Source organism: Dromiciops gliroides, chromosome 3, assembly GCF_019393635.1.
Source record: "Dromiciops gliroides isolate mDroGli1 chromosome 3, mDroGli1.pri, whole genome shotgun sequence".
Taxonomy (NCBI): Eukaryota; Metazoa; Chordata; class Mammalia; order Microbiotheria; family Microbiotheriidae; genus Dromiciops; species Dromiciops gliroides.
The window spans coordinates 539,339,616-539,411,704 of NC_057863.1; positions in this window are offsets into that span (position 1 = coordinate 539,339,616).

The following is a 72,089-nucleotide window of genomic DNA, read 5'->3' on the forward strand; positions in this document are numbered from 1 at the left end:
GAGGTGGTGGGGGTGGATGAGGAAATAAGCATTTAAGTACCTACTGTGTACTGAGCACTGTGCTAAGATTCTTACCGATTTGATCCTTGCAACAATCCCGAGAAAATTTACAGTAGCCCTCATTCTGACCATCTGAGAATGTAGCCTCTGTTTTTTTTGAAACATTGTCTTCAAAAATAATACTTTGTATTCTAATCATTGTTGTTGTTTGTCCTTTATTCTCAAAGAGGACCATGGCGTCAGGAGGTGTTGTCATGACTTATAGTAAATTGGATATAAGTGAGGGAAGGTTCTGCAGTCAACCAACCTTACTCTCTTCTCCAGAGCCATCTGGGTTCAGTGACAAGAGATACATCAGGACAATTAGAGACGGCCCTGGATGTTTAAGACAATCGGGTTTAAGTGACTTGCCCAGGGTCACACAGCTCTTAAATGTCTGAAGTCAAATTTGAACTCAGGTCCTCCGGATTTCAGGGCTGGTGCTCTATCCACTGCAGCACATAACAGCCCCATTCTAATAATAAAATCATATGTAGAACCATCAATTTAGTGCTGAAAGGATGGCCTTGGAGGCTGTCTAGTCTGACCCCTTCATTTTTTCAGAATAGGAAACTGAGGCCTACAGAAGTTGTGATTTGTAGAAGGTCATAGGCAAGTAAGGAGGCTTTTCAGCACATTGGAAAAGGTACTACCTTGGACATGTCACTTAATGACTGTTTTTTCCTCTGTAAAATGATGGGACATTGGACTAGGTGACCTTAAAGGTCTCTTCCACCACACTCCTGAGGAGGAGATCTGGGATTTAAACCCAGGTCCCTTAAGTCTAAATCTCACATTCTTTCCCCTCTACCATATTGCAGAACCTGGTTAATTCCTTAGCAACTGTGTGTGTGTGTGCCTGCTTTTCTTTCTTGGCCTTTGAAAACCACTTCCTCTGTAAGAGTGACTTTGATTGAAGTTTGTAGTTTTAAGGTTCAGCTGTTTTCTAGTTACTTGATATTAGAAAATGTAGCAATTTCTTCCCCTCCCTCCCTTCTATCCCTCACCTTAAAATGGAAAAGGTCCTGCCTCCAGCCCTCCTCCCCCACTCCCTTCCTATGCACTGTCATGACTCAGAAGTGGCCATGTAGCTGCATCTATTTATTCTCTTCCATTCTTTCCCAAACTCCCATTTGGGTGGAGGCCAGAAGTTGGGGGGTTGGTTGGAGAGAGGCAGTCAGCTGGAGAAGTCTCCTTCAAAGTTATGAGCATCTGAAGACAGGGGAGGCAGCTAACTGGAGCGTTAGCTCCTGTGACTGCTGCTGGCTTGTTATACATTATATCTATGTCCATGGGGGTGGGGGATGACTCGGGCTGTACGCAGCCATTTGTAACCCATCACCCAGCCCTGCTCGCTTATGAAAGAGCCTCTTGTATTGGGAAGAAGTGAGCTGAGGAGTCAGTCCAGGGGGAGCCTCCTGAGAAGGTAATTGCCAACTCCCAGGACCAGCCTCTATGAAATTTATAGCTCTGCTCAATAAAGGGATTGAGCTGCTCTTGGGGGAAGCTGGGGGGAGAGGGAGGGAGTGTGGGGGGGAAATGATTATTACTAGGGAAACTGGAGATATGGAGCCCAGGTAGAGTCAGCTGCAGAAGGAGCATCTGGTCCTAGGGAAATAGGCAGGGAGCTGTCCCTTCTTCCCCGGAAGTGAGTACCTCCCCCTGTTGCTCAGAGCCTGGGCACCTTAGTGGAACCACAGACTTATGAGAAGGTTCTGGACTCCTTTTGGTCAAAACTGAATTTAGGGTGGGGGCTTTGAGATGGCCTTGATTTGGAGTATGGGGGGGGGGCACGGCCTGCTCTCTCACACCAGGAATGGGAACTCTTCCTCAGACTAATTGCATTTCATAAATGATTCAAGCCAGACTCTCATCCCAGTCCCCTTCAGAAGTATTTTTTTTTGGTGTGTTATTGCTATTCTGAGAGGAAAGAGGGAACAACAGCAACTCAAAGATGTAATGAAAAAAAGATTGGCTTTAGAGAGCTGAGGAGGTCAGAGCTGTGGCCCTATTGCCTAATCTGGAATTTCCCTGTGGGGTAGATGAAAGGCTACAGTGCTAAGGGCAGAGCCCACCCTTGCTCTGGGAGCTCACCTGATTGATGCCAGCCCCTGGCCTCCACAACCCCACTTTGGTTTCCTTTGGAGAGGAGAGTGGAGGTTGTGGAGCTAGTGTCTGCAGCAAGATCAGATTGCACAGCATTGGAAGAAGCAGAAAGGAGGTGAGAGCCAATGTGGGAGGAGGGATCAAAGAGGGCAGGTGTATGGAGCTGAGCAGTTCCCAGGATTAAGACTATACTGGAAGAAGAGGTTTGGACTTGCCAGAGCCCAGAATGCTCCAGAGCAGTAAGGAACCTTCGGAGATAATCGGCTCCTGGCTTAGGCCAATTAAAAAAAAAGTGGACATTGGAAGTCAAAGATGGGTTAGTTGGTAATGGAGGTAAGGAAGTGGAGGGGAGGAACAGTGCTAGGCTACCAAAAACTTGATCCCTTTTGTGACTTACCATCGGCAGCATGTAGCTGTCCCCTGCCTCAGTGAGGCCCAAATTAATCACTTCTACCTCAAAATTAAAGAAGAAAAACTGGAAACAGGTTCCATTGATTCATGAGTTCCACTTGGAGCTGCTCCGAGAGCCTGGAGCCACCCAAGGGAAAATCGCTGGGTAGTGTTTGCTTGGAGTAAAGGCAGAAGGGGCCTCTGTGTCTGCAAGGGCTGTGGCCCAGAGCAGATTTGGGTGTTTTAAGGGGTATATTTGTTAAATTCCAGTCAATATCCAAGGGGCTCTGTGTTTACTCCATTAGGAAACCAGATAGAGCTAATCAATGTTAAAAGAACTCTAGTTAACTCCTGAGGGAAAGAGAATAGAAACAGCAGCATTTAAATCAATAGAAAAATTGCCCCCATCACACTCTGTCAGGGTGGCTGCCAGCAGCCCCCACCTTCTGAAACTCAAGGCTGTCCCAGGTAGCCTCCCTCTGTTTTGGAAGGAGAGCCCAACCTCATGTTCAGATGTTGGGCCCTGGCTTGTTCTGTGCTAGGGACAGAGTCCACCATTTCCTGGAAGTGGTCATTCATAAAGGCTCTCCTAAAAACTTTCTTTGACCTGGAGAGAGATTTAATCTAAGACTCTATGGGGAGTAGCACAGCTAACAAGTACAGTGGATCCCTCTCTGGGGAATGTTGACAGGTGAAGCTGGTAGAGCGGGACTGTGAGACACCACATCTCTCCCATCTCAGGCACATATACAGCCATTGACTCAGCTGGAATCTCGGCCCTCCTATTTTGTATGCATTCCGCACTGGGAATAGGGATACTGAACAATGAATACTTGGGATGGGGGCAGCTAGATGGCATAGTGGATAGAGCACTATCCCTGAAGTAGGGAGGACCTGAGTTCAAATTTCACCTTGGACACTTACTAGCTATGTAACCCTGGGTCAGTCACTTAACCCCAATTGTCTTAAAACATCCAGGGCCACCTCCAGTTGTCCTGATACACATCTCGCCACTGGACCCAGATGGCTCTGGAGGAGAGAGTGAAGTGGGTCACCTTACACAGCCCTCCCTCACTTAAATCCAATTCACTGCAAGTCATGGCATCACCTCTTGATGTCATGGTCCTCTTCTAGAACAAAGGGCCATCAACAACTGGTGGGGGGGAGCGATCCTTCTAGACTTCCCATAGGATTATATATGTCAGTTGTAATTTTTATGATATTATAGAATCACAGAGTTGGAAAGAACATCAGAGGCCATTGAGGCCAACCTATACCTGACCATGAATTCCCTCTACCAGGGTGATCTTAGTCAGTTAACAAGCATTTATAAGGGCTTAGGTGTCACAGTGGATAGAGTGCTGGGTCTGAAATCAGAAAAAAAATCTTCCTGAGTTCAAATCTGGCCTCAGACAGTTACCAGCTGTGTGACCCTGGGCAGGTCACTTCTCCCTGTTTGCCTGAGTTTCTTCATCTGTCAAATGAGCTGGAGAAGAAAATGGCAAACCACTCCAGTATCTTTGCCAAGAAAATCCCAAATGGGGTGATGAAAAGTCAGATTCAACTGAAATGACTAAAGCACAGCAACATGTCTAGCCAGGAATAGAAAGATAAGTAAATAAAATCAAAGATAATCCTTACTCTCAAGAAGCTTACATTCTAATGGAGAAGATAACACATAAAAAGAAGCTAAAAAGGGGTGCGAAGGAAGAAGGTATCCAGCATGGGGTCATGATGGAAAAAGTCCAAAGGAGTGAAACATAATAGGAAATAAGGAGATGGCTGGTCTGGGTGGCCTCTTTAATCAGAGGTTCTAGGAAGAACTCTCTACTCTGAAGACTGAAGAAGTTAATGAATTTCCCCATTTCTAGCCACTCTTGCCTTTGGAGAAGCTCAGTTCATGGGAATCCTCCCATTCTTCCTGAACAGAGACTTTGTGTTCATTAGCTTGATTTGTCTGATGCTCAGGGGATAGAGGCTGAATCTGGGCTTGGGGCAGGGACTGATCATTTCTCCTATATCCAAAGAGAACAAACACAGACTCAGTTTCTAGGGATAGATACTACCTTGTAACCAGTTTTTGCTCTATCTATCTATCTATCTATCTATCTATCTATCTATCTATCTATCTATCTATTATCTATCTATCTATCTATCTATCTATCTATCTATCTATCTATCTATCTATCTATCATCTATCTATCTATCTATCTATCTATCTATCTATCTATCTATCTATTATCTATCTATCTATCTATCTATCTATCTATCTATCTATCATCTATCTATCTATCTATCTATCTATCTATCTATCTATCTATCTATCTATCTATCTATCTATCTATTATCTATCTATCTATCTATCTATCTATCTATCTATCTATCTATCTATCTATCTAACTGTCTGTCTGTCTGTCTGTCTGTCTGTCTGTCTGTCTGTCTGTTGATTTATCTTTAGCATATGAAACACAGGATAGTATATTGGGTAGATAGAGAACAGGTCTCATAATTCGGATGACTTGAGTTCATGTCTGAAATGTAAAGGGCTAGAGGAGGAGGTTCAGTGCTCCTCCCCTCCCCCCCCCAGCAATTCTTTGGGACTCTAGGTTGCAGAGCAGGTATTGCTTTGCATTAGCTGATGTACTGGGAATTCCCAACACCAATGAAACCATAGGTCTGATAAAAATTAGCATAATTATTATTGATGTCTGTGGATAAGAACTTAGGGTGATACCACACAAGGAAAGCCTGCGAAGGATTTATGTGGGGTATCAAGTTTTCCTTTTTGGCACTTTCCTGATTTCTTCCTAACCTGCCCCCAAAGGAGAAGCCAAGTGAGAATTCCTTTTTAAACAGGAACTGGAGCCCAGTTTTTGCACCATGCCTTGTTGGATGGGGAGAACCAGTCTGAATGTACCGTGATATTGCAAGAATAGAATCACAGAGTGGCAGGGTTGGGAGGAACCTTAGAGATGGTCTAATCTAACCCCTTTGTTTTTCAGATGAGCAGAGCTTGGGGGTGGGGTGCTGGTGGAGTGACTTACCCAAGTAGCACAGCTAAGCAGGGCCAGAGCTAGGACCAGTTCTTGATTCTCAGGTTCCTCACTCCTGGTCCACAGATCTCTTCCTAACTCATGACGACCCTCTAATTTACCAATGTAAAGCCTCCCTCTGAAAAATTTAAAATGACAGTCAATTAAAAAAAATGCCACAAGTCTTTTTGCATCAATTTTTGTTATGATGAACCTAAGGGGAGCACCTAGGTGGGGGGTTGAAAATGGAGGCAGAAAGGGAGATACAGATTTGCTAGATGGAGAAATTAGGGAAAAGATTTTCTATTTCACTGAGATCCAGAGACACCCAATTTACGGAGCTGTCCTTGACCCATCCCACATCTTGCTGATTTCTGGGAGAGGAGGGGAGCTCTCCTACCTTGGCCCAGGAGGGCCAAAGTTGTCCTCCTGTAGCAGGCACGTCTGACACGTAGCTCTTGTCTTTGGCTTCCAGCCCAAACCTCTGCATCGGGGACAAGGAAGAAAACCAAGGAGGGCAAGCGGCTTCTGTGAGTCCCCTTCTGCATCTTGTTTCTGACAGAACACTCTTCATAAACCCCGGAACTGCCCATGCTCACCCTGGGTTGAGAGAAGTAATGTTGCTGAGAGGGAAAACAATTAGAAATACAATTAGTGTTATAAAAGCTGGTCATAAATATTTGAATGCTTGCTCTGGAGAGGAGGGACAAGATGACAGCTCACAATTCCTTGTATTGACAAAAGAGGAAACAGTCCATGAAACTGGTCATTTGCCTGGGTGTTTTTATCTATCAGATCCAAGAGTGGGAACAAGGGAAGCATGAATGATTGGATTAGCTGCCCAGCCTCCATGGGCTTTTGCTGCATCAGCAATATACAATTACTGCAACCCACAGGCACACATACGAGCACACACACAAATGGACATGCATGCACATCTCAGACGCACAGGAATATGTACACACATACATATTCCTACATATGTACACCAGATAGAATCATCAAATGTCAGACTTGGGAGGGGCCTTAGAAACTACTCAATCCAATTCCTACAGAGGAGAAAAATGGAGGTTTAGAGCTTACATAATTTGTCCGTTGTCAAAAAGCCAGTAAATGATGGAACTGCAATTTGAACCCTGGTCTCCAGCCAATTGGCCTCCTTTGTGTTGCCCACATAAGTGGTATTTCATCCCCCACCTAGTAATTCTTTGCATTGTCTGGCTCCCCCACCCCCTCAACTCCACCAGTTTGGGACAGTTTTTTTTTTTTAATTTTCTTGTGACTCGAGGGACCCCTGGCTCCCTTCAAAGGTCACTCCTTCAATGGACTTTTCTTAGCATTACCAGCCATCAGTGCCCACTCCCCATGACCCTGTATTTATTTTGTATCTGTACTACATGTACTTATCTATAATTCTATAATAGCAGAAAGTAAGCTTCTTTAGGATGGGGATTGACTCAATTTCATATGTGTATCCCCCATGCATGGTGTATTTTTCAGTCCTATCTGACTCTTTGTGACCCCATTTGAAGTTTTCTTGGTAAAGACACTGGGATGGTTTGCCATTTCCTTCTCCAGCTCATTTTACAGATGAGAAAACCGAGGCAAACAGGGTGAAGTAACTTTCCCAGGTTCACACAGATATGTTAAATGTCTGAAGCCAGGGTTGAACTCAGGAAGATAAGTTTCCCTGACTTCAGACCCAGCACTCTATCCACTGTACCACCTAGCTATCCCTCCATGCCTGGTGCATAGTAGACATCTATAAATGCTTGTTGATGGATAGACTGATTCTAAATCTAGCACTTTTCCCCACCCTACACTTTTATCAGTATGCATAGACACATACACATACATAGACACATAGATCAACACACAGATATGACCAAAGAAGACAACTTGCATTCAGACACACACACATCTGTATAACTGGCAGAAATGTCCACAGGTATAGTTCCACCTACCTGAGCCATCCTCATTGAGGACAAAATTAAAAGGAGGTAGCTGAATAGAGAGAAAAGAGCCTTTGATTTAGAACCAGAGGACCCGGGCTTGAATATGGCTTTGTTCTTTATTACCCATGTGACCCTGGGCAGGTGATTTAACATCTTTGCTCCTAAGTTTTCTCAACTGTCAAATAAGTACAAAGGTGCCCAAGGTCCCTTCTAGCTCTAAATCCAGTGAAATTAATTTCACTCATTGAGGGAAAGGCAGGGTTCCTGATTTTTCTGGTCCCCAAGGAGTCTCTGTCTCATCTAGTACCCACCTAAGGGACCCAGACTCTATGTAATGCCCATTCCTCTGTGACTAATGTCCTCGGTACTGGCATCATCACTTGTGTTCTGGGTCTTCCTTCCAAGAGCCCATTTGGTTGTTCCTTGGGTGGTCTTGGCTCCACAGAGTGATCAATGTAGTACAACCTGTTCAGTTGGCAGCTGCTGGACCCAAAGGCTCCCTGCCTGTCTATATGCTACTCCCTAGTACTCCAGTGTACCCTGGACCCCAGAAGTGAGGTCAATGTGGGCATTTGAAATGCCCAAGGGTATGCCAAGTACACTGACAGATCAGAGCATCCTGAAGGGGAGGTGGTCTGAGAAAGCTGTTGGCAATTCATGCCAAAGAACAAGTGGTGAGCCCTTTGCAGGGGGCGCTGTGCCAGTATGGCAGATGGGTATGAAAAGTAGAAGCCAAGGGACTGGGTATGTCCTCTAAACAGGCCTGTGTTCTGGAGGGCAGGATGCTTGCTCTCCTGTGGCAATTCAAGGCCAGCTTCATAGTCTGCCCTTATAGTTATGGTTAGGGAGGTATTCTTCTTCTTCTATTTTTTTTTAGGGAGGGGGGCTGTCCATTTTACAGCATAATGGAAGGGACATTGGCTTGGAATTGGCAAAGTGGGACTCCAGTGTTGATTTTGTCACTAAGCTACGTAACCTTTTGAAAATTGTGTCACCACTCTGAGCCTCAGCTTCTCCCGCTGTAAAATGGATAGAAGGTGTGCTAGATAATTTTTAAGGTTCTTAACGGTATCAAGATTCTGTGATTTTGATAATTTTCACCAGTGTACCTCTGTATTTAGAGTCTCAGCATCTTAAGTGTTAGAAAGGACCTATCAGTGGTCACCAGCAAATACATCTTCCTATCAGTGGAGGATTTGTTTTTGTTATAGGCTCAACCAGCCTCTTTTTGAATACCTAGAGTGATAGGGAAATCATTACTTTGTAGGACAGTCAAATCTCTTGGTTAACTTATTAGATAATTCTTTTTTTTTTTCTGTTGAGATACAATCTTTCTGAAACTTCTACTCCTTGGTCCCAGTTCTGTTCTCTAGAATACCCCTAAATAAAATGCTGTGTCCTTATATAAATATAGCAACATTTCAGTTTTTTTTTTAATTACAGAGAATCAATGTTAAGAGAGATCATCTAGTCCGGTCTGCACCTCCATAGGAATTCGTTTTTACAATATCTCTAAATGGTCATCCAGTCTCTGCTATGAGGCTTCCAGTGATGGGGAGCCAGGGGCATGCTTATTAATGTTTAGCAACAGGCTCTCTACCCCTCCCCCCAACCACACAACATACTTTTGAAGTTTAATCTGCATTATTGACATTTTAAAAAATCACTTTCTTAAGTCCAGATAATGAACAAAACAGTAAATCAAGTCCTGATTTGTAGCATTTGCTGGTTTCTGGGGTATAAATGCTCACACTGAGAATTTAACAATCAACTCTTACTAACTAGTCTGAGCTGGCTCCAGCATATTCCCATGGGAAACCAACTATTTCCCAAAGTAGCCTATTCCACTTTTGGACAACTCTAATTGTTGGGAAATGTTTTTCTTATATGGAATCGAAATCTGCCTCTGCAATTTTCACCTTTGTTCCTAGTTCTGTTCCCCCTGGCCAAGTAAAATAAATCTAATCCCTCTTCCACATGACAGCCCTTCGAATATATGAAAACAGATACTATATCTCCCCCATGTCTTGTCTTCTACAGGCTACATATCCTTGGCTTCTTTAATCACTTCTCATATTGCAGTTTTCATTCCCCATGTCAGCCTGGTAACCCTCCTCTGGACACTCTCCAACTCGACAGCATCCTTGGTTTGTCAATGGCACCTGGAACTGAATACATTTCATGTTGTGGTCCTACTAGAGCAGAGTCTAGTGGCCCTATGACCTACCCTCCTTCTTCTGCTGTTAATTTTGGACATTCTAATTGCATTTTTTGGCTTCTGTGTCATTGTCTCAATCTTAGAATTTTAGAATGGGGGGGGTGGAGCTGGGTGCTACAGTGGATAAAGCACTGGCCCTGAATTCAGGAGAACCTGAGTTCAAATCTGGCCTCAGATACTTAACACTTACTAGCTATGTAACCCTGGGCAAGTCACTTAACCCTCATTGTCCTGCAAAAAAAAAAAAAATTAGAATTAGAAGGGACCCTGGCATCCATTAAGTCAAACTCATAACTGAAAGGAATCCTCATTATAACGTACCTGATATGTGGCCATATAGGTTGAGTTTGGAGACCTCTAATGAGGGGGAACCCGCTGCCTACTGAGGCAGCCTATTCCACTTTTCTTGTTGTTGACTCATTTTTCAATCATATCCAACTCTTCATTACCCCATTTGGGGTTTTCTTGGCAAAGATACTGGAATGGTTTGCCATTTTCTTCTTCAGTTCATTTTACAAATGATGGAACTGAGGCAAACAGGGTTAGTGATTTGTCCAGGATTACGCATTTGGATATGTCTGAGACCACATTTGAACTCAGAAAGATGAGTCTTCCTGACTCCAGACCCAGCACTCTATATACTGCACCACCTAGCTGCCCCAATTCCACTTTTAGAAGTCTCTAAATAGAAGAATTTCCCCCATCACAATAAGCTCAAATTTTTCCTCTTTTCCTCATTATTACTGATTCTTCCCTCTGGGTCCAAATCAGACAGGAGAACTATTAGACTCACTATTCCCATCCAACCCACTCTCAGTATTCTCTTTCCCAGTGAAAACATTTCCAATTCCTTCAACCTATTTGACATATACTCAAGGTACTTCAATATTCTGGTTGCCAGGTTAGCCTTGAACCATTATCTCTTTGAGTTTGTCCATTTAACGATTTTGAACTAACTATATTTCCTTCTAATTTAGAACTCTTAGGTCTAGATGGCATAATTCAAGAAGGACATTGATTAAAAAAACAAAACAACACAACTCCCCCAATAGTACATTAATGTCTCTATTTTTCCACATCTCCTTCAGTATTTGTCATTTTCATTTTCTGTCACAATAGCCAAAATGATAAATATGAAGTGGTACCTGGGAGTTGTTTTAATTTGCATTTCTCTAATCAATAATGATATAGAACATTTTTGTTTGCTTTTTTAATCATAAAAGTATTTTATTAAAAATAATTTTAAAAGAAAAGTATTTTATTATTTTCCAGTTACATTTAGAGATAATTCTCAATATTTGTTTTTATAAGATTTCTAGTTTCAAACTTTCCTCCTTACCTCCCTTCCCTCCCCCTTCTCCAAGACAGCAAGCAATCTCATATAGGTTATATATGTATATAGAACATTTTTAACATAATTATAGATAGCTTTGATTTCTTCTGAAAAATTGCCTGTTCATATCCTTTGGCCGTTTATCAATTAGATAATGGCTCTTATTTTTTACAAATTTGACTCAGTTCCCTATATATTTGAAAAATAAGACCATTATGAGAGAAATTTACTACAGAATTTTTTATTTGACTTCATTGTCTATGGCACCTTTTTAGTAAAATTTAGTTACCCGGGGCAGCTAGGTGGCATAGTGGATAGAGCACTGGCCTTGGAGTCAAACCTGAGTTCAAATCCGGCCTCAGACACTTAACACTTACTAGCTGTGTGACCCTGGGCAAGTCACTTAACCCCAATTTCCTCACTAAAAAAAATATTTAGTTACCCTACTTATCTCTTTATATTGGGTTTATTTTGGTTTTTGCCTTGTCTGAGTTCATGATTGCCACCACTGTATTTTTTACCTCAGCTGAAGTATAATAGATTTTGCTCTAACCCCTTATTTTAACTCTGTGTGTAACTCTATTTCAAGTGTGTTTCTTGTAAACAATATATTTTTGGATTCTGATTTCTAACCCATTCTGCTATCCATTTCATCTTATAGGTGAGTCCATCCCATTTACTTTCACAGTTATGACTGCTGTGTATTTCTTTCCACCCTATTTTTCCTGCTTATCCTTCTCTCTCTATTTTCCTTTTACTCTATTCCTTTTTAAAGATCTGTTTGGCTTCTGTTCACTGCCTCATATATATATATATATATATATATATATATATATATATGATAAGATATATTTCTATACTCAACTCTGTGTGTGTGTGTGTGTGTGTGTGTATTCTTCCATCTTTGAAACAATTCTGGTGAGAGTGAGGTTCATGTTTTGCCCTCCACTCCCACCTGATTTCCCCCTTTACTGTAAAAACTCTTCCTTGTGCTCCCCTTTTATGTGAGAGAATTTCCCCCATTCTACCTCTCTCTTTCCTCTTCTCTCAGTCCATCCCTCTTTCTTACCCCTTCATTTTTTGAGATCTTCCCAACATAATCAATTCATACCCATACCCTCTGTTCATGTAGACTCATTCTACCTTCCCTAATAATGATAAAAATCTTAGGAGTTTTATCATCTTCACATTTAGGAACATAAACAATTTAATCATATTGAGTCTCTTATGATTTTACTTTCATGTTTACCTTTTGAATGCTTCTTTTTGAGTCTTGTGTTTGAATGTCAAATTTTCTATTTGGCCCTGGTCTTTTCATCATCTATTTCATTAAATACCCATTTCCCCCCTGAAAGATTATATTAAGTTTTGCTAGGTAGGTTGTTCTTGTAACCCTAGCTCCTTTGCCTTCCAGAATATCCTATTCTAAGCTCTCTGTTCCTTTAATGGGGAAGCTGCTAAATGCTGTGTGATCTTGACTGTGGCCTCATAATATTTGAATAATTTATTTCTGACAATTTGCAATATTTTGTAATTGATCTGGGAGTTCTAGAATTTGCTTATAATATTTTAGGATCTCTTTCAGGAGATGATCAGAGGATTCTTTTGATTTCTGTTTTACCCTCTGCATCTAAGATATCAGTGTAGTTTTTCTTTATAATTTCTTGAAATGTGATGTCTAGACTTTTTTTTATCATGACTTTCAGGTTTTCTTTTTTTTCTTTTCTTTTTTTTTAAAGTGAGGCAATTGGGGTTAAGTGACTTGCCCAGGGTTACACAGCTAGTTAAGTATTAAGTGTCTGAGGCCAGATTTGAACTCAGGTACTCCTGACTCCAGGGCCGGTGCTCTATCCACTGTGCCATCTAGCTGCCCTGACTTTCAGGTTTTCTAATACTTCTTAAGTTATCTTTCCTTGCTCTATTTTCCAGGTCAGTTTTTTCCAATTAAATATTTTACATTTTCTTCTATTTTTTCATCTTTTGACTTTGTTTTATTGTTTCTCAATATCTCATGGAGTCATTAGCTTCCACTTGCCCAAGTTTCATGTTGTTGACTTCTGAGTTTGTGTTTTGATCTTTCCTGTCAACATAGTAGCCTTTTATGGTTGTGATCTCTTTTTTGTTGTTATTTTTTCATTTTTCTAGCCTATTTTTTGACTTTGAACTTTATGTTTAAGTTGGACTCTGCTTACCTGGGTGTAGAGAAGTATTAGCCCAAACTTCAGACTCTTTGGTGCTGCTGTTTTCAGAGCTATTTATGGGGGTCTATAACTTTTTGGTACTTCCAAGGTGGTGTGATCTGGGGAGACATGTGGTCACTGTTCTCCTGGCCTGTACTCTAGTCTTTTTTTTTCTCTTTATTTTTGGTGAGGCAATGAGGGTTAAGTGTCTTGCCCAGGGTCACACAGCTAGGTAAGTGTCAAATGTCTAAGGACAGATTTGAACTCAGGTCCTCCTGAATCCAGTGCTGGTACTTTATCCACTGTGCCACCTAGCTGCCCCTATACGCTAGTCTTAACTTAGGAAGTGCCCTTGCTCCCCTGCAGCCATAAGCACACTTCTCTTGGCTCTGGAACTGTGACCAGGTCTTCTGTTCCCCTTTAGCCACAAGTCCTAGTGTACCTCTCTGCTCTAGAACCAGGACCATGGACCCTGCTCCCTTGTGACCTAACACAAGCCCTCTCTTCTGCCCTGGAAATGTGACTCAGAACTGCAAATGGGCAGTGAAGTTGCCAAATAGTACCAGGTTCTGCATCTAGTGAAAGCTATGTTCTCTGTAATCTCTTTCTGTTCAATTGTTTGACCCACCCCCTGCCCCATTACTGTCACTAGGCTGAGAGCTCCCAAAGCTGTGGCTGCTGTCACCATCACAACTGCCGCCCCCCCCCCCCCCGGCCACAACTAGTGTTGCTATAGTGTATGATTCAGGCCAATTTCTACCCCAGTGTTACAAACCTCTCCTGTCACCCTCCTACGTTATCTTGGGCTGGAAAAATGTCTTGCTTTTACTTTTTGTTGGTTATGCCACTCCAGAGTTCAATTTGGTGTATTATTTTAAAGTTGTTTGGAGGGGAATGTTGGAAGACTTTGGCTCCAACCTCACAATTAACTATGTTGGCTCTAACCCCACAATTCTTACTTGTGAAGTTGATTTTCCTACTTGGGTATAAGATTCTATATTTCTCCCTGTTATATTTCATTTTATTAGATTCAGTTCAACATTCTAGTCTGTCTAGTTCTTATTTGGACCCTGTCTCTGTCATCCAGTGTGTATTAGGAAGCTAATCTTCTTAACGTTGCATCATCTGCAAATTTGATGAGCCTTGATCTAAGTCACTGATAAAATATTAAGCATCACAGAGCCTTGGGGCACTCCACTGTAGACTGAGAACTTGCCAAGTTGGTCTTGAACCATTAATCACTGCTCTTTGAGTTTGGTTATTAAACAAGTTTCTGAATCCCTCTAACTGTTTCTATCTGCTGCTTTCCCCAATCTACTAGTGTAGTAACCCTGTCAAAAGAGCAAATATCAGGGCAGCTAGGTGGCACAGTGGATAGAGCACTGGCCCTGGATTCAGGAGGACCTGAGTTCAAATCCAGCCTCAGACACTTAACACTTACTAGCTGTGTGACCTTGGGCAAGTCACTTAACCCCAGTTGCCTCACCAAAAAAAAAAAAAAAAAGAGCAAATATCGCTAGTCTGACTTGACTTGTCCTTGATGCTTCCTTGGCTGATGTTCATTAACCACAACTTCAATCATCTTTTCTAGAAATTCTTCTTTATTCAAACTAATGAGCACTGGCCTATAGTTTGCAGATTCTATTCTCTTTCCTTTTCTTTTCTAGGCCTATGGCACCTCTCTTAGGTCCCATGATCTTTCAAATATCACATACAGTATCTTAGCAGCTATATCTGCTGGTTCTTTTGGTAACCATAAATGCATTGAATCTGGTCCATGTAAATTAAATTCATCAAGGACAAGTGAAGCATTCTCATACCATCTCCTTACTTATATGGAGTATTTACTCCTTCCCATTCTGAACTTGTACTGTTGATTTTTTTTTAATTCCTTTTTTTTTTTTTTTTAGTGAGGCAATTGGGATTAAGTGACTTGCCCAGGGTCACACAGCTAGTAAGTGTTAAGTGTCTGAGGCCGGATTTGAACTCAGGTCCTCCTGAATCCAGGGCTGGTGTTCTATCTACTGTGCCACCTAGCTGCCCCTACTATTGATTCTTTTGAACCAAAGAGAACTTTACATTCATTCATATTAAATTTCATTTTACTTGATTTGACCCTTTGTTCTAATCTAATTAGAACATTTTGCATCCTATCTTTATCATCTGGTCTGTTAGTTATCCCTCTCAACTGTTTAATCACAGATTCATAGGCTATAAAATGTGAAGGAACCTTGGAGATCAATTCCAACCCCCTTATTTTACAGAGGGGGAAACCGAGGCTTAGAAGTTCAGTAAGTTGCCTAAGGTCACATAGCTAGTGAGTAATGGAGGTGGCATTCAAATTCATGCATGTGCTCTGCTCCCAAATCCTATGCTTTTTACATTACAACATACTCATTCAAATTACAAATAAAACATGTGGAATAGAACAAGGCCAAATAGAGAGCCTACTGAAGTCTACTAGACCTCTCTCTGGGCTGACATTGATCCATTCAGTCTCCTGAACCTAATGGATTGTTGACCAGTCTACAGCTCTCTGTCATGTCCAAAATCTTATCGTGATGGGCTTTGTTAAATGGGCCTTGCTAAAATGTAGACATACTGTGTCTACAATATTCCCTTGGCCTATCGGTCTGCTAACCATTTCAAAAAAGAAAATGAGGACCGTTATCACATCATCCCTGCTTTTCTTCTCCAGGGGTAACTCTCCTCAGTACCTGAAACACTGCTTTGCATGACTTGTTTTTGCCAAACTGGCTACTACCTTCATGTAATTTTAAATTTTCAATTAAAAAAAAAGGTAATATATATAAAAGAGGCCTAATAGTATATAGTGGTTAGAAAGTAGGTTTTATAATTGGGAAGAACTGGGTTCCAGTCTTGTCTCCCACACATACTGGTTTTGTGACAATAGGTGAGTCATTTAACCTTTTCTAAAACTGTAAGATATTGATAAGTTGTTGATCCATTAAGGGAATTTCCCAAACTGATGAATTGCAGGTCTGGACCAGGGAATGTTATATGTCATGTTCCAGAAGTCTTAGTGCAGTTTTAAGCTATGAAGGCATAAAACTGAACTCTTGGGACAGGATGCATATATTTAAGACATTTTGCTGGGACTAAAGATAAGAATTCAGATGTGGTCTGACCAGAGTAGACTGTAGCTGGATTAATATTTTCTTTGATTTGGGCAATACATTTCTCTTAATGCACTCTAAGATTACGTTCTTATTTTTAGCAGCCTCACTACATCGTGGGCTTGTAGTAAAGCTGTAGTCAACCAGAATTGCAAGATCCTTTACACGTGAACTTCTGCTAAATATAACGCTCTATCTCATGCTTAAACAATTGAGTTTTTGAACCAAAAGCTAAGTCTTTTCATCCTTATCTTTTAAGATTTCATCTTGTTTTCAGGCCAGAATTTTAGTCTATCGAGATCTGTTTGAATCTTGATTTGGTCTTCCAGTATGTTTACCACTTTGCATGTTTCTCATTTGCATATTTGATGAGACTGTGAACCATGTATTCAACCCAGTCCATGATAAAAAAAAATGAACATTATAGGGCCAATGACAGAGCTTCACAGCACTCTACCAGAGACCTCCTGTGCTGATTTCAAGTCAATAATTAATATCCTTTATTTTCTTACTAATCAATATTTCTTAGAGCAAAGTACTTTCCTCCTCTGTTAGCTCCCTATAAAGTTGTTCCTCCCTGATTATTCTCCTCTGCTCCATCCTTTTCTTGTCCATATTTCTATCATTCTTTGGGTGTCATTTTAGTCTCTCCTTCCTATTCACATCTCCCAAGTATTTCCTAGGAATTTTGAAGCTCTAGAGCAGGTAGCAGTGCAGCTGCACATTTATAAACAATATTACGGATTAATTAAATTCAGCATGTGTCTTTGGAGCTCACTTGGGGAACTAAAAAGGCAGAAAACATGAGCTCTGTCCACAAGGAACTTATGACCTCTCTGGGACTCAGTTTCCCCACCTCTAGTGAGGGACTCGGACTAACTGATCTCCGAGGTAACAATCTGTGGTTCTGTGAATCTATGCTATTGAGAAAAATAAGACAGATAATACTGTAAATTGCTCTATGATTAAGTGCCTAGGTGAATGGCAGTAACAATAGCCACAAATTATCTTTCTGCTAGGTATCCCCAAAGTCTTACTATAGTTTAAAGCTTCAGTCATGCTTTGTGACAAGCAGTATGGTATCATGCAAGTCATTTTGGACTCAAAGTCAGGAGACCTTATTTTAAATCTTGACAGTTGTGGTCTGTGTGACCATGGGACAGTTGCATAAACTCTCTCAAAATGTGTTTCCTCATTTGTAAAATGGGAACCAGACCACTCACACCCCTTAAATCACAGGGGCGTTGTGAAGAAAGTGCTTTTTAAAGCACCTTGTAAATGCAAATCATTATTTCAAAGTACAGTTTGTACAAATGATAAGTTCTTGGCTAAATTCAAAGAAGTAGGAGACTTTCCTGTGGTGGACTGGTCTGGGAAGGCTTATAGAAGATCATAGAATCATCCATCTCAAGCTGGAAGGGACCTTTGGGTCATCTAAGCCAAGCCCCTAATTTTTACAGTTGAGGAAACTGTGGCTCAGAGAGGTTAGTGACAACTAGGACTTGAATCCAGGTCATGAGGAGGTAAAACTTGACTGTGAAGCATGGGTGGGCTTTGGCTAAGAGGAGAAAAGGATGTGTGTTAGTGCTTTGTTTTTGTTCAATTGTATCCAACTCTTCATGACCCCATTTGGGGTTTTCTTGGCAGATACTGGAGTGGTTTGCCATTTCCTTCTCTAGTTCATTTTACAGCTGAGGAAACTGAGGAAAACGGGGTTAAGTGACTTGCCCAGGGTCACACAGCCAGTAAGTGTCTGGGACCAGATTTGAACTTATGCAGAGGAGTCTTTATGATTTAAAAAAATTAAAATTCTGTGCTTCAATCTCCAAATCCAAGAAAAAAAAAAAGAACTGTGGAGTATAGATGCTGATTGAACCATACTATTTCTTTTGTTTTGGGTGCTGTTTTTTTTTTTCTATTTTGAGGTTTTGCATCACTGCTCTGATTTTTTTCTCTTGTAACAGGATTAATGCAGAAATAGGATTAATGTTATTATGTGTATATATATATGTATATGTATATAGATATATAGATATAACCTATATCAGATTACATGCTGTCTAGGGGAGGAGGGAGGGAGGGGAGGGAGGGAGAAAAATCTGAAATTGTAAAGCTTGTATAAACAAAAGTTGAGAACTATCTTTACATGTAACGTAACAAATAAAATACCTTATATGTAAAAAAAAAATATTCTGTGCTTCTGTGATGTTTTAGGGCCCCATCTCCACCTCATCCACCTCACTTCCCTGCTATTGACCTCCCCAAAGTACAAATGAGGGAATTGGGAGAGGTAGGGGTGCAAGAGGAGAAAAAGCATTTCTTTTATCACTTGGAAGAGGAAAACCAGAATAAAAGCTTCCTTTATTGGATGTGCCCTTCAGTGGGACTAAGCTATCCACAATGCCTTCTCTCTTTATTTTATAGCATGTTATTCACAGTTGGAGGGGACCTTGGAGTTCTTAGGTCTAAGCTCCTCAGTTTACATATGAGGAAACTGAGGCCCAGACTTGGGACTTACTCAAGGTCATTCATCCAGCCTGTTAATGATAAATCGATGATCCATTGTCTTTGGCTGAGCTAAGGAAAGGTTGAAGAGGGTGGAGAAGGAACTAGATGGGGAAGGAAGGCGGTGGTGGAGAGCTGGTTTGGAGTCTAGCCATCTTGCTCTCTTCTCTAGTCACTACAAGAACTGTAGACATAGCTTAGTAATGCTTTGGCTTGGGTCCCTCCAGCAGTGAGCATCTGTGCAGGGCTTTCCTGCTGACAGAAGCAACAGCTCTCCCCTTGTATTGAGGCTGGGAGAGGTGAGGGAGTGGGGAGATGGGGAGATGCAATCTAGGCTCTAGAGAAATGATGGCCAGTTGCCTGGCTTGAATGGTGGAGTCTCTGATCGATAGCCAGGTTTCATTGATCCCTTCCCTGGCTGTAATGAAGTGACAGAGGACCCTGCATGCCAAGGAGAAATACCTCTGATTCCCCCTACTCCCAGGCCCCTCATTAGTTCCCTGGATCTTCCTTCTGGTTCCTTGTTTCTGGTGTGTGTGTGTGTGTGTGTGTGTGTGTGTGTGTGTGTGTGTGTGTGTGTGTGTATGTTGGCAGGGTGGGTAGAGAATCAGGAATCAAGGCAAAACTCCAAGACTTTGAAGTCTGGACTCAATGAGGGGTCCAGATGTTCATGTTTCTACCTGAGACACCAGAAACCAGATTTGGTCGCCCAAGTCTGCACTAGGAAAAATGACAAATAAGAAATAAGGTAAACAACAACAACAACAACAAAACAAGACAAAATGAAACAAAACAACTTTTCTCCTTCATCCCTACTCATCCTCCATCCCACAAAGAAAAAAGAATTACAAGGGGCTTCTAAAGCTCCTCAGGATCCTTGAAGAGAAGATCATTTTATCCATATGCCTGCCTCTTTGCAACATTCCATCTAAGCTTTCTCAAGGAAGGAAATTCCTCTTTTCATTATGATCACCAGGCCCTTCTTTGTTTCAGTTTAACATTATAGCTCGAATTAGCTTAAATCTTAACCACTTTTACTTTCTATTCTATGAGTGTGGGGTGGAGAGGGGAGTGAAAAATACGGGAACTGAGACTATGCAGAAGGAAGTGAACTAAATTTTTAAAAATCTCAGCTGAGTTGAGGGTTGGGAAGATGCTCAGGCCTCCTTACATGGGCTACATATGCAATACTATGTAATGGAAAAAGTCAGAGGACTTAGGCAGAGTCCTAGCTCTATTTGTTCATAGCTGAGGCTACAGACTACCTGTATGAAGACTTGAGCAAGTCATGTAGTTTCTTTGAGCCTCAGTTTCTTTATTTGCATGAAATGGGTGTCGGTCTGAATGATCTCTAAGAATTCAATGAATAGAGCACTAGCACTTGAGGCTGGGAGGGCGTAAATTCAAATCTTACCTAATACACTTACTAGCTATATGACTCTGGGCAAGTCACTCAACCCTGATTGCCTCATATGTCCAGTACCATCTCCAGTCATCCTGATGTATATCTTGCCACTGGACCCAGATGGCTCTGGAGGAGAGAGTAAGGTTGGTGACCTTGCAGAGTCCTCCCTCAGTCAAATCCAATTCACTGCAAGTCATGACATCACCCAGATGTCATGGGACAAACAAAACAACAAAACAAGAATTCCCTATGATTCCTGCAGTACCTTCGACTTCATGGAGGGATATTAGATGCTGGTGAAATAACCCAAGCTACTTACCATATTGTCCGAGCTGAGGATAGGGTGAAAGCTTTGAATTTCAGTGAAAGGGGATAATGTTATACTGGAATGACCAACGCAGTCTATGGGACTAGTCTTTGAAGGCCCAGCCCAAGATGTGCCTTGTGAATAGAGCCTTCCTAGAACATTCTAGTCCACTCTGACCTTTCCCATTTCTAAATTCTTTGGTCCCGTGTACCAAAACTCAATTAGCTTTAGACAGCCTATTGCCTCTAATTGTCTGTACTGAAGGGAGGTAGTATGATGTTGGGGAAAGAACACAGAGCTGGGAGCTAAGAGACCTCGGTTTGGAGCTTTTCAGTCATTTTTCAGTCATGTCTGACTCTTTGTGACTCCATTTGGGGTTTTCTTGGCAAAGATGCTGGAGTGGTTTTGCCATTTCCGTCTCCAGATCATTTTACAGATGTCTAGGCTTTGTCGTTAACTTGGTATGTAACCTTGGGTAAAAGTAGCTAGGTGGTCTGGTGCAAAGCTTCTTCAACCGTGGGTTGAGAACCCATATGGAGTCACATAACTGAATGTGGGGGTCTTGAAAAATTTGGCAACAGTAAAAGGTTGTGTATACCTATTTTATATACCTATATACTCAAGAATGTGTAAAAATTTCTCAGGAGAAAAGGGGTCTCAAGTGGAAAAAGTTTAAGAAGCCCTGGTCTAATGGATAGAGAGCACCAGGCTTGGAGTCAGGAAGATCTGAGTTAAAATCCGGCCTCAGGTGAGTACCATTTATGTGACCATAGACAAGTCACTTAACCCGTTTTGCCTCAGTTTCCTCATCTGTAAAATGAACTGGAGAAAGAAATGGCAAAACACTCAAGTATCTTTGCCAAGAAAACCCCTGAAAGGGATCACGAGTCAGAAAAAAAACCCTGAAAAATAACCTTGGGTAAGTCACTTAAACTTCAGGAAGACCTGCATTCAAATCCTATCTTAGTCACTCCAGCTTTGCCACTGGGCAGGTCACTTTTACTGAGGTCCAGTGAGCTGTAAGATGATGATTTTAAGTTTGCAAAACTCTTTACATACATTATCTCACTTAATCCTAACAACCTTCCAAGATGTTGTGAAGTAGTTGTGAGGATTAAATTAGATAATGTATGTAAAGTGCTTTGCATATTTTAAATCATCATCATACAGCTCACTGGACCTTAGTTTCCTTACTGGTAAAACCAGAAGGTAGGATTAGGTGATCTCTAAGGTCCCTTACACTAGAAGCAATCTATGAGTCAATCCAGATGAACTGCCTGATGGGAGAGATGTTAAACCTTGGAAGAGACTATCACAAGCAGTATGAAATCTCCTTCCCTGGTGATATAAAAACACTTTTAAAACCTCCATCTGCCTGGGGGTAATTTTAGAGCAAATCTGCCTGGAGGCAGGGGGTTGGACAAGATGACCCCCCCCCCCCAATCCACTTTGGAATCTGCAAGACTCTCATTACCTGGATTGCCTCCTCACTAAATGTTGACATGCATGCACATACTTCCCCACCCTCAAGCATTCACGCATGCATGTGTACATGAAGCAAGGCTTATTTTGCTCATCTTCAGTTGGCAGCTGCTGTTCTGGGAGTCCTCTCTACCCAGCCCTTCCTCAGAAATGTATTAGACGGCACAGCATTCCCCTCATAAAAATACAATAAACAGCCCTGCTGGCGGCCAGCGGCGGGGTAATGACTCTAACCCAGTGGCATTCTTGGAAGGGCCTCTTCAGAAACGAAGCTGAGAAGACTTAACGGAAATCTTTGGGGTAATTAGGTTGCCAGAGTGCAGAAACCTCTTAAATCATTGAAAGTCTGAGAGGATCTGGTCTCTAAATCATATATCAGGCCCTTATTGGCTGCCCCCGCGTGCCTGGCGTGTCAGTCTCTTTCTTTCCTCTCCTTCCCACTGGTGGGATCAGGCATAAGTCACGTGATGCTTTCTCCCTCCCCAGCCCCCCAAATACGTATGCACATCCATAGAGAGCCAACCTGACCCACTTAAGGAAACGTTTTTGTTACTTGGGTGTTAGAGGGAGGCTGGAGTTCTCCATTAACAGAGTGAAATGAAAAACTAGGAAGATGGTCACTTCTCTGAGTTGGGGAATGGGAAGAGGTTTGGGTGGAGGCATCGATAGGATGACCTCTTGGAAGTTCCTTCTAACTTTGTGATTTCTAGTGAAAGTCACTTAAATGAAGGGGAAAAAAAAGTAAAAACAAACCTGCCCCCCTCCTTCCTGCTTCTCTCTTCCTCAGTCTTAGTTCCAACATCTGAGCCTACCTGAGAGAGTTAAAAGAGAGTAAATGATAAAGAAGAGGGGAGAATGGAAGGGAAAAACTAAAACCAGCTTGACTTGATGGGGCAGGGCCTAGCTCCAACTACCCCTTTCCTGGCTTTCAGGGAGGCCTCTGCCCAAAACATCAGACTCCAGCTAGTGTAGCATAGCTAGGTCAGGTTGCAGTTAAAGAGAATAAAAGCAATCAGGGGATTCTTAGGCCTCCGTGGCACGTAGCCCTTCAGGGCATTTAGGGAAAGTAGATTAAGAAATCTTTTTCCAGATAAGAGAGGCCTGTAAAGAGGCCAAAAGAAAGGGAAAAACACCCCCCTTTGATCACAGGGGATTGTAATTACTCAGATATTGATTGGGATAATAAGTTTGCAAAAACTCCAGAGGAGAAAGGATATTCCTCCAGGTGTTTTGCTTTTTGCAGGATTTTCTGAGCTCTCCAGTGAAAAGCGAAAAGGCTGTAATGGCAGCCTTGGCCTTGAGCCCCAGAAATAACATGGACTTTTATATGGGTGTTGAGGTTTGCGAAGGATTTCAGTCATTACCTCTTTGATGCTTTCAATAGCTCTGTGAAGTAGGTGCTGTTATTAGCCCCATTTTACAGATGAGGCTATTTTAATAACAAGAGCTACAGAACTCCTGAGCTTCTGCAAAGTACATTATGCATATTATCTTATTTGATCCTCATCCTCACAACAGTCAGGGGAAGTAGATGTTGTAATTGTTCATTTCTGTGTATTAATAGGTGAGAAAATTGATTCTGAGAGTGATTACATGACTTGTCTGGGATCAGATTTTGTATTTATCTAATTAAAAAAAATTATCTCTCCCCTAACCCCAACAGAAAGTAAACTCCTTGAAGACAGGGATTTTCCATTAGTTAAAATAAAGGTTTAGGGGCAGCTAGATGGCACAGTAGTAAAGCACCGGCCCTGGATTCAGGAGGACCTGAGTTCAAATCCGACCTCAGACACTTGACACTTAACTAGCTGTGTGACCCTGGGCAAGTCACTTAACCCTCATTGCCCTGCAAAAAAACAAAAACAACAAAAAGCAAACAAAAAATAAAATAAAGGTTTATTAAGTGTCATGGGGAAACTGGTGGTGTGGGGGTCCTTAGGTATTCTTCTTTAAAGACTTACACCCTCTCACACATAAATTCAATTAGAATAAAAATAATCTTTTTTTTTTTTTTTCTGGATGCTAGAGAAAGGAACCGAGAGAGAAGTCAACCTTCTCTCAAGGGGAGATAGCACAGAGATCTCTGAGATACCTATCTCCTGGAACAAGAGAAAGGCTTTAGCTTTTATAGAGGGCGGATGGTGGAGGGATAGATGGGGTGATCATCTGACTGTGCAAAGTTCCCTTATTGGGGGTGATCACCCAAGAGTGGACCGTCTTCCAATGGGGGTGGCCTGGGAGAAGTTGGGCGAGAAGTGGCTGTGATCTCTCCAGCCATCTCTGTGCCCCTGGCTCCACTCAGGCAGTAGCCATGCCTAATAGGCTTACCTCTCTTGCTTCAAGGTGTGCCTGTCTTCTTAAGGAGAGTTACTTCAGAGCCCTGTTCTTTATTTAGTTCAGCTGGCTAGTTTAAACATTAATAACATCTATTATATTCCAGTTGCTAAATTAGGCACTAGGGAAAAGAAGACAAAAAGTGGAAGACCTTGCCTTCAAAGAGATTACATTCTATGGGGGAGACGAAGGATATGAATGGATGTAAGGTAGGTAGGGTGTGTGTGTGTGTGTGTGTGTGTGTGTGTGTGTGTAGGTAGGTAAAGGCCAGACAAATAATGCCAGCAAGCACTTAAGTGACACTCTGCATATGTTATTTTTACTGGATCCTCACCACAGCTCTGTGAAGATGATAATGGCATCTCCATTTCATAGTTAAGGAAACTGAGACTGAGTGACATCAAGTGACTTGTCCAGGGTTTCACAGTGACTAAGTGTCTGAAGAAAGATTTGAACCCAGATCTTCCTTACTTCATATTCAGCCCCTTTCTCACTTTGCCATCTAGCTGCCCCAAAAGATAAGGTAATTGGGGGGGGGGATTATCAGAGACTGTGGCTGATGGATCAAAAAATTCATGGAAGTGAAACAAGCTAATTCTTAAAGGAGATTAGAAATTTTAAGGACAGAAGAAAAGAGGAAGTGCATACCAGGCCTGGGAGACAGTCTGGCAAAAGCTGGAGATGAATCACTGTGTGTGAGTAACAGTGAGGCTCATCTGGCTGGCCCAAGTATGCATGAAGGGGAGCAATATATAATAAAACTGGAAAGGTAGGTAGGGACCAGGCTGTGAAGAAGCACTAAATGTCAAATGAAGGAGTTTATATTTGATCTTAGAGGTCATAATAGAGAGCCACTGGAGTCTGGGTAGGAGAATGACATCATCAGATCTGCCTGTTAGGAAAACTGCTTTGGCAGTTATAGGGAGCAACCTGAGGAAGACAAACCAAAACCTTGAACTACAATGGTGGTTGTGTAGGTAAAGAGGAGGGATTGGGTGCCAGAGAGGTTGTGAAGAAAGAAACATGATTTGGCAACTGATTAGCTATGTGGGATGAAGACCTTAGATGTTTATTTACTAGCTGTGTGACCCTGGGCAAATCTACAATTTCCTTATCTGTAAAATTAGGATAATAATAGCATCTACCTCCCCAGTTTGTTGTGAGGATAAAAGGAAATAATATTTGTAAAGTATTTGTAAACTTTAAAGCATTATATAAATTCTAACTATCCACCCATCCATCTATCCACCCATCCATCCATCCATCCATCCATCCATCCATCCATCCATCCATCCATCCATCCATCCATCCATCATCGTGTGAGTTCTAAGATAACATCAAGGTTATTAATCTAGGTGCTTGGAAAGATGGTGGTGCCTTCAACAGAAATAGGGAAATTCAGAAGAACGGGGTCTATAGAAAGATAATGGGTTCTGTTTGGGCATCTGTTGGGTTTGAGATGCTTAAAGGGCATCCAGTTCAAATTGTCTTTGTTTTTCCAGTGCCTAGCACAAAGCCTGCTCCGTGCTTGATAAATGTATGTTGAATGATAAAGTAAGGGTCAGAAAGTAGGCTGAAGGTGGACAGTCGGAAGGTTCCCTCTCTTCCACATTCTGCCAAGGGAGAAGACTATCATGGGCTCTGACTCTTCCTCTCTCTCAGGAGATAAATGAGACTAAAGTGGGTGTCCAGGGGAAACTAGAGGTTAGGGAAATATCCTAATCTCTCAGCTTGACTATGGACAAAGCCGAAAGAACAGGAAACAGCTACCAAGTTATTAAGGAGAGACTGCGACCAAGATCCAGCTTGCTTGGGTCTAAGCAGGGGTAACAGAATACCCAGGGCAGCTGAGACCAGTGCAGTTAAGCAGGGATGTAAATATTAGCACTAGCATTATGCGAAAGGTCTTTAAAGAATATAAACAATCTGGCCCAGAGAGAATGAGGGAGATCCAAGAAACTGAGCAGAGCCAGGCAGAGTCATCAGAGCTGCTTGGAGGAATATGGCATGATGAATTGCCAGGAAGCTTTCGCCTAAAAAGGAAGGTCTCATCAAATATATCTGTGGCAGACAGAAGGCAAGGGAGAAAATTGGTCCCTTGGAGAGAAAAAAAAAAGTGGAGCTGGAGACTGAGGAGATAGTGGAGGGCTTCTTTGGGTAAAGGGAAGGACAGGGAGAGAGGGGGATGCTGGGTGGAAGCTGGTGAGCAGCCCGTCTTGGGCTAATGATGATACTCTTGTTATTAGGCTGCTTATGGCCTAGGATAATAATAACAGTGATTATTAGAGACTAGTTGTGGAGCACCCCCTCTCAAGTGCTCAAGGACTCTTTCCTAGCAGCACCCCCTTACCCAAGAGGAGCTCTTGGGCCTCTCCTCTTCCTATGCCTTGTAATCTCCTTTTTGGTGAAGAGGCATCATCGTGTTCAATGGGAAGAACACTGGATTTGGAGTATGGGGGAAAGCTAGGTTTGAATCTTCACTCTGAGGTTTAACTAGCTGTGAGCCCCTGGGCAAGATGCTTAAGTTCTCTTCAATTCTCCCATTAAAACGGGAATGATAATAATACTTGTAATATTCACCCTAGGAATGGTTGTGAGGAAATTAGAAAGTGTTTTGTAAACCTTATTGAATGAGCTGATATCTCTAAAGTGCTTAGCACAGTGTTTGGCGCATAGTAGGCACTTGGTAAATGTTTATTTCTTTTCCCTCCCCCTTTTGGCTTTAGAAATATGAATTGCTGTGATGTATTCTTAAAAAGTGGTTGGATTTCCTTACAGGGCTTTTCTTTGTGGGGGGGGCAGGGATCAGGGAAGAGAGTATTGATAGTATAGAGACTCCCATGATACTAAGGGGGGTAAGAGATTTGCCCATGGTTACCCTGTTCTTGGGCAGCTGGGGGGTGAAGTGGATAGAGTACCAGTCCTGGAGTCAGGAAGACTCATCTTTCTGAGTTCAAATATAGCCTCAGACATTTCTAAATTGTGTGACTTTGGGCAAGTCACTTAACCCTGTTCATCTCAGTTTTCTCATCTGTAAAAAGAGCTGGAGAAGGAAATGGCAAAACTACTCCAGTATCTTTGCCAAGAAAACGCCTAATGGGGTCAGTAAGAGTCAGACACGACTGAAAAATGACTGAATGACAATCCAGCTATTATGTGACAGAGGCTGTATTTGAACCTAGCTTGGGGACATTGGATCATATAGTTGGAAGGGACATCGTATGTCATCTACTCCAAACCCTTTGTGTTATGATGGAGGGAACTGAAGCCCAGAAGGGTAAATCATTTGCCTAATGTCACCCAGCTAGTAAGCATCAGAATGCAGGTTCTTCTGATACCAGAGCTTTTCCTGTTTCCATTGTCCTTTTCATTTCAAGCATGTCTCCCACAATCCGATATATCACACTGCTTCTCATACAGGTTAAAAAGTTTAGATTCCTCCTTTGGGGCATCCCAAGCTTAAAAAAAAAAAAAGAAAAAAAGGAAAAAAAAAGGATACTAAGTTTCTGGATAAACTTGGGTTTGCTTGTATAAGAGTTGGGGTTGGGGGTAGAGGGAAGAAGGAAGGATTTACAGAGAATGAGGTAACAGAACAGGGGCAGAAAGACTGTGTGGTATTACAGCTGATGGAAGGTTGGGATACTGTCTTACTCTACCTTCCTGTTGTTTGAGAACTAAGCCACCTCTAGCACTGTTAGCCTAAGGAGAATGGAGGAAAGCTTGCTGGAATTCACTCACCTGCTCTGGACCTCTCTTTCCTCATCTGAAGACTCTAACTCTTTATCCTATGATGGATTTGAGGCAGCCAAGAAAAATCAACACCGGGCAATGTGCCAAAGGGAGTCAGGGTGTAGGAAGTTTAATGTATTCTGCAACATCTTTCTATCTACTGCTTTTCTTCATCTGTGGAGACAGCAGACTTTGAGTATAGTAACTGTAGGTTGAGATTCTGAGATGAATGAGGGGAAATCATGGTGTGCTATGATTAGAACTGAAAGAGATCTTGAGGATTTCTCTCCAACTCACCTATTTTATAGGTGAGGGATTGCAAGCCCTGAGAGATGTAATTATCTGTTGTTGTTGTTGTTGTTGTGTCATTTCAGTTATGACCTCATTTTTTTTTTTTTGGCAAAGATACTGGAGTAGTTTTCCATTTCATTCTCTATCTCATTTGTCAGATGAGGAAACTGAGGAAAGTAGGGTTGTGACTTGTCCAGGGTCACACAGCTAGGACTTGTCTGAGGCCCTATTTGAACTCATGAAGATGAGTCTTGCTGATTCCAAGCCCAGTGCTCTAGCTGTCCAGCTGACCTGGGCCAGATCAGTTAGGGCCAGGGACAGAATGTGATTACAACTCACTAGAACTGGAAGGGATCTTGGAGATTTTTTTTTTAGTGTCACCTCCTCATTCGCCAAATGAAGAGTCTGGAGCCCAGGGAGGAGAATTGAGATGCCCAAAGTAACAAAGTGAGTTGGTGGTAGAGGCAAAACCAATATGACAGTTTCCTAAATCCTGTGTTATGTGGGCTTTGAGCAGGGTGCAAGTAAAAGTTTTATAGAAAAGTATTATTGAAAAATGTTTTATTGATATCTTTTGTTTTTAATCAGTATCATTTGCCAATATCTCTCTCCCACTCCTACCCAGATAGGCATCCTTTACAACAAAGAATAAAAGGAAAATAGAGGGGAAAACCCAGCTCAGGAAAACTAACCAAGAAATCAGTCAATTTCCATAGTGCTCCCTGTCCATAATCTCCCCTACCCCGAAACAGAGATAAAAGCATAAAATGCTTTCTCATATCTCTTTTTCTGGGCCAAGCTTAGTCATAATTACATGGCATGTAGTTTCTATTAAAAACAAGAACCAGAGCATCATAGATGTAAAAGGGAAGAGACCTTGAGATCATTGGCTCTATTTCCCTCATTTTGCAGAGGCAGCCTCAGAGAGGTTAAGTGACTTAAGTCACTTATGGTCACACAGCTAGTAAAGTTATGAGGTAGGATTTGAACCCTGGTCTTTCTGATGATAAATCCAGCATTTTAACAGCTTGACCAAGTTTCTGTTTCTTGTTCTTTCCATTGGCATTGCAACACATTGGGTATATTGCTCCCTTGGTTGTAGCAGTTTTCAAAATGTAGCTGCAGCAGATTGCTGATGTGCAGGGAAGACTGGGAAGTGAGCTTCTAGACCCAGAAACTGGTTGCCTGCATGCCAGGGAAGGGGCCACCTTCCCTTCTTCCCCTGGGAGCCAAGTGGAATTTGGAAGCCTGCAGGCTCTTTGAGAACAAATCCCTCTCCTAAGACTCTCTCCTCTGACCCAAAGACACGGGGTAATCCTTTTCTTCCTTCCCGCCTTCCTAAGGCCTCAGGCCCACACACTCCCTCTGCTTCTCAAACCTGCCCTTTACTTTGCATTTATTTTCCCTGCTCTTGGCCTTGGAAGGCTTGGGAACAGGTGTCTTCTTCTGGATTACCTTTCACCTGGGACTGTTAAAATGTGTTTGCCTTTGGCAGGAGACCTTTAAAGGGAAAGACTCAATCGGCACCTGAGGCTTCCACTCTGGAAGCTTTGGTCTCACCTGCTTCACAGCAAGGGGTAGGTTTACTAGGTTTTAAAGGGGGTCGGGGAATTTGCTTTTGCTTTATTCCCTTTTATCTTTTCTTTCCTCAGCAGGTGGAGAGAGGAGGAGAATGGGATTGTCTTTTTGAGAACACCAGCAGTAGGGCATTCAAGATCACAGAGATTAGAGACTTAGAGATGGAAGAGGTCTTAGAGCTTAATTAGTTCAGCCCACCTCCCCTGCACTTTTATATATAAGGACACCAAAGCGAGAGAGGTTAAGGGACTTGAAGTCACACGGGTAATAAGTGGAATATTTGGAATAATATCTGACATTTCTATCACTTTTTAAGGTTTGTAAATGAACTTTACATAGTTCTCATTGGATCCTTTCAGAACCTCTGTGAAAAAGTTTGTGTTTCCCCCATTTTACAGTTGAGGAAATTGAAGCAATTTGTCCTGAGTCTGCCAGGAAACAAGTAGCTCATTACTTCTACAACTCTATTGAAGAAATCATTCTCTAGGTCACACACTCTCTGGGTGTTCTCAGTCCAGGACAAAGAAGACACCTCCTCATGGTGGATAATGGAGCATCTGGATTTCCTCAGATAGCATTCAAGGTAGGGAGTATTGGAGGTGCGACTTGCACCCACGTCTTAGCTCCAAGCTACAGCAGTTCTTGAGAGTCAACTCAAATTGTCCAACACCTTGCCTCCTCCATCCATCTTCCATGTGAGGAAATGAAATTTGAGAGAGGTTAAGTCCAAGGTCCCATGAGTAGTAAGATTTTGTAGAGGACAGTGTCAGTATAAGGGAATGATAAAGGAAAATAAGATTAGAGAGATAGGTATGGGCAGGGACAAGATAGTGGAGGGCCTTGAATGCCAGGGTAAGGAACTGAAACTTGATTTTATAAGCAGCAGGGAGTAATTGATGGGTTTTGAATGGGAGGTCAGAAGTCTGCAAACTTGGAGGGTTTTTTTTTTGGTTTGATTTTGTTTGTTTGCAGGGCAATGAGGGTTAAGTGACTTGCCCAGGGTCACACAGCTAGTAAGTGTCAAGTGTCTGAGGTCAGATTTGAACTCAGGTCCTCCTGAATCCAGGGCCAGGGCTTTATCCACTGTGCCACCTAGCTGACCCCCAAACTTGGGTTTTAGGAAGATTGATATGGCAACAGGATAAAATGAATTAAAGGGAGTGAAGTTTATTGAGATTATTTTGGTATGAGTAATAAGAACTAGGGTCCTAGACATGATAATATAGACTAAGAGACTGATAAGAGGGACATTATGAAGGATGAAGCTATAGGATTTGTTATGTGATGGGAAATAAGGGGGGGACATGGAATCAAGAATGACTTCCAATATGTCCTGATGGAGTGATTAGGACAATGATGGGGAGATAGAAATAGAGAAGATGAACACTGGAGCTGGTCTTGGAAGATTGGTCAGTTTTAGGTGTGCTGAATATAAGGCTATGCTGAGATATTTAAAGACAACATAATAGGAAGTTGTGTGGGCATTTAAGAGAGAAGAGGTAGTGTGGTGTAATGGGAAGATCACTCATTGGGCTTATAGTCAAGAGAGATCTGGGTGGCTTGGACACTTTATGGTTATGTGAAGATAGTCACTTCACCTCTGTGACCTTCAGTTTCCTCATTTGTGAAATGGAGATGATAATTACATTTTCAGCTCTGAGTATCAAGAGCATTCATGAGCTGGAAAGTGCCCCTAGGAGAATGACTAAGATGGGCAATGACCTTGGCTCCTTGCCAATCAATGGAAGGAACTGGAGATGTTTAGCCTTCAGGGCCCTGAGAATTTACTTGTTTTTGAAAGGGTATTACATGGAAGAAGGATTAAACTTCAGCTTGGCCCACATGGGTTAAAGTAGGATCAAAGCAGTTTAAGCCAGATATAAAGAAAAAAGGTAAAGTTTTGAAATTCTGAGGGTTTTTTAAAAATTCTGAGGTTTTTAAAAAGTAAGCATTCTAGGGGCAGCTAGATGGCGTAGTGGATAGAGCACTGGCCCTGGATTCAGTAGTACCTGGGTTCAAATCCGGCCTCAGACACTTAACACTTACTAGCTGTGTGACCCTGGGCAAGTCACTTAACCCAAAATTGCCTCACCAAAAAAAAAAGAAAAAGAAAAGTAAGCATTCTGGGGGTACAGTGGATAAAGCACTGACCCTGGATTCAGGAGTTCAAATCTGGCCTCAGACACTTGACACTTACTAGCTGCGTGACCCTGGGCAAGTCCCTTAACCCTCATTGCCCACCCCCCCAAAAAAAATGAAAAAAAGAAAAGTAAGAAATTTATAAATATGAATTTATTATTTATTTGTGTTGGAGACAGATTTGATCATCAGTTGCACATATCATCATTACCACATATGTAATAGTTCTACAGTGTTTGGTAAACAGATGTGTTCAAGTGGAGATGGGATGGTCCTTTGTCACAGATGTGGTAGGAGGAGATTTCTCTTCAGATTCAGGTGGGACTCGACACCCTCTGAGGTCTCTTCCAGCTCTGAGCTTCTTCTGTGACTCTGGGGTGGTTAAGCTTCAGGTTGGCCCACAATTGTCCTAACATGGCCCATATTGTAACCAGATAAGAACAATGGGAACCAGTAGCTCATTCATCTCACATCACCATAGGAGAAGGAACCCTTCAGGTACAATACCTAGACCTTTGATGCAAGTGTACCCTGCTAGGTTCTTTTGCCAGTGTCTCCCATGTCACACAAATTTAGAGACATCTCCACTCCAAATGTTCACATGGGCTATTTGTGCCAGGCCTGTGGTAGAGTCTTCTGAGCTTACATTGGTCTGATGGGCCAGTCATCACACCTTATCTTGACTCCTTGATGTCATTTTGGTCTTCACTGAGAATGAAGGACAACCAATTTCCAAGCAAGGCAGCAATCATTTATTAAGCACTTATAAGGAACCAGGGACTCTGCCAAGCTCTGGGGAGCTTAGCCTACATACGTGCAAAAAGGAAGATGGTCCCCAACTTCCAGGACTCTGCATTCTAGTAGGGGAAAACAATACACAAAAGGGAGCTGAAAAATTTTGGGGGTGGAGAGAGATGGATACTTGCTCAGCGGCCTGGTATCATGCCTTACACTTAGCAGGTAATTTGGGAGAAGTCGGAACCCTAGGGTTGTTTTAGATTTGGAAGTAAGTCTCTGCTCTATGGAAATGGAGCAAAGAACTGACCCTAATCCTCTTCCCTTCCCCAGGGACTGAGGGGATGCAAAGGGGATATGGCTCCCATGTGTTGGGGGAATAAGTTTGAATATTTGTGATTATACTTTTTGAAGTAAATATTTCTGTGTAATTGCTAATTTGACTGTTAATGGTTAATGGCATTGAATTGTAGGAGACAACTTTTTACAATTGCAGAAACAACATCGGTGGGGGCTGGAGCCATCTGCAGAGGGCCTAGACCCCTCCCCCCCAGACCTTCTTTTTTTGTTTTGTTTTGTTTTTGTAAGGCAATGAGGGTCAAGTGACTTGCCCAGGGTCACACAGCTAGCAAGTGTCAAGTGTCCGAGGCTGGATTTGAACTCAGGTCCTCCCAAATCCAAGGCCAGTGCTTTATCTGCTGTGCCACCTATCTGTCCCCCCTCCCCCTCCAAACCTTCTTAAGGCTCTGGAGAACCCTGGAAGGGGAGTGAGATATAACTCACTTGGCTTTCAGGCAATGGGGGTGGGAGAGCAAGAAAAGAAGGGCCAGGATGGTTAGGTAAATCATCTCACTGAACCTTCATTTCCTATGGCCAGTTAAATGAATACTATACTCATGTGACTCGGTTCCCAGCAGTGCCCTTCTGTAAGGGGTTCCAGCTCTAGGCTCACATATAACTTGATTAATTTGAAAAGGGAAAAAGGGAAGGCTGACCCCCAAAGAGGGTGGAAGAATCAGGCTTCTCTTTCTCTCTCTTGTTTTTTCCTTACTCAGGAGTAAAACTCTGGAGAAATCTCTTAAACACAGCTTAGGTATGATACATACATAGGACCTCTCCCAAATGGGGGCAACAAGGTCCCTTCTAGAAAAGGTACCCAATGGACAATAGAGGGGTCAGGTAGGATAGCTGTGTATTTCTGAGCAGTAGCGTAGAAAGTACTTAAGGCACAAAAGACTCACAGGTGCATATTCACAAACACAGGAGCCCATTTCCCTCTTTCTACACCTCCCCAAAGGTAAAGCTGCTTAGTTGGAATGCTGAACAAATATTTTATATTCACCTCAGATATTTACCATCCAAGCAACTCTCAAGATCCAGAGGCAGCATATGAAGCCAAAGAACATCTTCTAGAATCAGAAGACCTGGATTCATATCCTGCCCCAGATGCTCAGTACTTATGTGACCTTGGGCAAGTCATTTAACCTGGAAGGTCCTCAGTCTCCCCAACTGTAAAATTAGGGTGTGTTTGGGGATATCTTAACTCTAAGGGCCTTTCTAGCCCAAGATTTGGTGTCCTATGACCTCTGATCATTCTAGTGATGGTTTACTTAAGTCCTTCAGTTATAGGATGATTTAAGTGCTAGAAATCTTGTCCTCTGATTGAAAGCTATAATGGAAACCTCCTCCTGCCAGGCAACTGGAAACAGACTGAGGACCTCTCAAATTCATGGGGCAGCCACTAAACCTGGCAAACATTCATCCTAGGATTGCCGGTCACTGGCCTGTGCTCAGGAAAGAAAACAGAAAGCAGAAGGCAGCCTGGGACTTGCTCTCTCGTTGACCTAGGCTAGGATAAACTAATTTCCATTGCCTAGAGCTTTTCAAGCAGGCTGCTATTGCTATCAGGAAGGGGTTGTTCAGTTGTGTCTGACTCTTCATAACCTCATGGGTCAACCGTCCAAGGGGTTTTCCCTGGCAAAGATACTAGAATGGTTTGCCATTTCCTTCTCCAGTTTTTTTAGGCAGGGGTTAAGTGACTTGCCCAGGGTCACAAAGCTAGTAAATGTCTGAGGTCAGATTTGAACTCTCGTCTTCCTGCCAAGTGCTCTATCCACTTTGTCACCTAACTGCCCCTAATGGGAAGGGAAGGGGGGGAGGAATCCCCTCCCCATACTTTAAGTGCCAAGGAGAAAGAGCACTGGGAGAAAATCTCAAGGGAGAGGGGGCAGAGTCCTTTCCACAGCTTGTATAGAATGCCTACCTTCCCTACTCTCAGGGACCAGTTATCAACAGGATTGCCCCATCTAGGGGACTCACAGGGACCAAATAGGAGTTGTCATAGACATTATTAAGCACTTACTTTGTGCTAGGCACTGTGCTAAAAATTTTGGGGATACAGAGAGAAAGCAAAAATAGTCTCTGCCCTCAAAAAGCTTACATTCCAATGGGGGGCGGATTATGAAGATGTACAGTTATCCCTTCCACATCATGGGGATTAGGGGTGAGACACCCTTTCAATCTGGAAAATTTGAGTAAAATTTTTGCCCCCCACCCCTTGCATGAGAGAAGTCTGAATTTTTTCTTTTTCTTTTACGGAGTATTTACAATACCTTACTGTAAATTCTTTGTTAAGTATTGGCCATAGCCTTTGTGTCATCTGCTGCTTCCTCAAAATTCCCCCAAAATTCCTGACTGGAGATACATTGAAACTTCAGTGGGGGAAAGAGATAACTTTACTTAATAGAGATAGCCAGAGTAAATGGACAAGTGGCTTTAGAAAGGAAAAACTCCAACAGCGGAGGGGACCAGGAAAAACCTTCCCAGAGCAAGTAGTGTTGGAGCTGAGTCTCAAAAGAAGTCAGGGATTCTAAATGGCCTCTAAGTGCCTCTCATTTTGCTGGCCTGAAAACAACTAAGACGCAGAGACAGGAAGTGACTTTGTCATATAGATAGTAAATAGTGGAGCCAGGATTTGAATCCAAGACCTCTGACTCCATCTGATTAACCTTTCTATTAAATTTTTCCTTAAGTGATTGCCCAAGTCTCCTGAGAAGTAATGATGAGGAAACCATATTTAAATTTGATCCCTTGAAAACATGGGCAAGAGTTAATCAGAATCAATGACATCACTTAGCCTTTTTATCTTATCTGTTGTTGTTGGTGGTGGTGGTCCTTCATTCTCAGACCATGACATGGGGGTGATGTTGTGACTTAGTGTTAATTGGATCTGAGTGAGGGAGGGCTGTTCAAGGTCAACAACTGCACTCTCTCCTCCAGAGCCATCTGGGTCCAGGAGCAAGATATACAACAGGATGACTAGAGATGATACTGGATGTTTAAGGCAATGGGGATTAAGTGACATGCCCAGGGTCACACAACTGGTAAGTGTCTGAAGTGATATTTGAACTCAGGTCCTTCCAACTACAGGGCCAGTACTCTATCTACTTTGCCAATTAGCTGCCTCTCATCTTATCTGTAAAATGGGACTGATCATCCTATGCTGCCCAGCTCACAGGACCAGCTCGTGACAACCCAATGAGATACTTGATGAAAAGTGCCTTGGAAACCTTAGAGCACAGTCTTTTATTAATATTGTATTGGGAGCTTTTGAGTTCCTACCAGAGTGATACAGTAGGGTGATCCAAGGAAGGACCAGTTGCTGTCCTCAAAGAATTTTGCAATTTAGTTGGGAATATACACACATGAAAGAGGCTTGGGGACACTTACAAAGAAACATACAGATGAGTGCTGGTTAATTTAATGCACATTGAGGACTATGGTGCAGAGGGCAGACATAAAGAATGAGCTAAATGAGATAGAGATAGAGCCATCTTAGAGAATGCTGCTGCAAGGTGTGAGTTTTGAGCTGAGTTTTAAAGGAAAAGAGAAACTGGAATTTGTGAAGAAGGAGAATGAAGAGATGAAATGATTGACGTAGAGGCAATGAATTGATTGCGTGTGTGTGTGTGTGCATGCGCACATGCACACTTGAGCAGAGGAAAAAGAGCAAACTTGTTAGGCAGAAATTGTAGGCTTGTGTGCTGTATATAACCCCCTCATTTCAGAGGGGGGAAAAGTGAGGTTAAGTGATTCGAGGAAGACCACATATTTTGTAATTAGCAGAATTTGCACCCAGATCTTCATAGGCCAAATCCCCAGCTCCTTTCATTATTCAATGCAACCTTTCCAAATTAGGCCAATTAATTTAGTGAAGAGGTGTAGAGGGAGGGGGTACAAGTGGACTAAGAGAGTGAAGGTCAAAATAATGAACTTGGATGAGATATGGTTGACATAGATGCCTTTTCTGTGGGGCAATGAGGGTTAAGTGACTTGCCCAGGGTCACACAGCTAGTGTCAAGTGTGGGAAGCCGGATTTGAACTCAGGTACTCCTGAATCCAGGGCCAGTGCTTTATCTACACCGCCACCTAGCTGCCCCGATGCCTTTCTTTCTGCCTGCCCAATAAGTCCTGTAGGAAGCTTTGGGGCATCATTTGTTTTTAAGAGAAGTGACTTCCCCACAAGGGTGTTGTACTGGGAGAAGAATATTGCAAATGGAGTTAGAGCCCTTGTGTTTAAATCCCACTCCCATCATTTACTACCTAACCTTGGACAAATTGATTAAGCTCCTTTGGCTTCAAATTTCCTTATCTGTAAAAGGAGGGAGTTGGACTAGGTGAGTGAAAGGTTAAAAGAGCATTAATTTAGTACTTCCTGTGTGCTAAGTTCTGAGTATACAAACAGAATAAGTGAGCCTTCCTCTCAAGGAGAGCACCCTTTAATTGGAGGAGGCAACACATAAAAGGAAGTTCAGCTTCAGGGCATATTGAAAGTCTTAGAAGCCTCAAGAATTCATGGGTGGCATGGATGGCATGGCTGAGGGTCCTCAGACTGTCTGAGGACATAAGATGACACTCATGAGGGGTCTGCAGGGTGGATGGTTCTCCATCTCACTAAACTGAATGAGGTGGGTGACTCCTGTTTCATTGGAACCACATGAGCAATCAGGTAGCATAGATGACTTCTAGGTGGTATTGGCAGGAAGAGGGGACACTGTGGATGAGGAGTCAAGGGGAAAAAGTAGAGGAGGAAAGGTGCTGTTGGTGGTGGCAGGTCTTCCCACCATCTGGCCAAAAGGAATGTGTTACAAAGATGGCCTCTATGGCCTTTTTCATCTCAAAATCTAAGATCATATAGGAACTGGGACCATTACTCAGCCATACAACTTGATGAGTTCACTTGAAACTCAACCAAGTCAACCAAACTCGAAATTGCCAGCACACCTGGCCTTAGATTGAGTATGTGGAATAAAATCTCCAGTTGGGCATACCTTTAACAATAGCTCTTCTTGTTCTTCAGCTTGGCTGGAGTTAAAAGGCCCTAAGTCATAGATTACCTCTGATTCTAGCCTTGCTCCAGCCCTCCTCCGAGGAGCCTGCAGGAAGGACTTAAAAAGATCTATGAGGCAGAAGCAGCACGAAAGATATGGGATGGGGAGGAAGCAAAGGTGAAAGGGCCGGCATCCTGCTGAGGGCGCCAGGGAGGATCTAAGGCTTGCTACCTGTTCTCATCTCCTGCCATTGGTTTGTTGGTATTGCAGAAACATGGCTCCTGTACCAGGGGAAAATGGAAGGGTCAGGAACTGCAAATTGTAAACCACAGTAAAGTGAGAGGAATCAATCTGCTGTGACCTAATAGACAGGAGGAAAACTCACTAACTGGAGACTTATGAAAAGGCTCCTAGGATGTACAGGGATGTGGGAGGAAACTCAGTTGTCTGGCTGGTGGCTATGTAGGATAATGGATCAAGTGAGATTATATTTGTTTTTTAAAAAAGCACTTAACAGTGTCTCACACACAGTAGGTGCCACATAAATGCTTATATCCCACCTTAGCCCTTGTTCAGTCTCCAAATCTTGATGTTTTTAATCTTCAGAACATCTCTTGTATAGGTCCCCTTCTTTCCACTTATACGGTCACTATCCCATTTCAGGCCCTCATCACCTCTTGCTTGGACTGTTGTAACAGCATCCTGATTGGTCTCCTTGCCTCAAGGCTTTCCTCATTCCAATCCATCCTCTTCCTAGCTGCCAAAATGACGTAGAGTTTCTTTTTTCTTTCTTTCTTTTTTTTTGGCAGGTCAGTGAGGGTTAAGTGACTTGCCCAGGGTCACACAGCTAGTAAGTGTCAAGTGTCTGAGTCTGGATTTGAACTCAGGTCCTCCTGAATCCAGGGCCGGTGCTTTATCCACTGTGTCACCTAGCTACCCCCCAATGGAGAGTTTCTTAACCCTTGTTAAGGGCTAAGGGTCCTATGGACTCTCCAACAGTCTGGTGAAACCATGGACCCATGCCAAGGATCACGTTTTTAAATGCATAAAATGAAATACATAGAATTACAAAGGTAATCTTTTATATTGAAATATAGTTATGTGCATGTATAGATAAATCTCTGTCTCCATTTATCCATCCATCCATCCATCCATCCATCTACATACACACAAGATTATGGACCCCAATTTAAGTACCCCTGTCAGTATAGGTCTGGCTGCATCATCTCTTTCTCCCCAACTCCAGCAGCTCCTCAGCACTTACAGGATTAAATAAAAAGCTCTTTGGCATTTAAAGCTCTTCATAGTCTGGGGCCCCTTCCTACCTTTCCACTCTTTTTATACTTTACTCTCCTTACAAACTACATCTTCCAGCTATACTGGCCTCTTTGCTGTTTCTCACACATGACAACCCATTTCCTAACTCTTCCTTTGCACTAGTTGTACCCCTGGAATGTCCTGTTCCCTCACTTATGCCCCTCAGTTTCTCTGGCTTTCTTCAGAAATCACTCCAAATCCCATCTTATTCAGGAATTCTTTCTTGGTCCCTCCTTCCCACCCCCCTTCCCTCCATACTGCTAATGGCTCCTGCTTCCATTATCTTTGAGGGCAGGCTCTGTTTTTGTCTTTCAAAGTGCTTTGGGACCTAATAAGGATGTAATACATATGTGTTGACTTGACTTCATATTGCGAGGTTGAGCAGCAGGGTCTAGAGTCCCGGGATCCAGTTGGCTCCTTCCTTAAGGAATCCAGTAGCAACAAAATTGGGGGTGCTGCCTCCTTGGAACATCCTTGTCTTTCAGGATAGGGGCTGTGGGAAAAAACCCAAACATCTGGGGCCATCTCCAGGCATCCTGATCTGTATCTTGCCACTGGACCCAGATGGCTCTGGAACAGAGAATGAGGTTGGTGACCTTGCACAACCCTCCCTCACTTAAATCCAATGCAGTGCAAGTCATGTCATCACCCTGATCTCATGGTCCTCTTTGAGAACAAAGGACAAACAACAACAACAACAACAAGGGCTGTGGAAATCGACATTGAATAGGGAAAGGGTTCTTGGGAAACCTGGAAGGGAGAGAAGGCTGAATTTGATCCAATACCAGTTAGAGAAGGTATTGTTGGCTGTATGCTCTGGGACTGATCTTTTGGGGTGCATGGAAGCATTATGAATTTTGAGCTGAGTGGCAAATTTTTTTTGTGAAAAAACAACAGCAGCAGCAGCAGCAACAACAATAATAACCTTCTCTGCCCAAAGTAGAGGGAAGGATAGAAAGAGGGAAGTTAGTGCAAGAATTAGAGAGCAGAATTATGGAATAACAAAAGCTGGCCCTTGAGTCAGAAGGCTTCATCATTGAAGGTCAACCTGGGTGCCTATGGTTTTGGTTTGTTGTTTGTTGTTTGTTTGTTTGGATTTTTTTGCATAGGACCTGTGATATCACTGGTGTAAGGAACTCCTAGTGAGGAAATTCCCTCTACCAATGCAGTTGGGTAATTGCTCTGAAAGGTTGTATTGGAGAGTTGCCTGGGGACAGTAAATGACCAGAGTTACAAAGTCACTGAGTGTCAGAAGAGGAACTTGAACTCAGGACTTCCTCATTCAGGGGCCAATCCAATATCTGCTATGCTATGATGCCTCTCTCAGTGAGCTTGTTTCTGAGAACTCAAGTAGGCAAATCCCAAAACATGCAGAGGGGTTGCAGGGTAGGATAACGATGATGGTGGTGGTGGTGGTGGTGATGTCAGTATAGGTCTGGTGACGGTTATAAAACATGTAGTGTTTTGAGATTTGCAAAACACTTTGTATACATTGTCATTGGTTCCTTGCAACAACCCTTTGAGGGAAGTGCAACATATATTATCTGTATTTTACAGATGAGGAAACTTATCCTGAGATCCTGTAGCTTTCCTAGGGTCACACAGTTAGGTGTCTGAGTTATAATTCAAATCCAGGTCTTCCTCCCTTCACATCCATTGTTCTATCCATTATGGGGAGAGCTGTACACTGGTGGTGAATCTGCTGGTTCATGATCACTGGATCATAGAACTGAAGCACTTCAGTTAAGAATTAGGTTTAAAAAACTTATGTGCTGCCTGATCCGGGACTAGGTCATTGTCTGGTGATTTGCTGTTGCCATGGAGAACAATGAGGGCATCAGCAGTGGGAGCTTTTTAGATGAAGGGACTTTAAAAAACACTGGAAGCCCGAGCTGACTGGGCAAAACCCACTGTAGAATCCCACCAGCAGCCCCTGATCCACTGAATGTGAAAAAATGAGGTCATTTTGTTTAATTGGACACCCTGTTTCTTGTCTGATATCAAACTCTTACAGCCTAAAGTCTGGACCATGTACTTCACTCACCCCCTTCTTACAATTTGCTGTGAATGGCTTCCTGCTTTTGACCTTGGCTCCTTACCTCCTGATTCTGGCCAAGCTCCATAGGTTTTCTGCCTGGTTGTTGATCTTGGCAGCCTCTTCAGGGTAGGGACTCAGATTTTTGGCTTTGTCTTTGTATTCTAGTGTCTTGTGCACATTTGCTGCTTAGTAGATGCTTATTAGATTTTGTTTTTTTTTTGCGTGGGTCAATGAGGGTTAAGTGACTTGCCCAGGGTCACACAGCTAGTAAGTGTCAAGTGTCTGAGGCCAGATTTGAACTCAGGTCCTCCTGAATCCAGGGCTGGTGCTTTACCCACTGCGCCACCTAGCTACCCCCTAGATGCTCATTAGATTGAATGTTAATGATTTGAACTTTAATTCTGATCCCTACTCCCTAGCTACAGCTGCCAACCCACTTCCCAAATGGGGAGTGTTCCATGAACAACATAGGGACCTTGGTAAGGCTGTCTTTTGACTCTGACGTGGGACCACGGGATTTCCTGTGAAAGACACTTACCCTGGTACATTGTTTCCGAATTGGTCACAAGCTGTGTGTGGTCTGTAACATGAGGTAAGGGTAGGAGGGAAAGTAGGAAGTGGGCGTTGGAAATGAGAGCCCTGATCCAGAAGAAAGGGAACAAGGGATTAGGGTTCGAGTGTATCAGATCTTTCAACCCAATTAGCAAAGCTGGGACAGAGAGCAGCGAAGGTTAGAGAGCAGCAGAATTTGAGAGCTCTCAAGTCAAAGCTCAATCCAGACCCCTTGGGTAGCTCTGAGAAAGAGCTTCCCCCTGCCCCCACATCCCCAACTTCTTCCCAGTTGTTGCTGTTCAGTAAGGTCTAAAGCTAGGTGGTACAGCAAGATAGAGCAACTGGGCCTGAAGTCAGGAAAGCTCATCTTCCCGAGTTCAAACGGGGCTTCAGATGCTTAGTAGCTGTGTGACTCTGGGCAAGTCATTTCACCTCATTTGCCTCAGTTTCCTCATCTATAGAATGAGCTGGAGAAGGAAATGACAAACCACTCTGGCATCTTTGCCAAGAAAACCCCAAATGGGGTCCTGAAGAGTCAGAAATGACCAAAAAATGACTGAACAACAACAGAGAGTTGTTTCTGTTCCTTTTTTCCCCTCCACCTGGTATGTTTCCACAGGCAGTCACAGGTACTGGGAAGGAGGTAGTGTGGGAACCTGAATTTGTGTTGAATGGGTGGTGATGTTTTGTTGGGTCCTTTTGACCCTCTTCGACAAAATCAAATAGAGTTGAGCACCCCATGAAAAGCCCCTCCCTGAGTCCCTGCCCTGTAATTCTTCCCTGGCTGATCTGGAAATGAGTGAACAAAGGGAGCGGAAAGAAAGGAGAGTCTGGTGCTCTGGAAGGCCAGCGATGTGCAAAACCCCTGATGCTAAACAGAAATGAAAACATTAATGGCGAGACACCCAAAGCAAATGTATTCCATATGCACAGTCCAGCGGGCAGCACAGGAATACAAATGCAGCCAGAGATTAGTCGGAGGGAGGGAGGGCATTGCCTGGCTCTGCTTCCAGCCACAGCTGGGCCAGCTTTGAGCCTCAGGGGTCCCCAGGGTTCCATGACCTGACCTCTTCCTCTCTTCTTAGATATGGACATTTTAGAGCCAGTTTCTTATGAGCTCCACTGAGCCCCTAGGTTTGGTTCTGGTTTCTAGTCTCCAGGGGCTGTGCTTAGGGGTAGAGGGTAGAGTGGGTGTTGGGGAAGTGCTTTGGAAGCCAAGCCTGGATGAGGCCAGGTCTGAAGTCCTTTGGGCTCCAATGGCTCCCAGCAGGCTGGCAGCCACCACTGTGATAAGAACGGATGCTTTGTGACTCTATCCAGCCATGCATCTTCCTCTGCCCGATCAGGGTGCTGGCAGTGACAAGGTAGAGATAAGGGAGTTAGAGCAAGCCACCCTCAGGGTGAAAAATGGCCAGCAGCTCTTAGAGTGATGTTCTTTCTTATGCTGAGCCAAGTGTCTATGGTAGGCAGGGCTTTCTCAGAGAGTAGTCTGGGGGGTTTCTGGGAGGCCCACATTGTAACCTGTCCTTTTCTAGGAAGGCAGAAGGAACAGTGGTTAGAGCCCTAGGGAGTTCTGCCTCTGTGGGGATGTTCTCAGTCTTGCTTTAAGAGTAACACATTAAGGATTGGTCGAGGAAGAAGGCCTTGAATAGTATATAAAAAGCCAGTATCAGTCAGGAAGATCTGGGTTCCAATTCCACCTGACACAACACACACTGGCTCTGAGATCCTACACAAATCACTTACCTTCTCGGTGGCCCAGGTAACCTTAAGATTATAAATCGAAGAACAGTTACCCATCTACATTGTTAAAAGAGATTTCTACACCAATGAAGTAACTGTTCCTTTTTAAAATTTGTTTTTATTTTTACTACATTTTAAGTTCCAAATTGTCTCCCTCCTTCCCTCCCTCCCCACCCTGCACCAGAGAAGACCACCATCTGACACAGATTTATAAATACATGTAAAACCATACTATGCATACTTCTATTTATTAATTCTTTTTCTGGAGGTGGATAGCATCTTCATTTGTAGGTCCTTTGTAACTGGTTTGAGTATTTATAATACTAAGAATAACTTGGTCATTTTTTGGTGGGGGGGGGGAAGGGCAATGAGGGTTAAGTGACTTGCCCAGAGTCACACAGCTAGTAAGTGTCAAGTGTCTGAGGCCGGATTTGAACTCAGGTACTCCTGAATGCAGGGCTGGTGCTTTATCTACTGCGCCACCTAGCTGCCCCCATAACTTGGTCATTTGCAATTATTCTCTGAATAATATTGGCATTACTGTATACAATTGTTCCTCTTTTTTTTTAAGGGTCTGTGATTTGATTATAGTCCCTCTAAGACATGAAAATCAAAGATATTTCACATACTGTCCCCCTCCCTCCCCAGCCACTATGGTCTTCAGGGGTTGTTGGGCCCTCAACATCCATTACACTATAACTGGTTAAGGAGGGACTCTTTCTGAGTTTATCTAGGCTGGCCCCGAGTCCCCTGGATGTCCATAGTCCATCACAGGTTTGTACCTGAAACTTTCCAGCTCTCTGTAGGACTTGACAAAGCTCATACTGTGCTGGGAGAGCCTTTGAAAGCCCAGGGTCACCTTCATGGCACAATAAGGCATCAGAAAAGGACATTCTGGACACAAGTTGCTGCCCCCCGCCTTGTTCCCAAGATTTCAGACAGTATATTATGTATACTATGTAACGTCACTCTGTGTGTGTATATGTGTGTGAGCATAAAACTGGAAACAAAGTGGATGCTCGTTAATAGGGGAATAGATGGTGCATTTTGGTACATAAATATAATGAGATGTTATTGTCCATTAAGAATGGGAAAATAGAGAAATCTGAGGAAACACGAGAAGCCGTGTAGGAACTTAAGCAGAGTGAAGTAAACAGAACCTGGAAAACAATTTTTACTTCAAAAATAATGGAAATGAAAATGACACTAAAAGGTAACTGACCTCATATTAATTGTAAAGACCAGTCTTTGTGGAGGAGGACAAGTGATAAGGCATATCTCTCTCCTATCAGCAAAGGTGTGTGGAGAGGTTCCAAGTGCATTAGAATGGTACAAACAGTATCCAGTGCAATCATTTTTTTTTTTTCAGTTGATTTTGCTTCGATGTCTTTGTTTCAAGATGGGTGTTCAATATAGATGTGCCTAGATTATTGTGATAGCCTGCTGGTGGGTCTGCTTGCCTCAAGTCTCTCCCCATACAAATCTATTTTTCCTTGAGCCACTAAGGTGATTTTCCAAAAACGCAGGTCTGATGATGTCACCCTCTTCCCACCCCCGGTTAATAAACTCCAGTGACTTTCCATTGCTTCCAGGAGCAAATAAAAATGCTCTGTTTGGCATTTAAAGCTCTTCATAATCTCACCCCCTTCTACCTTTCCAGTCTTCTTATATCTTACTACCCAGCAGGTTCTCTTTAATCAGTGACACTGACCAACAAGACACTCCATTTCTCAGCTCTGGACACTCTCTCTGGCTGTCCCCCATACCTGGAATGGGCTCTCTCCTCCATTCCCACTGCTGACCTCCCTGGCTTCCTTTAAGTTCCAACTAAAATCCCACTTTCTAAAGGAAGCCTTCCCCAGCCTCTCTTAATTCCAGTGCTTTTCCTCTTTTAATTATTTCCTATTTATCCTGCATATAGCTTGCTTTGTATGTGTTTACATGCTGTCTTCTCAATTAGATTGTAAATTCCTTGAGGGCAGGGATTATGATTTTTTTTTTGTATCCCCATTGCTTATCACAGTGCCTGATATGTTTATTGAATTGAATTATTAGGGAAAAAAAAACAGAAAGAATCATCAAAACAATGAGGGGACTTTAGTGGAGGATTATTTATTGACTATACTAAACCCATATTTCTATAGTATTTTAGAATTTTCTTGTGATTTTCCTCACAACAATCTTGTAAAGTAAGTAGGGTCAAGTATTATCGCTCTATTTTATGGAGAAGACCAAGACTCAAAGAGGTGAAATAATTTTGCACATTTCAGGACTTGGACCCAGGACTGCTGACTCCAAGATGCGGCACTTTTTCTACTATATCATATCCCATAATGTTTATTGGATCTCCATACCATGGCTAGAGGAATAATGTGGTTGTCACCCCTTCCTTCCTAGAGGGTCCAGGTTGTCTTGTGGATAAAGGATCACTTATTCTATTTTTTAAATTAACAAACATTTATGTTCTCTCACATCCTTACCGTCTCCCCAGTTCAATTAATTTTGTTGTTGTTGTTGTTGTTGTGTTTTTGTTTTTGGTGAGGCAATTGGGATTAAGTGACTTGCTCAGGGTCACATAGCTAGTAAGATTCAAGTGTCTGAGGTCATATTTGAACTCAGGTCCTCCTGAATCCAGGGTCGGTGTTTTCCCCGATTCAATTAAAAAAAAACAACAACCCAAACCCTTCTAAATATGAAAAGTCAAGCAAACACAGATTCCCAAACAGGCCACGTCCAAAGACATATGTCTCACTCTGTGTCTTGAGTTGATGAATGGTTACTTACTGAGAATATTAGAGGGAATCTTCCTTCATCTAGCTCCAGGGAGAGATGACCTCTGAAGTCCTTCCTGATTCTTTGAGTTGGACGTTATTTGAGAGGGGAGCTAATGCACTTTAGGAATGTCTGGGAGACCTGGAACCACGACTAGTGTCCATTCTATGAATTCAGCCTAGCAAATCCTGTCAATCCTCTCCTGACTTCCTCTTCTCACAGTCTGAATTCAGAGTCCTCTTTCTGTGCTCTCCTGAGATTCTCCTACCATAGTTCCCATGATGCTAAGTGCAGGGAATCTTTAGGGCCAACCTGCAGCTCTGTTGGAAAAACACAAGAGAGGCAAGAATAGGATTTTATTTTAAATACTAGCTTTTAAGTTAAGTCCTAGGGGATTGACTGCCATCCTTGAACTGCAGGAGGGAGGAGCTTGAGTGGAGGTTCATCACTGTGGTGCTCTTTGCTGAACTTCTGGATTCCTTGGGATGAGGGCAAACTTCTAGGGCTTCAAGGAAACTGATCCAAGATGGGGAGGGGGAAGCAAAGCCCCCTGAATCAATGGCTCCTTGTCCGGAATGAATCTCAGGAGAACAGGGCATCTTTTTGTGGTGGGTGCTGTCTGCCTGAGGCTCTTTGACTTGAAGCTGAGTCACCAATCCTTAACAGGGAGAAGAGGATCAGCCCCCATGCCCTTATCTGAGCCACTCAGAGTTGAGTGAAGAGCTGGGGGGCCTTTGGAATTTTGTGGCTACATTTTGGTGTGATGAGTTGGGGATTGTCTTTTAACTGGGTTGACTTACACATAGGGTTTTTCTGACATTTCTCCTGTGTGAGGGAGAGATGTCATTGCATAGGGCATTCTGTAGTAACCACATGGGGTTAAGGCAGATCCAGAATTCATGGAAAGGACACTGAGAAGAAGATGTCAGAATGTCATAGGAAGTCACATTGAGATTAGAAGTTTTGCTCCCTGACCCTGGAGATCAAAAATGGCAACCATACTCATGGTGCCGAGATTGATCCTAGATTGGCAGTCTGGTGGAGAAAAGTTTAGATCAGCAAAATTAGCACTGCCTATTTTTCACTGACTAGCTAGAGATTTGGGGTGGGTCCTCTGGCTCAAGACTTAACCCCTTTTCATAAATGCATAGAAATCCATTTCCTGTAGCATTTATATATATTTAATAGCTCTGCCCTTCCTTTGCATTGCCTCTAGGACCAAAGACAAACTCTTCTATTTGGTATTTAAATCCTTCACAATCTATCTCTAACCTACCTTTCCAGACTTATTACATATTACTTCCCTTCGAGCACTCTCTAGTCTAGCCATATTTGCTTATTTACTATTCCTCATACAAGAAACTCAATCTCCCATCTTTGAGACTTTACATAGGCTATCCACCATACCTAAAAGTAATTTCCTCTTAACCACCACCTCTTAGAATCCATAGCTTCCTTCAAAGTTCCTTAAGTGCCATCTCCTACATAAGACCAGGAGCTATTTCCTCCCCACTCTCTCCCTTTATCTTTTATACAATTTGCATATTTTAATCAACTTATAAGTATGTGTTTGTGTGTGTGTATATATATATATATATATATATATATCCCTGATAGAATGTAAGTTCCTCGAGGACAGGGGATATTTTATTTTTGTCTTCATATCACTACTGCCTAACAGCGTCTGTCTCTGTAGTAGGTTCTTAATAAATGCTTCTTATTTTGGATTAAGTTAATCCTACATTGCCTCTCTCATCAATGAAGATTACCTGAGTTTAAATCACTTTCCTCAAACAACCATGTCTGTAAATGACATTTGGAATATTGTGTGCTGTTTTGAGCACCCCACTTTCAAAGAACATTGACAAACTGGGGCAAGTTCAGAGGAAAGTGACCAGGATGGTGAAAGGGGACAAAGACCATATTATGAAAGAATCAGTTGAAGGAACTAGGGGTTTTGACCCCAGATAAGAGAATATTGGGGAATGGGTGAGTGGGGCACATAATACTTCTCTGCAAGTATTTCAAATGCTCCCATGTGGAAGAGAATCAAGATTGGCTCTAGGGGACAGGATTAGGTAGTCCTTATAGGAAGTCATTTCAGTTTAATTTAGTGATTGGAGCTGTTCAAAACCGGAATGAGCTACTTAGGGAGGTGGTGAGTAACTCATCTCCTCAAATAGAAAATGGACAACTAATTGTCAGGAATGTTGTAGAGGAAATTCATGCTTAAGGTGAGAGTTGGTCCATCCGAGCTTGGAAATGTGCAGAGGTAGAAGAGACCTCACAGTGTGTCTCTTCCAACTCAAACTTGGTGAGGAATCACTTCTTCGGTATCACTGACATAGTCATAGGAGTCATAGGAGTGTTCCCCTATATTGATCTGAAGTCTGCTTCTCTGTATGTTATACCCATTACACTGTCCTCTGAGGCCAAATCCAATTAATCTTCTACATGAGAGCCTATTAAAGACTAAAAGGACGACTGTGTCCCACAAATTTTCTCTTGTCCAAGCTGAACATCCCTAGTTTCTTCTTTCTTTCTTTTTTTTTTGGTGAGGCAATTGGGGTTGTGACTTGCTCAGGGTCACATAGCTAGTAAGTGTCAAGTTTCTGAGGCCGGATTTGAACTCAGGTCCTCCTGACTCCAGGGCCAGTGCTCTATCCACTGTGCCACCTAGCTGCTCCCCCAGTTTCTTAAACTAATGATGACTGTATGTTGCTGTGGTCTCTGGTTTTCTCACCATTTGGGTTGCCCTTTTCTGAGCGTGCTTCCGAACACTGTCCTTGGCATTAGGGGTGATTCAAAGATGAAATGAAATAAATCATAATTCTTACTCTCACAGAGCTCACAAACTTAGAGGGGGATAAACCACATGCACAAGAAATGTTCCTTCTGTTTCCCACCTCATCATCTTGCACAGATCTTCTGTACCACAGGAGTAGGGAAGACCATGTTGTAAAGTGCTTGACTTTGAGGAGAGGGTGGAACTCTGTGTACAATGTCTTCTGGTATAGTGGATTGGATGCTAGAGTTACCATCAGAGGATGTGACTTTCAGTCCTGGTTCCTTATTTCTTATTTGACTGTGGGCATATAAGTTCTTCACTCTTTCATTTCATCTATGAAACCAGATGATTGGAATAGATGACCTTGAAGCTTTCTCCAAACTCTAAATTGAATATCCCATGATCCTCTTCTAGTTCTGGCTTCTCCATGATCTTTCTATGGTCATTACTGTGGCTCAGCAACCACATTTGCCCAAAAATTCCTCTGGTCCTCAGGGGCCTGAGCTGTTTGAGGACAGTAAAATGCCCTGTTACCATCTCTTTATTTATCCTGATCATAATTTTTGCTCTATTCTTCTAAGTCCAAAGATAAATCTCTTTGAAAGGGAAGCAAAACAAAAGTTAAGCAGGTCTGTCTTCTCACCATTGTCCATTATCACAGAGCCATTCACTCAGAGTGTCAGTTCTATCCCTATCCTGGTCTTCTTACCTCCAGCATATCTAAAAAAGTGCCCCTCTCCTTTTTGTCCTTAGCATTCATCGCCAACCTCCATTCATTTGGGGTTTTAGCACTCATGACACTATTCTTATAGCACCAGGCATCTCTTTTGTATTCATCCTCTGTTACCTGCCCTTGCTATCTTCTATACTTGTCTTTAAAAAAATCTGAGTTGGTCGATGATTTCCCTGTGGAGCCACACTGGTCTCCTTAGACAGCTGCCCCCTTTCCTCCTCATCAGAATAACTTCTGCTTGTGTCTTCAGAATTTCATTCTTGAGAGTTTCTCATCCCTCTTGGACTGACTTACCTTGTAGAATTGTAGTCCATGAGATCCTCTTTATCCTTTCCTTGACCTTCTCAAAATCTCCTCTCCCCAAATCTAGGCTGTTCATAAGAATCTGACTAGCTTCCATCTCCTCTGGCATCCATTCTAAGCTATGAGTCCATTTTTATCTAAGGTTCTGTCCTTTTCTCCTTTAGGAACTAGATTCTTTTTGTTGGTTAGAATCAGGCCCAGAACAACATCCCTCCTAGCCACTTTTTGAAGAATAAAACTAAATTCATTTGCAATCCAATAAGTGTTTCGGGCACTCTGGTAAGCCCTGGGGAGGCAAGAAAACAAAACTGCCTGCCTTCAAAAAGCTTAGTTTTTTTTTTTTTTCCTGGGAGGATACCACATCTATATAGATAAGTAAATGTGAAATAATTTTGAGTTGGGGGAAATCCCATCACCTAAAGGAATCATGAAAGACTTCTTATTGAAGGTCCCACTTGAGATCAGACTTGAAGGGAAATAGGGGATCCAAGAAGCAGAGATGAGAAAGGAGAATGTTCCAGGCATGGGAATAGTTTGTTTAAAGGTTCAGAGACAGGAAATGTACTAATGCATGTGGGCCAGTTTGTCTGTAATGTAGCATATGTAAAGTATAGCAATAAGCAACCTGCCTGGAAATATAGGCCTGGAGCCAGCTGACAAATGCTTTAAATGTCAAATGGAAGGGTAAATATTTTATCCTAGGGAATTTGAAAATTGTGGGGACATAAGAGGTGATACAGGGATAAGTTCATGCAAGAGACAGGATGGGATCAAATACATAAGTAGAGGGATTTGGCATTCATAGAGAGAATGGTCATGTCTTTGGTGATGAGCAGAAAAGAATAGAATGGAATATGATGTTGAGATGATTAGAAATATCAAATTGAAGAGTCATTAATTAGTCATTATTAGTTTTTTCTAGCTCTGCAATTTCCTTGATTTTATGACCACTGAGACTGGCCTGAACTTCAGGACAAGTCCTAGAGATATGAGACATTAAGACTATGGCTTCCTCAAGTCCCGAGATGGCTTTAGCTTAAGTGTATGTGGAGGTAAGGTTAAACGGATGAAATTAACAAGTGAGGGAGAGAGGGTCTAGACACTGCTTAAAGAGGTACATGGTAGAATATTTTGAAAATCAGAAACCTGGAGTCAGGGTTCAGATGGTTTTAGAGACAGTACTTTTGACTGCTTTACCAAAGGGTGGGCCCCAGCAAGGAAAGACTGGCTCACTCAAAGATCAGGGCTAAAGGAATGACCTGGGAATGAAACTGGGTAGATGATGGAGTTAGGGTAAGGAGGAGAAGAAGCAGCTTGCTTTCTCTTATCAAAGAATGGCTTAATAAATTGTGATATGTTAATGTAATAGACTATCATTGTGTTCTAAGAAATTATGAATATGCGGAATTTGGAGAAACTTTGGAAGACTTGTATGAACTGATACAGAGTAAACTGAATAGGAACAAGAGAACAATTTATACTATCACAATAGTAAGGTAAAGATAAACAATACTGAAAGACCTCTGATTAATGTAGTGAGGCATACACTGTCAGAAATGGCTGATATGTTGATTTATTTTACTTAGTTATGAATTTTAAAGGTAAATGGGAGAGGAATCATGGAAAAATGACATTGCTATATTAGAAAAAATCTTTCCCCTCTCTCCCAGGACACCCCTCTTAACCCTTTCATCTCCAGAACTTCTGCCTTAGGGTCCTGCTTTCCTGGTTGGTGATTGCTTCACCTGTCCTATTATTTCAGGAAGACCCCAGCCATGCTTTATTTATTTTCCCAACCACGGTAGACTCCTGGGCTGAGAGTCAGGAAGACTTGAATTTAAGTTCTGCATCGGACACTTTCTAGCTCTGTGACCCTAGGCAAGCCACTTAACCTCTGTCTGCCTCAGTTTCCTCAACTATAAATGGTAATAATAGCACCCACCTTCCAGCATTGTTGTGAGGATCAAATGAGATATATGTAAAGTACTTGTCATAGTTTCTGTCATATAGTAGGCACTGAATACATGCTTGTCTTTGCTTTTCAATTTATTTTCAGCACTTAGCACTGTACTTGGCACAAACTAAATGATTAATATGTGCTTTTTTTCCATGTTTGCATTCATTCATCCTTGCCCCCCAACCACATTGATGAGATCATAGAAACATGTGAGTATTCACTTAACCTCATCTGATTGTTGTGAAGATCAAAGATAATGTATGTAAAGTATTTTTGCTAACCCTAATGAATGTCAGTGATGATTAATTTCAAAACATTTTAATATTATAAACTTAACAATTGCCAACAAGACCTACCAAACATTTTGGGGGGGGCAGAAATCTTATCCTAAGCTTTTTAACTTTAACAAGATAAAACCAAATGAATTAGCAAACAACAGACAAAGAAAATCAGACAAGCTGGTCTTGAGCAATGAAATCAGTAGCTTATCAACCTGTGCAGAGTTTATGCTCAGAAATATCCTCACCCTGCTGCAAAGTCATGTTTCAAGTCTAAATGAGTGATTGAGTGTGCACACCATCCATGGGATACTGGGGACTGAAGAGAATAACAAGTCCCAAGGGTGTGGTCTTTGGAGAAGACACTCTTACCAGTCCCTCGGGTGGTGGCTTTAGAAAGTTGACTAGCAGGGAAAACCCCCCAGGGAACCCCTGTTTTGCCAGTTTCCTGAGACTTTTGTCTCCTGGGGAGGCTGTGGAAACTTCCTCCCTGGGGGAGGAGGAAAGGAGAGGAGTTTTGAAATCTTAGAGGACAGACTCTGGAGCAGTGTCATTCTCTCTATACAATGTTTTTATATTATTAGACACTTAATAAAATACCTATAATAGAACGATCAGAATTAGAGAACTGCTCTTTAGAATCATAGAATCATATTACAATTCAAATGGGATAATAATTGTGAAACCCTTAGTGTAGTGCCGGGCACATTGTAAGTGCCATATAAAGGTCAGGTATTATTATTATTATCATTTCAGAGTAAGAGATTCAGTCAATAAACATTTATTAAGCATCTCCTCCATGTCAGGCACTGTGCTAAGCTCTGAGATTACAAAGAAAGACAGTCCCTGTCCTCAAGGAGCTTACCAATGGGGACACACACACACACACACACACACAAAGAAGCTGAAAAGGGGAAGAAAGGGGGGAAATGGGAGCATTAGGATCTGAGTAGGTATGAGTTTAAGAGTTGATTTCATCTTGCAGAACAATGAGTTTCTGGAGATGATGAGATCCAGGAAAGCAGCCCAAAGAATTGGACAAGAAGCAGAAAGGATTTTAGAGGCTACATGACTCACCCAAGGTCACACAGGTAGTAAGTAGCAAGCCTAGGATAGCCTTAACTGCTAATCCATATTCTTTTAAGGGGTCGAATGGAAAGCAATGTCCTGAGGTTTTTGTAGCCCATTCTCCAACCCCCCAACCTTCAGTCCAGTTCTTAGAGTTGACAGGTTATTGGACATGGAATCAGAAGACGTGGGTTGAAATCATAGCTTTGTTCTTTAACAGCTATGTGATTCTGTCCAAGTTCCTTCATGTTTTTGGTTCTCAACTTCCTTATTTTTTTTAAATAAAAGAAAGTTTACTTAATTACAAGAGATCTTTAAATGTTTTTAGTCTATCCCTAGGTTTCTCTCCCTATCCCCAGGTTGGCCCATCCTCCATATACCTCCTCCCACTTGTTCCTTAAAACAAAGAGCCCAGGAGAAATCGGGAGAAGCTTTTGCCTGGGTAAATAACCATGACTGTGACCACATTTCAAAAATGTTCATTTTTTAGGCCTTTTAAATGTAGATTCTGATCGGCTGTGGAAAATGTATTTTAAAAAAGATTCACTTTTGTGTGACTTTCAATTTGATTGGCCTGCAAACCACCTGGACACCCCTTGAGGACCACACTTGGAGACCCCCATGGCTTTAGGAGATGGCATGAGGGGGAAACAAACAGCTCCTGCTCCTGTTAATAGATCAGGAAGAACTCTCTGGGTAATGAATTTGAAGAAAAAGCCCAACACCCAGTTGAAAGCAATATCCATTAGTGTGGCACATTCAACACAGCCATGAATTATTGTGTTGATTGGAGGAGACAAGCCATAAATTTCTCTTATTAAAGTTCTTGACTCACAATATCAGGCAGAGACTAATGACTTAAAAATAATATGTGCAAATGTCACAGGAATACAGATGGCCAGGGCTCTGGCCCCAGGGAAGTAAGTCTGATGTTTTAGCCAAAACCGAGAGAACCAGCTGATGGGGTTGGGGTGGGGCTGGTCGCTGCTTCCCAACGTTGCATGCTACTTAGAATAGGACTCTAGAAGCAGCCTGGAGGGTGTGAAGCTCCTCTGTGAAGCAGCTCCAGGTTAAGGCTTTGAGATGAGATCTGAGAGTTGAGGATGGAGGCATTATTCCCTTGACTGCTGAGTTATAGGAAAATCAAATCTGTGGACCACAGCCCTCAGAGAATGACCAGAGGGACAGGAATTCAAGCTGATGAGGCTGTCCAGTTTTGAGATTCTAATCTAATCTGAGTAGAGACCCCTGCTGGAATGGTTACAATCAGTTGCCAGCCAGTAAGAGAAGGCATAGGGACATCTGGGAGGGGAGATGTAGATAGGGACATAGATAACCATAATATTGGGTAGAATGTGATAAATGCCTGAGAGCTATAAACAAAATGCTTTGAGAGCTGTCTGAAATCCAGCATTACCCCCTTTCTCTACCTGTCTTCCTACTTGCAGCTGCCTTTCCCTCTCTCCTGGGCCCCCACAAACCCTTCCAAGCATCCTTTTAGATACTGTAGGTATTGTCACAAGTTTGCATATAGAGGAGCCTGCAACTGAGCAGGAAAAGAAGGATTTCTGGTGTCCCTCTATATGAAGATGACATGAGTACCTGAGCCTTCATTCAATTCAGCCACGAATATTAATTCAGCATCATCTCTGTGCAAGGTACTGTGCTAGGTATGGTGCTGAAGACAAAAGGGACTAAGTGAGACAGGGCCTACCCTTCAGAATCTAACATTCTAATGACGGTGGGGGTGGGAATATAGCACTCACCAAATACATATGAAGCACAGGGGAAGTCATATGAAGTAATCCCAGGAATGACGGAGTATTAATAACTGGAGAAATCAAGAAATAAGTCTCATTGGAGGTAGCCCCTGGGTTGTTTTGAAGGAAGCTAGGGGATTTTTAGGAGGTGGTGGGGAGGAAGGGAGTGTATTCTACATCAAAGTCGATGTGAGAGTGCTTGCCAGCATCAGACACTGAGTCTGCATTACACAGGGATGATGGGGGAAGGCTTCCTGAAGGTTCCAGGAGAGGAGTTACCTTCTGAAACAGGACCACAAACACATCTCCACTGTCCTTCAGTGGAAGTGTCGATCAGCTGACCTCTCTCTTTTCTCCTTGTCCTGTGAGACCTCAGTCAGGGACCTTGAGCTTCCAGAAGTGACACTAGGAGTTTGGAGAGATATTTCTTCCTTTCTTTTTCTCTCCCTACTCTATTGGCCCCCACCCAACGTCCCCCCCCCCCTTTTTTATTAACAAGGATGAAAGTAAATGTGAACTCGAAACAATAAGGCATGGAAAATCACAGAAATAACTTAATTAAGTTTTTAAAGATTTCCATGCTTGAATAAATTAGCCTTCCTGCAAATGTCACAACATTCAGAAAAAAAAATTGTAATCAATGGAGCACAATGCTATTCTGCTCTTTATTTAAATGAAAGCTTCACTGGTGCGTTTCTTCCCCCCCCTGCTCCAATCCAGCAGCTGCTGCTCCCTGGCCCTCTCTTGGTTTCAGGAAAAGGCACCAAACTCGAACATCAGCAAATTTTGATTCTTGGGAATGACTTGGGGCTAGTAGAGGGTGGGGGTGTGAGGGACAGAGGGACTGGGAAGGGGATGGGTGAGCAGGTTTTGTGGCTAGTTTCTTTGGGTTTTTCTGTGTGGGGTTGAGTTCTTCTCTGAAAGGACCAAATCTCTCTTTGAGGGGCCTTCAGTGAAGGCAGGGAGAGCACAGATGTCTTCACCCAAGATGAGGGAAAGACAACAAATTATAGCCAGGGGGCTGTTTGCTTTTCTCCCCTCATCTAGTCCTGCTCCCCAGAGACCCCCTTTCCCAAGGCACATCTGCCTGAGACGGCGGAGGAGATTCCAGGAAGGGAGGGAGGGAGGAGAGAAAGAAAGAAGGGAGGGAGAGCGAGAGGGAGAGCAGGTGCCTTCCTTGGATCTGCCTGCAGCCACACGGACAGATTTCAAACACAATCAAGACGGAGGGCAGATTGTTAGGCTAATGACTCCGCTGCTGCCGCTGATTCCGCGGAGTGAGTGATGTCATGCTGGTTGCCCAGCCCTGCTATAATGCAGCTGTCAAATCTCCGTGGGGAAAACTTGGGGAGAAATACGAGAAGCCTAAAAAGCAGCAAAAGGCCCAGTCAAGTGAAGGGAAATGGAATTACAGTAATGCTGAAAGCAGGCACACAGGAGAATTAAAACACTTTGTTTTGGAACCAGAATCCACTCAGCCCAGGTTATTAAATTATTTATTGTTTGCATCTCCGGTAATGGGAGAAAGTAATGGGGAAAAAAATCAGCGAGGGCAGAAATTGATTTAATTATCAGACACATTTGGGGGCCACCCCGGATCATTGCCTGTCCCTTCCCTGAGCATGGGGGCCCAAGCTAGAGCTGAGATAGGGTGGAAATGGGAGGTTAGAAGCTTAATTAGATAAATTAGATTCATTCACCTTAATGACCCTGAGGTTGATTGCCTGATGTTCTATCATATTTTCTTGGAGGATGGGGGATTAATGGTTCACTCCTGAAAGATGCTCCCTGATCCCAAATAACTCCCTTCTAAGGGAGACCTATGTTTTCCACTTGGACTTAGGTCCTCAGACTTGGGGCTTACATTTCTCTCCATCATTTTTGGGCTTTGGAGAAGGCTGGGGGAAGGATCCAGGAAAATAAAGAGAATTATAGGAATTACGACATCTCCCTGCTCCTTACCCCTCAGTCCCCAACCCTGATCTTACTTCTTTGTATGGTTTCCATTCGGGCAACTAGGGAAGGGGGAGGGAAGTAAAGAGGAAGAAGAAAGGAGAGGAGAGGAAGAGGGAGGGGTGCTTTGGAGGGGCTTTCTATAGCTGAAAGTGGGGGAGCAGACGGTACTAGATGGAAAATAAATTCTTGCTAAGCATGAATTGAGAGTAACTGATTAAATTGATTTATTGATTGAATTAAAGCAGACAAAATAACTTTCCACGTGTTCTGTTCTGTTTTGAGCTCACCTGGAGTATCATGTTTAGACCTTAGTATCAGCTTTTAGGAATGACATTGCCCAACTGAAGTGGTATGACTAGAGAAACCATAATAGTGAGGGAACTCATATCCCTCTCATATGATTGAAGAATCTGGAACTGTTTATTTAGCTTGGAGTGGGATATAAAGTCACAGTCTATGAACTCAAGGGGACCTCAGAGGGCATGTAGTTCAACTTGCTGGAGAATGTCCATTGAATGGCATTCAGGATGGGATTATATCACATGGGGACTGAATGAAGAAACATGGAGTAGTTAGCCTGGAGAAGTGACCGCTTTGGGACAATATGATAGGGATCTTCCAATATTTGAAGAACTTTCACATAGCAGAATCATTAGGAGGAATTATTCTGTGTGGTTTCAGAGGGTAGAATCAGAACCAAAGAGTAGATATTCAGGAAGAAGATTTTGACTCAACAGAACAGAGAACATCCAAAAAAAATGGGCTGCCTAAACTACTTTTATTTTTTTCCCCTTACAGGGCAATGAGGGCTAAGTGACTTGCCCGGGGTCACACAGCTAGTAAGTGTCAAGTGTCTGAAGTCGAATTTGAACTCAGGTCCTCCTGAATCCAGGGTCGGTGATCTATCCACTGCGCCACCTAGCTGCCCCTATGGTTTACTTTTAATGTTTTTTTTTTTTTTTAATTATTTATTTTTTTATTTTTGAGGCAATTGGGGTTAAGTGACTTGCCCAGGGTCACACAACTAGTTAAGTGTTAAGTGTCTGAGGCCAGTTTAGGAGGGACAGCTAGGTGGCGCAGTGGATAGAGCACCGACCCTGGATTCAGGAGGACCTGAGTTCAAATCCCAGCCTCAGACACTTGACACTTACTAGCTGTGTGACCCTGGGCAAGTCACTTAGCCCTCATTGCCCTGCAAGGGGAAAAAAATTCATTTTTTCTTATATACTTAACAAACAGCCCCCAAAATGAACATTTCCATATAAAAGTAGAACAGAAAAGGAGAATTGTATGTGAAACTGGGAATCTCTATTGTGTAGACCTTGCTTTTTCAAAAGTATAATATAATAAATTCACCCTCCCCAACAAAGAAAAACAAAACCATTATAACAAATAAGCATAGTCAAGCCAGATCAGATCTCCACACTGGCCATATCCAACAATTCAGCATCTCGAGTCCATCACTCCCCCTTTAGCCTTGGTCTTCATGAACTACTTTGTGAAGTAGTATGGTGCCTAACCCCGGAAGTATTTAAGCACAGACTAGACAGCTATTTATTGGAGACATTCATTCAGAAAGTTAGACTAGTTGACTTCTCAGGTCCCTCCTGACTCCAAGATTCTATGACTGTCTTCTCTCTCAAGCACCAGAAGCAAATCATCTCTCTCATAGACCTTTCTCTTTGAGAATGAAACACCAGGGCTTGGAATGAGCTCTACATGAACTGGGAGAAATGATGTCTGAGTTTTCTGTGATGGTGGAAATACTGTGTTAGAAAAGACCTCAAGTATCATCTAATCTGATCCTTACCCAAAGCATGAATTCTATCTATAATATCTTTGACAAGTGATCTTCCAGTCTGTGCTCAAAGACTGCCAGGGATATGGAATTAGCTATGTCTTAATCTAGCCTATTTCATTTTTAGTAGCTTTCCTGTAATTAAACTAATATCTGCTTCCCTATCACTTTCACCCCATGCTTCCAGTTCTTCCCTCTGGGGGCCAAACAGAATGAGATTCAGCCCTTTTCCATTTGACAACCTTTCCTATACTCAAAAACAGCTATCATATACCTCTCAGACTAGGCATCTCCAAGTTTTTTCAACTGATCCTCATATGACATGGTCTTCAGGCCCTACATAATCCACAAAACAACTCTTACATAACCCATAACCACTAGCTATTATCCCAGACCTCTCCTTCCTTTTGCAGAGGAGATAAGCCTGTCTACCATAGGTGTCTCCTCTCCCTTTCCTCTTATTCTCTTAATTCTCCGCAGTCTGGCTTCCATCCAATCATTCAATGAAACCTCTCTTTCCAGAATTACTAAAATTTCCAAATCTAACGGCCTTGTCTCAAACCTCTTCCTTCTTGGCCTCTTTTCCGCAGCCTTTGACACTGTTGATCACGCTTCCCATTTTGATATTCTCTTTTCTCTAGGTTTTCATGACATTGCTCTCTCCTGGTTCTCCTATCCAGGTCATGCCCACTAAAATACGTTCTATGACTCAACCGTGGGCTTGTTTTTCTCCCTCTAAACTATTTAACTTAGTGGTCACATCAGCTCCTATTGGTGGTCACATGATTTCAATGCAGGTAACTCTCAGATCTATTTGTCCAGGCCCAATTTCTCTTCTGACTTGCCGTGTCACAAATCCAACTGCCTACTAGACAAATTGAACTAGATGTCCTATAGATTTTTGTTGTCCGGTCGTTTCAGTCATATCTAACTCTATGTGACCCCATTTAGGGTTTTCTTGGCAGAGATACAGGAGTGGTTGGCCATTTCCTTCTCTAGCTCATTTGACGGATGAGGAAACACAGGCAAACAGGGTGAAGTGACTTGCCCAGGGTCACACAGCTTGTAAATGTCTGAGGCTGGATTTGAACTCAGGAAGATGAGTCTTCCTGACTCCAGGCCTGGCCCTCTATACATTGCATCTTCTAGCTGCTTCTGTTCTATAGATAACTTAAATTTAACATGTCTAAAACTGAACTCATTATTGTTCTCCCTAAACTTTCTCTTTTCATAACTTCCTTACTACTGTCAAGGGATCCACCAATCTCTGTCACCCAGGCTCACAAACAAGATATCATCTTCTATTCCTCACTCTTCTCCCTCTCTTCTTCTCTCTCCCATATCAGATTGTGTAATTTAAGATTCTAAATGTGGATTCTAATCTGTTCCCCCAGTTTGGGGGAAACTGACTAAAAATCACTGATAAAACGAGTTTAGGTTTTTAAGGGTTTATTGGAAAATAGAAAGAAAAAGATTGAGAACAGAATTCTAACAGCATGGCATTCCTATCTTTCCTCAAATTTCCTGTGAAGTCCTCTGCCGCCACCACCATCAAGTCAGGAAACCAAAAAAGGCCAGCGCTCTCTGCGCAGGCTCCCTTTCCTCCTTCCTGTCTCCTCCCAGACCATAGGAGGCTCCTCAAGTTGACTGGCTGGTAGCCTTGATAGACAGCACCCATGAGCAAACGTCATTTTCTGACGCCAAGGAAAAGCCACAATGCCTCTGAGGCATTTTCCTCATGGTGGAGCTTTCCACAGCAAGTCTCCAGTAGGTGGCGTCATTCCAATCATTACAAGATCAATAGTCCACTCAGGTCATTTCTACCTTCATAACACCTTTGGTATATCCCCCTATCCCCCACTTTTCTCTTGTGACATTGCAAACACCCTGGTGAAGGCCTTTATCACCTCACATCTGGACTATTGTAATGGTCTTCTCATTGGTCTCCCTTTCTCAAGTCGCCCTCCATTCCAATCGACTTTCTACTTAGACATCAAAGTGATCTTCCTAGGTCTGATCACATCACCCCTGTTTTCAGTATACTCCCAGTCAGATGTAAAATCCTCTGTTTGGCTTGCAAAGCCTTTCATGACCTGGCCCCTTCCTACTTTCACAATCTTCTTATACCGTACTTCCTGCCACATACCATGTGATCTATTGAGATTGACCTCCCTTCTGTTCTTCCAATAGTATACTCATCCTCCCTCTTGGCTCTGTACATCTTCACTGGCTAGTCCCCATTTCTAGATTGCTCTTCCTCAACATCTGCACATCTTGGGTTCCTTAATTTCCTTCAGTGCCCAGCGAAAACTCTACCTTTTACAAAAAGCCAATCTCCCTTAATGCTAGTGTCTTCCCTCCGAGAGGTTCTCTGATTTATCCTAATGTACATCTTGTTTGAGCATAGTTGTTCACTTGTCACATCCCCTATTAGACTGCGGGCTTCTTGAGAACAGGGACTATTTTTTGCCTTTCTTTGTCTCATCAGTGCTTACTTAGTGCAGGGCCTGGCATATGAGGTGATTAAGACATGCTAGTTGACCATCTTGGTTGCCTGCTTCTGGTCACTCTTTATCTTGAGAGGTTTTTAACTCTGTGGGAATCTGGCTTAAGGGGAAAAGCCTGGGAATAAGAAATATCAGGTCCCCTTAGTCTTCACTCAATCCCTGATCTAAGGCTTTGGGAAGAAGGGAAGACAAGTGCACAAAGTCCCTCAAAGTCTGTGACAGAAAGAAACCTGTCTGCTTCTGAAGGGGCTGTTTGTCAAGTGGCTGCAAAATGAGAAGCAAAGGAAACACAAATTATTGTTGTTTCCAGTGCAAACTGTTGATTTCAATGGCTGAGGTGGAACACTTTACTTCCATTAATTAGAGCCGTGTCTTTCTTCTCCTGTAAATTTTGGGACTCTCCTGTTATTAATGACCTTTTTGGAACTGTGCCCAGGACATAGAGATATTGTCTCCAGATCCAGGTAATGAGGCTGCTACTGATCCTGAACAAATGGGAGAAGTTATTTAATAATTACTCTGTACTGTCTGTGGGTGACCTTTCATTTGTTGAGATGAGAGGCATCTGTTTATCATCTCCTTCATGTAGAAGAATTTGGTTTTTTTCAAGATTAGTTCCCTTGAACTAACTTAGGACTCAGGACTTACTTTGTTTTTGTCTAATAAGAAAAGTTTCTACCTTAGAGGGGAGACAAAGGTAAAAGAAAAACAAAATCACTCAGGATGGCCTTGTGGTGGAATACAGCATGAAAAAAGGCAAGTAGATACACGATAATGCAAGAAAGGAAAGAACACTCAGGACTAGGGACATTAGGAAGGGCTTCCTCTAGTATGTGGCACCTGAGGGAGCATTGAAGGAAGCTAAGGAGACTAAGGGTTAGTGGTAAGGAGGAAATGCATTCTAGGAGGGATGGACAGCCTGGGGAAAGGCAGAGGCTGGAGATAGAATGCCAAGATCAGTGAAAAGCAAGTAGACTTGTTTGACTAGAATGCAGATTGCACGAAGGGAAATACTATGAAATAAGCCTGGAAAGGTAGGCTGGTGCCCAATTATGAAGGACTTCAAAGACCAAGTTGAGGAGGTTGTATTTTCTCCTAGAGGCCACAGAAACCTACTTCTTGGACAATGGATTTGACATTGCCATACCTCTGCTTTAGGAAGATTGTTTTGGCAACTATGTAATGGATGGATTGGAGAAAGCAGTAGACTGGGAAGAAGGGAGAGAAATTAAGAGGCTATTGTTCTAGTCCCAGTGACAGGTGCTGAAACCCTGAACTAGGGTGGAGGTTGTGTGTATGGAGAGGAGAGAAAAGGATTTGTGACATATGGTGGAGAATAACACAATGAGACATGGCAATATAAAGGGAGAGAGAGGGACTAAGGGAAAATGAAGAGTCAAGGATGACTCCTGGGTAACTAGAAGATTGATGGTGACTTCATCAGAAACAGGGAAGTTTTGAAGAGGACTAACAACTGAGGGATCATGAAAGGTTCATGTAGGGACCTCATGAATTCCATTTTAGATATGTTAAGTTTGATAAACCTCTAGGACATCTAGGCAGTGACATACAAAAGTCAGTTGGGGATGTAGGACTTCAGCTCAACAAAGAGATTAAAGCTGAGCATACAGATTTGGGAGTCATCTGAATAGAAGCTAGGATAATAGGGTCAATGGGAGCTGGAGAAATCACTGAAGGGGAGGGAGGGAGGGAGGGAGGGAGGGAGGGAGAGAGAGAGAGGTTTAAGGATGTGTTAAAGATGATGAAGCAAAGGACATGGAGAAGCATCAGTGAGACAGGTAGATGAAGAACCAGGGGAGAGTAATCTTACAAAAGCTGATGGAAAAGAGAACACGTAGAAAGAGAGGGTGGTAAACAGGGGTAAAATCTGCTGATATATCAAGAAGCATAAGGATTGAGAAAAGGCCATTGAATTTGACAAGAGATTGTTGGTAAACTTAGAGAGAGAAATTTCAATTAAGTGCTGTGGTCAGAAGTCCAATGAGAAAGGAGTGGCAGGTGAGGCAATGGAAATAATTCCAGTAGATGACGTTTTCTAGGAGTTGGCAGTGAAAGGGAAAGGGATTTAGGATGACAGCTTGAGGGGATAGCAGGGTAAAGTGAAAGTTTTTCTAAGGAAAAAGGATACCTAGGTATGTTTTTAGGCAGCAAAGAAGGAATAGAACATAGGAAAATAAGAGATAAAAGGGTAAATGATCAAGGAGGCAAGCTCCCAGAAGAGTCAAGAGAGGCACAAATAAAGGAGTTGGCTTTAGCAAGAGAAAGGTAACCTCAGAGATTAAAGCAAAAGAGATACTGGTGGATGTAGAGAGGAGCTTTGAGATGTGAAATAGTGGAATAATTTGTTTTGGGAAGCTGGATGTTACATTTTCTGGAGGTAGGTCTTTGAGTTTTGAAGAATTTATTGAAAAGAATGGAGATGCAAAGACTCCAGCTTCTGGGATAGGAACTCAATATTTGACAAAAACCGCTGGGAAAACTGGAAGATAGTATGGCAGAAACTAGGCATAGACCAACATCTTACACCACATACCAAAATAAGGTCAAAATGGGTACATGATGTAGACATAAAGGGTGATACCATAGGTAAATTAGGAAAGGAAGGAGTAGTTTACCTCTCAGATCTATGGAGAGGAAAACAATTTATGTCCAAAAAGAGATAGAGAAGATTATGAAATGCAAAATGGATTTTTATTATATTAAATTCAAAAGGTTTTGTACAAACAGAAGCAATGAAGCCAAAATTAGAAGGGAGGCAGAAAGCTGCAAAACAATTTTTACAGCCAGTATTTATGATAAATGCCTTATTTCTAAAATACGTAGGGAACTAAATCAAATTTATAAGAATGTAAGTCATTCCCCAATTGAGAAATGGTCAAAGGATATGAATAAGCAGTTTTCAGATGAAGAAATCAAGGCTATCTATTACCTTATGAAAAAATGCTCTAAATCACCATTTTTTTTTGTGTGTGTGGGGCAATGGGGGTTAAGTGACTTGCCCAGGGGAACACAGCTAGTAAGTATCAAGTGTCTGAGGCCGGATTTGAACTCAGGTCCTCCTGAATCCAGGGCTGGTGCTTTACCCACTGAGCCACCTAGCTGCCCCTCTAAATCACTATTGATTAGAGAAATGAAAATTAAAACAACTCTGAGGTACTACCTCACACCTATCAGATTGACTAATATGACAAAAAAAAAGGACAATTGTAAATGTTAGAGAAGCTGTGAAAAAATTGGAACACTAATGCATTGTTGGTTGAAGCTGTGAACTGATCCAACCATTCTGGAGAGCTATTTGGAACTATGCCCAAAGGGCTATGGGACTGTTCATACCATAACCTTTGACCCAGTAATACCACTACTAGGTCTGTATCCCAAAGAGATCATAGAAGAGGGAAAAGGACCCACATGTACAAAATTATTTATAGCAGCTCTCTTTGTGGTGGCAAAGAATTGGAAATCGAGGGAATGCCCATCAATCGGGGAATGATTAAACAAGTTGTGGTATATGAATGTAATGGAATACTATTGTGCTATAAGAAATGATGAGCAGGAAGATTTCAGAGAACTCTGGAAGGACTTACAAGAACTGATGCTGAGTGAGATGAGCAGAGCCAGGAGAACATTGTACACAGTAACAGCAACATTGTGTGATGATCAACTGTGATGGACTTGGCTCTTCTCAACAGTACAATGATCCAAAACAATTTCAAAGAACTCATGATAGAAAATGTTCTCTATATCCAGAAAAAAGTACTGTGGACTATGAATGCAGATTGAATCATACTGTTTCTACTTTTAACTGTTTCTTTTCTTTTTTGAGGTTTTCCCCTTCTGCTCTGATTCTTCTTTCACAATATGACTAATGAAGAAATATGTTTAATGTGATTGTACATATATAACCTATATCAGATTGCTTTCCATCTTGGGGAGGGAGGATGGAAGGGAGGGTGGGGTAAAATTTGGAACTTAAAATCCTATGAAAACAAATGTTGAAAACTATCTTTACATGTAACTGGAAAATAATAAAATACTTTTATGATTAAAAAAAGAAAAGAAAAAGGCTAGTTGTTGTTTAGTAGTTTCAGCTGTGTTGACTCTTCATGACCCCGTCTGGAGTTTTCTTGGCAAAGATAGTGGAGTGGTTTGCCATTTCCTCCTCCAGCTCATTTTACAGATGAGGAAACAAGGTAAACAGGGTTAAGTGACTTGTCCAGGTTCCTCCAGCTAGTAAGTGTTTGAGGCCAGATTTGAACTCAGGAAAATCAGTCTTCCTGACTCCAGGCCCTGGTGCTCTATCCACTGTGCCACCTAGCTTCAAATAGGCTAGTGGAAACAGCAATAGGAGTAAAAAGAAATAACAATAACTTAAGAGTCCATCTAGTAAAACTTGTAACTGAGTAGGAACCCCACTCCAACATCCTAATCATTGGTCATCCAGCTTTTTTTCACTTGAACATACCTCAGTAATGGGGAAGTTATTATTTAATGCTTCTGCAGGTAGCCCTTGGCTCTAATTGTTAGGAAGTTGTTTGATTTGCTTTGCTTATATTTAGCCTACATTTGCCCCTCTGAAATGTCAATCCACTGACCCCAGTTTCTCATTGTGGGACCAAGTGAAGAGTTTTCTAAATTGTGAGGTATCTCCCACTTTTCCACTCTCTATTGCCATGATCAAAATTATTGGATACTTTTTGAGTACAACTCTTGCCAAAACATATCCTCCTTTTCAATGAAAACAAAATGAATGCCAACCAAAAAACCCCCCAGCAAACTAAGCTAACAATGTTACCCCAACTATCTGTGAATTTGGCAGTATGATTATTTTATATGGTACATGTAAATGAAGTAAAATTTGAGTCAACTCAGTTTGAATCATGATGCAGCTTTGATTCCCCACTGTCACTGTCAGTAAGTATGGGCTCATGACACACAGGAGTTGTGCCATTGTGCTGCTTGCTGAATTAAATGTATAAGCAATTTTATCTAGAAGTTGAAAGGACCACACTGTTTATTTTAGTTTACAATGTGATTCATTTTAAGTACAAACATATACTTATATATAACATGCTATATGTATTTATGTTGTATGGGAATATATATTAATCCTTCTATACATATATATGTGTATGTGTGTCCATCTTCTTAAAAGACCCTGCAACATTAAAAAAATTGAAATAATTCAAGAATGGCAAGAAATCAAGAATGAATATCTCTAGATTATGGTTTGAACTTTTTAGCAAATAAATTTAAATTTAATTACGTTGCATTTTTTAAAAGTTAATTAAAATATTTTACTATTGGGGCAGCTAGGTGGCATAGTGGATAAAGCACCTGCCCTGGATTCAGGGGGACCTGAGTTCAAATCTGGCCTCAGGGTCACACTAGCCGTGTGACCCTGGGCAAGTCACTTAACCCCAATTGCCTCACCAAAAAAAAAATTATTATTATGGAAAATATATAGTTTGAAGAGAAAAATCTATCAGAGCTACTAATACTAATATCACAAAAATAGGTGGCACAGTGGATAAAGCACTGACCCTAGATTCAGGAGGACCTGAGTTCAAATCTGGCCTCAGCCACTTGACACTTACTAGCTGTGTGACCCTGAGCAAGTCACTTAACCCTCATTGCCCCACAAAAAAAAAAAAAAGAAAATGGGAGAGATTGCTTAAATAATGGAAATACAAAAACACAAAGTAAAAAAGGCAAAATTCAGAAAATACTATACATTATATTTGTCATTGGTATCACAGGTCCTATTATTTATGCAAATAAAAGAACACTGGGTTTGCTTTTTAAAGAATGCTTTGGGATGGAACTTAAGAAACTGAAACATCTTAAAAGTCTATGCCCATAATACATTGTCAAGACAAGAGAATTTTTTCCAGGGAAAATTAGATTTTTAAAAAATTAAACAAAAACAAACCTTTTCATGTTTAGTGAATCATATACATTTCATGTTGTGTGAATCATATACAAAACTACTTCATGTCCACTTGCAAATGATATGGTAGAAAGCAGAATTTGTCTAGAGATCTGAAGACCTTTGTGATCAATACACTGAGGAACTAAAATCTTTATGTTTGGCATTTCAAGTGGATGAAGCAACATATGTGATTAAAGATGCTTATTTAATTACATATATAAATATATTGTTGAAACTGATCTTAGAGAAACATTTCTTTATATCCTTTCTGCTGTTTGAAAAGATAAATTTTCAACATAACTGATGTATTTTTTAATGAAAATTATGTAATGTGAGAAATTTATATTGGACCCTGCTCTGACAGAGCTCAGTTGATGTCAGGATGAAATGCAGGATTATAATTATTAGTTAAAAATATAACCCCTTACATAACTTTAATACATTGCATGTTTCATAGACCAACACTTGTGTCAAGAAATATGAGTGAGGAGCTACATACAATTTTTTTTTTTTTAGGTTTTAGCAAGAATAATTAGCTTTGTAAAAACAGTCCATTTAAAGAAAGGCTCTTTGCAAAATTGTGTGACAGTATGGTGGCAGACCACAGGGTACATCTATGTGGTTGTAAAACACATTGGCTTTCTCATGCCAAAATATTTCAAAGGGATTTTGATCTGAAAGAAGAAATTGCCATTTTTCTTAGTTAAAATAATGAAGATTAAACCAATTCCTTTTATAAAACAATTTCTCATGAAACTAACATGTTTGGCAGATTAAAAAAAGTTGAGTAACTCAAAGCAAGGTACTCAAATTTGTATGCTGATCCAGAAAGATAAAGTGATTGCATTCATGAAAAAGTTGGTTATGAATAATATATCTATAAACTAATTTTTCATTTGTATCCAAATTTTAAAAATGCCTGACCTGTAAATGAATTAGAATAAAGAGCTCCTTATTAATCATTGATAAGTCTACAAAAGCAATTCTCATTTTATTTTAAAGACCTATATATTTCCAAATATGAATGAATAAGTAACACATTTGCTGAGGACAAATACAGCAATTTGGTCTTATTCCATCGAACAAGGATAGTTAATTGAAATAAATATTTTAACCTGAAAATATTATTACATTTTGGTTATAGGTGAATAAATAGTTCTCTGGTTTATTAAACACAGCAATACAACTTTTGCTAATACTTGTAATATCTCATTTGTGTGAAATAGGGTTAGTTGTTATTAAAGAGAAAATATTGATCTTTATTACTGGTTGAAAAAAAAGAATTATGAACAGAAATATCATCAATAGAACATGTCTTGTGAAAATTTGTGTTAAAAAAAATGAGTCCATGCAACCCATTAAAATTAACTGTGAAGAATGGCTCGTTGCTAGGCCCTAGCCAATAGATATAACTCCACATTTGACCACTGACTGACCAACCTCTATACCATGTAATTCCTGTATACCCAAAAACTGGTTCTATTCATAGAGACAGGAGTGCAAGGTTAGCAAACTAAGACCTAGCAAATTATACTAATCACAGCATCCATTGTGGTTGGTGAGGGTGGGGAGAACTGTCTAGATCATCCACTCAGATTAACTACTTCTAAGGTCCCCCTCCCCCTGTTAATGAAGTCTAGCAACAATAATCAGACATAAGAGTAGAGACCTAGGATATCTGGGCCATGGCTGAGCCACTGTTGATGTGGGCCCATGGTCCAAAAGTTGAGAGAGCCACATACATTTGACTCATGATCTTTTGGGCATTTAAGTTCCTTCTTGGTATCTCATCATCTACACAATTGTATTAATAATTTACTCACAATTATATTATGATTATAATTTTTGAGCTACAATTATAAAAGTTAAAATGGATTTTGTTTTTCAGTCATTTCAGTTGTGTCCTACTCTTTGTGATCCCATTTAGGGATTTCTTGGCAAAGATACTGGAGTGGTTGGCCATTTCCTTCTCCAACTCATTTGACAAATGAAGAAACTGAGGTATACAGGGTGAAATAACTTGCCTAGGGTCATACAGCTAGTAAGTGTCTAAGGCTGGATTTACACTTAGGAAGATGAGTCTTCTTAACTCCAGGACTGGTGATCTATACACTGTGCTACCTACTTGCCCCTAAATGGATTTTATCAATCAGTCAATAAATGTTTGTTACATCATTTTTATTACATACTGTAAAAAATTTTTAAAACTATAACTAATCTAAAAATTGTATAACTGTGTTTATATGAAAAATGATAAGTTTTAGAAAAGTTATAATTTGGCTGTAAGTCCCTTCATGGTCGCCATTCAAATGTAAGAATATTTTTGCTAACTGGGCTTAATCTAACTGGGGGGCCTAATCTGGGGACTTTTGACTGACTGGCTATCTGACTGCTATTAACTTAGTATGGGCCATTTAAAATTTTCTCCATACTGCTCCTCTCCCAAATTGATAAGCAAACAATTAAGAAGCCTCTTAAATAATCAAAGCAGAGTTTATTTATAAAAATCAATGTAGGGGGCAGCTAGGTGGGTCAGTGGATAAAGCACCGACCCTGGATTCAGGAGTACCTGAGTTCAAATCTGGCCTCAGACATTTGACACTTACTAGCTGTGTGACCCTGGGCAAGTCACCTAACCCCCATAGCCCTGCAAAAAAAAAAATCAATGTAAAAATAAGGGTAAAGAAATGCAAATTATACCTGTCTGCTTTTAATATAATAAGGGCCCTTGCTGCCTCTTGCCTGAGGGTATGCTGCTTGGACCTCCTGTCCTCTCCAACTTTCACTTTTTTTCTCCTTCATTCCAGCTCCCCTGCTGCTCTGCTCCTCTCTTCTAACTCCAAGCCCCTTTCACTTTGTCAACCCCCCTGCATCTTCTCTACTTGCTTTGTCAGTCTGCCCACCTCAGCATCTCTTCTCTCACCGACCTGCTTCTCCTTGAGTTCCCTTAGTCCTCCAGTGTCCTCTTTCTGTCTGTCCTCCCTCCTAACTCACTAAAAAAAATCCTTTCTCCATACTGTTCATTCTCTGTCTGTCTGCCCCATCAGTCCACCCCTCCAAAGCATCTCTAGCGTCCCTTTTTATTAACTTGCTTTCTCAGGTGAAACTCGGGGCTGATTGCCCCTGGGCGGGCTGAGCTGGGGCTGGGAGAAGCAAACCCCAGTGTCCCCCAGCCACACCCATGGCTTGGGGTTTTCTGTCGCACAGTTTAGCCCAGCTCAGAGATGGCCCCCCGGCCCCCCCCTCAAAGAAGTGGAGGGGCAGCAGCAGCTCTGCTCAGGGAACCTGAGGCCAATTTCAATGCCCACAATACTTAAGATTTACATGCTATAACATTTTCATTTGAATAAAATAGGAATTAAGAAAATTATTTATGTAAATTATTTTATAGAAAGGGGGGCTTTAAAAATGGAGCCATTATCATAAAAGGTATGGAACTCACTGAAATAAAGTAGATAAAGCAACAAATGCTTATCAAGTTCCTATTTCTGAAAAAATGCACAGCTTCTACTCTCATATGTACAGAGAAAAACAGGTTCCATAGTAGGATGGGAGAAAGACAAAAAAAGAGGACCAAAGGGGCTAAAGAAAATTTAATGATATATGTCCTGGATATTGCTTGTTTGTATGTAGTTATTTGCAAGTTGTCTCTCCTATTAGATTATAAATTCTTTGAAGGCTGGTACTGTTTTGCCTTTCTTTGTAACCCCAGAACTTAGCCCACAGCCTGACACATGATAGACACTGAATAAATGCTTGTTGACTTAATGACTTTGCAGCGAACAGTGTCAAACAAGTGATGACTAGAATAAACAGTAAGTATAATGGGATCTTGTATTTTTTATATCCTGTTATTAATTGTGTAACTGTAAAGATGTAGTCTGAAATAGAATGTGATTTTCAAAAGTTGATCGGCTCCCTTTTAATATCATCATCATATAAATTATTCTCACAATTAAAAAAATAGATAGGGGGGCGGCTAGGTGGTGCAGTGGATAGAGCACCGGCCCTGGATTCAGGAGTACCTGAGTTCAAATCTGACCTCAGACACTTGATACTTACTAGCTGTGTGACCCTGGGCAAGTCACTTAACCCCCATTGCCCCGCAAAAAAAAAAAAAAAACCAACAAAAAAACACAAAAAAAATAGATAGGAACAAAGGCATTCAGGACAATAATTCCTAATATTGTCTTCACCATCATTTTGGGGTAAAAATAAGGCTAAAGATTTTCTTCCCAGTCCTATGGTATCATCATCATCATCACCACCACCACCACCACCACCACCACCACCACCACCACCACCACCACCACCACCACCACCACCACCACCACCACCACCACC